At 34.7% G+C, this 72,089-nt stretch overlaps 3 protein-coding genes across 3 annotated transcripts in view; 1 reads left to right on the top strand and 2 right to left on the bottom strand.

The window, feature by feature from the left end:
• The first annotated feature begins 31,453 nt into the window (after window positions 1–31,453).
• LOC128217433 (uncharacterized) lies at window positions 31,454–51,081 on the top strand. Its single transcript, XM_052924587.1, has 8 exons — window positions 31,454–31,492; window positions 35,843–35,890; window positions 36,266–36,334; window positions 37,795–38,124; window positions 38,686–38,833; window positions 41,239–44,100; window positions 44,520–44,753; window positions 45,234–51,081. The coding sequence occupies exons 1-8, from the start codon at window positions 31,475–31,477 to the stop codon at window positions 45,341–45,343; spliced, it is 3,819 nt and encodes a 1,272-aa protein (XP_052780547.1). The 5' UTR covers window positions 31,454–31,474; the 3' UTR covers window positions 45,344–51,081.
• Window positions 51,082–65,508: 14,427 nt separating this feature from the next.
• LOC128222463 (dynactin subunit 1-like) lies at window positions 65,509–67,261 on the bottom strand. The gene is made up of 2 exons (XM_052931479.1): window positions 67,115–67,261; window positions 65,509–66,659 (listed from the first exon to the last, which is right to left on the bottom strand). Exons 1-2 carry the CDS (start codon window positions 67,130–67,132, stop codon window positions 65,721–65,723), a joined length of 957 nt encoding a protein of 318 aa, XP_052787439.1. The 5' UTR covers window positions 67,133–67,261; the 3' UTR covers window positions 65,509–65,720.
• A 4,486-nt stretch (window positions 67,262–71,747) lies between these two features.
• Window positions 71,748–72,089, bottom strand: part of LOC128225203 (centromere-associated protein E-like) — a 1,725-nt gene continuing 1,383 nt past the window's right edge. Inside the window, exon 2 of the mRNA XM_052935273.1 lies at window positions 71,748–72,089. This exon is cut by the window's right edge and continues 1,157 nt beyond it. The gene's annotated coding sequence lies outside the window, so the exon portion shown is untranslated.

Consider the following 72,089-nt stretch of genomic DNA (forward strand, 5'->3'; position numbering starts at 1 on the left):
ATCAAATATGGTACAAAAGCTCATGCAGAGAGAGACTTGTATGTTTCAATATGAATATGTTATTCAATAACACTTATAAGATACAAGAGATACAAGATACAAGAATCTTTATTTAGTCGGGTGTGTGTTAACAAGAAACGTTAGCTCAATGAGCTATTTTCTGACATGAATAACAGACATACATAACATATAAAAAAATAACAAAAAAATATTAACATTTACCAACAAACATTATAGTATTGTTGACAGAGCTCAGGATAACATTGCTAAAGCTAACATTCAGGTACAGTAATTTATCACAATTATACATATGCAGTATTTGATAAAAACTTAGTAAAAATTACCTTTATCAATTCAACAAGGAACTTAAGACTGCTTACCAGTAGCAGTTTTAAAATTTAACATGTAAATGACAAATTCTGACTATTAAAATAATGCTCAATATTATCTGAAGGCACCAAATATACAATAATGAGATTTCTTGGTACTTGGTGATTCTATAAGATGTTAGTATCATTTTGAATGGCTATTTGAGTAGAGAAAGAATATGCAAGTTTTTTCAATAAAACATTAATACAAATATGAATTTTGTTCATTTAAAGATTGCTCCAATTGTATTTGAAATATAGAACAAAAAAGTTAAACTTTGTCAGTGTGTAACATTGTCATAAAAAGCAGGTTAGCATATTGCAATTGTGATTGTTTTCCTTGGACCATAATATTGAATTGTAGATATATTGCCTTTGATGGTTTTCATGTATGAATATCAGGAAAGCAATATACTTGCATGTACAAATTATACCAAAATAATATGGTATCACAAGGCATCAAAATCAAATGGATGGAAAAATACAAGAATGCCATGTGTGCACCGTATACCTTTAAGATGTAAATTGATCTCACAAGAGTAACAATTCTTTTAACATATGTTCTAGATTCAAAAAAATATAATTATGTTAAAAAGTCTTATAAAAATAACAGTTGTAATAAAACTGAAATGTTGTTTACATGAGATGAACACAGGCAATGAATTTGTCTTTCAATTTGTACAGCATATGTTTTTCAGAAGTGGAAAGTATGCATCAGTGTAAAACTTCAACAACTTATTTTTAGAATTATTCCAAAATGCCTCATCAAAGTCAACAGTAAAGGAACAAATGCCTTTGTGTGTGTACCTAACCAACACACATCTGGTGAGGCCAGTTAACTCCCATTTGTCCTCGTACTTGGTCAAAATATGCATGTGAATGCCTCAATGTTAAATTATTGTTTTCATCTTCAACACAGACATTTGAAAGTTTCAAGCCAAGGGTGAAAACACTTATATTTATACTAGACATACACTTTATTTCAATAAAAAAATTACCATATATTATGCAATCAACTATTCAGTCTGGTGAACAAGCTAAAACTGGGTCTTCATTAAAAACAACTAGCCCAGGAACTTTAACAGAACAATGTCTATGTGTCTTTATAAAAATGTCACAGGCTTTATTTTCTAATCAGTCCAAATAATATGGAGTCTGGTATAGAGTGTTCTGCAAACACTGATTTTTTTTTTGTAATTGATGTAAATCAGTTGAATGTCTTATTTTATGAAAATTAGATGCAGTAAATAGTCCTTTTCTCATCCGATGCCAGTTATTATTAGTCAGCGCCCTTCTATATTTGTTATTACTTAAGAATTATTCCAACCAAGGGACCCGTTCATAAATTGCAGAACAATGCTTTCAATATTTTACACGTTGCATGATAAAATGTTAAGTTTAGTATAAAACTTTACACTTTAATTGATACTGAAACCTTAAATTATAATAGCACTGCTTATCATTTTGAAATTTTTTATTTTAAATACCAACTCAATCATAACAACTTGGCCACCTCCGGCAAGCTTTGAGATAGATACTAGCTGAGGTGTTCCGATTGATACCAACTTCCCCCCAAATAGATGAAGGTTACACGGTACTATTACAATATCCTTTGTTTTTAAACATCTTACGCAGTAATCTCCCTTGGCGACAGCAAAAAGGCGAGTTTTCAAAAATTAACATTGAGCTTAATTGTTTGTTTGAAAATGTCATTCGACAGAATGAACTCCAAATAATTCCCTTTTAATGTATAGTATTTTTTATCCCCGTTCTATTTACTCAAGAGTAATATGTGTTCACAAAATCAAAAATATAACATATATTTAGCCCAGAATTCATATAACTGGGTTTTCCCATGCCGGTACAAATAAAAGGTTAAGCTCATGCTATTGAATTTCATGTACTAGACCATTGCCTCTATTTCTTCCAAAAACGTGTGTATATTTTTGGTATAATTTAGCTTGTACCGGATGATTAGCTTAGAAACAAAACAGAATATCTATAATTCCGGACATAAACTATTGTAACAATATTATCAACCACAATGTCCTTTGAATATATGTATACCCAACATATTATCATTGAAATAATAACCTTTTTGGTTATCTACATGCACGTTTTTCTTCTAATTTTAATGCGCCGACTTAATGCTATATGCATCAATATTTTTCTTGTTTTTAGATTGATCCCTTTTTAATTTTTCAATATGTTCACATTCAGTCTCTGAATAAGTAAGATTATAATGAATAAATATATTAGCACAGTTAAAAGATATAGATTCACATTGATGTTCCTTCATAAATTGTTCCGCTCATCAGTGGTTTGACGCTCAGAGGTGATAAATTACAATTCTTATTATTTGAACAGTCATTCACGGCCCGTAATCCGCTGGCTGCTTGGTGAAGACTTTTCACTTTTTCAAGGAAATTGTTTGGATCAGGCACTGGATACTCGTCAGACAATATTGAATACAGTGGCATTGCTGTCTGTGTGCTGCAAACAGGAAACAAAAACTTTAAACTGTAGACATGTAAGAAAAGGCCAGAGAAAGAAATGTTAAGGTTATCATCTTAAGATGGGGCTGGTGGGCAGTTTATTTCCATCTTTAAACATACATCTATTTATACATAGATATATCAACTAATTGACTGGGTTTCAGACAGTGGCGAGGGATGATAAACTAATATTTTCTGACCTTTAATATTTCATTACATTTTTATTCAGTTTAAACTTAAACATGTTACAAAAATCAAAGAACATCAGTTTCTAGTAAATAGGGGAGCATTTTTGGTAGTATTATGCAGATAATTTATGTACACACATTCATCAATAAACATACAATGCAGAAGAAATTATTTTTTTCAATACTTATATTAACTCAAAATAGGTACTTAGCCTGAGCCAATCACTAATACAGACACAGCCTGGTTATTTTTAGAAAACATTTAGTTCACCTATTACCTCTGACTCAAATTCAGATGGTGGATGCTAAATATAGAACTTATCTTAAAGAAAATGAAACTGAAGACAAATGAAATATACCTGGGTTCCGCCATAATTGAAGTCTCAAGTTGTGAAGCAGGAATAGGTTTGCCAAGTTGATGGGCCTGAGAAGCACGCCGAATTTACATACATGGCCCTGAAGTGCAGCTGGTCTTGTACAAAGTCAAGGACTTCCAAAGAGGGTTGCCACAACATGTCGACAGCATCCATCAATGCTATTAAAAAGCAATGTTATTAAGTTGAGCAGCCACATTATGCAACCATGCCTTAACACAGTTATAGATAAATATAATAAATAATTATGGCATCAAGTAATATCTTATAATTTGGAGTGGGTTTATATAACAGTATCAATAATTAAGCTAAGATAAAAATATGACTAAATAACAAATTAAATATTATATTATATCTTTGGATGTTTTTTGTACAACTCAAACAATGTTCAGGGTAATGAACCGTTATACAGATCAGAGAATACAAGTTATCCAGGGCTGGTTATCTCAGTAGATAGAGCATTTTTTGTGCACAAAGGAGGTCCTGGGTTTGATCTCCAGACTGGCTGCAAACTCTTCGGAATATGTGAGAAATTGTGTCCAACAAGGGACCGTGGCCAGTACCCTGCATGTTAGTAAGACTAAGACACTGCAATTAAACAAATATAGCCAGTGGTTATATGGTCCAGTATAGAAATTTGGGGACAAATTCTAAGATAGAGGGGATCTATATCACGGTGCTAAGTATATCAGTTATCCAGGGTGATTAGCTCAGTTGGTCGAGCATACAACTTCCAAGAAGGGGGTCCCTGGTCCGATTCCCAGGACTGGCCACATACTTTTCTGAATCTGTGGCAAGTATTATACATGAAGTGAAGTGAAGGAAGAGTAAATTAGACCATTACCCTTCTTTGCAACTGCAATAAGCAGATTAAATGGATCCCTCCTCACTATTCTTCATCATGATCCAACAGCTGTAGTAGCCTCTCTTGGTTATTGGATCTTTATCAATCGTCCAGGGTTTCATATTGGCCTTCACAGCAACAAAGGCTGCAACAAAGAATAAAACATACATTTTATGCATCATTAATTCAATATGAATTGTTTTTACCCGCAATGATGGCATAACAATTAAGCGTCTGATAAAACCATTGAAAAACTAGAGATTGCTTTTTTGAAAAAGCGCATGTCTCCCCCATTGTGTGGTCGTAGGTGAGAAATAATCAATGATGGACATGAAATTTGTACTTCCTTCCTACCAAGTTTGGTGAACCTAGGTCAAACCATTCTCAAGATATTGAGCGGAAATGTTTTTTACATTGGGGGTCGCCGCGACCTTGACCTTTGACCTAGTGACCCCAAAAACAATAGGGATCTTCTACACCTCATGACCAACCTCCCTACCAAGTTTGGTGAACCTAGGTCAAACCGTTCTCAAGATTTTGAGCAGAAATGTTTTTTATATTGGGGGTCGCCGCGACCTTGACCTTTGACCTAGTGACCCCAAAAACAATAGGGATCCTCTACACCTCACGACCAACCTCCCTACCAAGTTTGGTGAACCTAGGTCAAACCGTTCTCAAGATTTTGAGCAGAAATGTTTTTTATATTGGGGGTCGCCGCGACCTTGACCTTTGACCTAGTGACCCCAAAAACAATAGGGATCCTCTACACCTCACGACCAACCTCCCTACCAAGTTTGGTGATCCTAGGTCATGCGGTTTTCAAGTTATCGATCGGAAACGAACAAAGCATTCTCCTGATATTGCACGGAAATATTTTTTTACATTAGAGGTCACAGCGACGTTGACCTTTGACCTTGTGACCCCCCAAAATATAGGAGTTTTCTAAACCTCATGATCAACCTCCCTACCAAGTTTGGTGAACCTAGGTCAAACCATTCTCAAGATATTGAGCGGAAATGTTTTTTACATTGGGGGTCGCCGCGACCTTGACCTTTGACCTAGTGACCCCAAAAACAATAGGGATCTTCTACACCTCATGACCAACCTCCCTACCAAGTTTGGTGAACCTAGGTCAAACCGTTCTCAAGATTTTGAGCAGAAATGTTTTTTATATTGGGGGTCGCCGCGACCTTGACCTTTGACCTAGTGACCTCAAAAACAATAGGGATCTTCTACACCTCATGACCAACCTCCCTACCAAGTTTGGTGAACCTAGGTCAAACCGTTCTCAAGATTTTGAGCAGAAATGTTTTTTATACTGGGGGTCGCCGCGACCTTGACCTTTGACCTAGTGACCCCAAAAACAATAGGGATCCTCTACACCTCACGACCAACCTCCCTACCAAGTTTGGTGATCCTAGGTCATGCGGTTTTCCAGTTATCGATCGGAAACGAAGTGTGACGTACGGACTGACGGACTGACGGACTACCGGACTGACGGACAGGGCAAAAACAATATGTCTCCCCCAGAGAGGGGGAGACATAATTCCCTTTGCTGTTAAACTCCATGATATTTGCACACATGGAATTTGTATATTATTTAAAAAAATATTTTGTTTACAAATGGTGGTAAATGTACATGCATAATGACAAGATTTTTGTAAAAATTTACAAAACTACCACCACCATCATCATCATCATCATCATCATCATCATATCATCATCATCATCATTATTATAATCAAAGTATAGTATATATAAACACCACATACTGACAGAGTCTTACCAGTATTTGGATATGGCACAGTCTAAATATCTCGTGTATCTTGGAACTTAGAATATCCCTCAAGCTGGTGATATGACCTTAGGGAGGCATGGTCATAGTTATTAAATGTAATTAAGTAATTACAAATGTAAACAAGACGCCAATGCGGCAACACCGCATTAAAGCCGGATTTTTTATTTGATGATGCAATTTTGTAAACCTAGAATTTGAGCTAGTGACCTAGTATTTTTAACCAAAAAGACCCATATTTATACTTATCGGAGATATCATTCAAACAAATAACCTGATCAACAGAATCTATTCCATTTGTGTGAGGAAAAATGAACATTCTATTAATACATCAGCTTTACCACTTTTCCAATAAGATCTGTCCCAGAGACCTAGGGATCTAAGATTTCTTTTTTTTTATGACATCAGGAAAATATTTCCTAAGATTTTACCTACTTTTTGGTCTGAGGTGACCCATATTCACAAATGTTTAAGACAACATGTAGACAAATATTCTGACCAAGTTTCATAAAGATTTGACAAAAAATAATGAATTTTTATGACCGTGGAATTCTTTTTCTTTAGATTTGACCTTGTGATCTTGATTTTGACCGGGGATGATCCATATTAAGGAACTTTCAAGACATTATGCAGACAATTATTCTGACCAAGTTTCATAAAGATTTGACAAAAATTGTTGAATTTATGACGTGGAAAGATTTTCCTAAGATTAGACCTAGTGACCTAGAATTTGATCCGGGATGACCCATATTAATGAACTTTCAAGATATTATGCAGACAATTATTCTGACCAAGTTTCACAAACATTTGAGAAAAATTGTTGAATTTATGACGTGGAAAGATTTTCCTAAGATTTGACCTTAAGTGACATAGAATTTGACCCGCGATGACCGATATAAAAAATAAGCAAGATATTATGCAGACAAATATTCTGACTAAGTTTCATCAAGATAAGAAAAAAAATGTTGAATTTATGAAGTGGAAACATTTTTCCTAAGATTTGACCTAGATTTTGACCTGGGTTGACCCATATTAATAAATATGCAAGATATAATTCAGACAAGCATTCTGACCATGTTTTATCAAGATTTGATAAAAAATTGTTGAATTTATTACCGTGAAATATTTCTTCTAAAGATTTGACCTAGTGACCTAGTCTTTGACCCGAGATGACCCATATTCATATATATTCAAGATAACATGCCGGCAAATAGTCTGACCAAGTTTGATAACCATTGGATAAAAACTTGATTTTATTACATAAAATGAAAAGTTTAAAGCAGAATTGTTTATGCGCGTACGCCCACCTAACCGCTCGTTTTTCGCCATTCTATAACCCGTAATTCTAAGATGAAATCCGGCTAAAAATTGACAGGACTGGCACGCTAGACAAATTGGTAGTCCCAGACAGCCGTTGTGAAGGCACAAGGCACATGTCACTTAAGTTGTCAACCTGTGACTGACAACTTCAGGCCGATCTTCCAATAATCCATCGGGATCTGAACCTCAATCCTCAGCTCTTGTGCCAAACTACATAGCTCTACTAATGCAGGCTTCCTAGAATCACACCCCTTTCTCTCAAATTACGCTGTAAGTTGGCAACAGAATGGCTACGAAACAGAATTTTTTTATCCAATGCAAATGGCCTTGTATTTGTACCTGCATCACATGACCAAATTATTGGAAAAAACCCAAGTAAGCTATTTCCGGGTCAGGACTTTTAAGTAATATTTTTGCCAAAACAGACTTCAAAACTCCTATAGTTCAATTTTATGCTATATGCAACACATACAATGATATATTAACACTTAAAGAGACAAGTATTGGCACCTGTGGTATTTTCATAAAAAGCAGAAATGGCCATTTCCTTCAAATGGTAAGCCGCAAACCTTTGTAAAGTCATTATAACCTTACTCAGGTTGAAGTTACATTTCCGAACAGGGCACAAATCCCGAACACCCGTTAAAACATGCGTTTGTTTACCCTGATCGATTATTCGATGATCTAGATCAATACAGAGGCTTGGCTTGGTCACACTTGCAAAGTTTGACCTTGTTAGACATGTTGAGTATTTTTTTCTAAAAATGCCATTCACTGTTAAAGATCAAAATGTAGCACATGGGGAATGACGTCAGAGGGGACAATTGCGCTTCTATGAGGCCTTACAGTTATGTTAACCTACATTAAAGATATTTATTAATAAAAATCACGCTTACATTTAAATTGCATGTTTTGAAAAACATCGAAAACAATAAATAACTTTGCAGATTAGTGTTTATTCAATATACCATACTTATTAAGGTATTAGCCATGTAATACAATTCGGGTAACATCGACATTATATCGTCACTCGCCATAACAGAGCGCGACGAACATCGGACGTATTTGGTCTGTACCGGATGTTGCTATTTTTAGAAACAGAAGGTATTTCCCTGCTATTCATTGGTCAATAATGGAATTTCTACATCAAAATATTTGGAACCTCGGTGATGTTTTTCTCATGAATATACGTTTAAAATAAATAAACACTAAAAGTGCACGCTGACAGTTGATTACGATACATCTAACAACTTGTGTCATTACAGTAAAACATGGATTATAAGTGAATTATACGCGTAAGAAGATTTTCTGTCGAAAATAACAAACTGTCAACAAACATCATGGAACTGGAATATTCAGATATTCGTGTCAAAGGGTTATGAATGTAAGTAGACCTTGAGCAGTTTGGTATGTGTATGAGTTCAAACGTTTGTGTTTTAATTTGTCTTTTGGAATATTTAAATCAGTTTTATTAGCTAAATGTTTTTCCATGTACTCATGTTTATTATATATGTAACATATTGTACATGTACTTATGTGCATTATTTATGTATATGAGTATGTACTCTTTAATTTGATTATTTTATCTTAGAAAAAATATTAGACTTAACATGTATACCCGTTATTAGTTTACAAATATATTTTCAAAGTTAACCTGTGAGCATAAGTTGTGCATGTTTTGGAGCTCGAACCCACAACTGCTTGGGCACTAGCGAAAACTCATTTGCTTGGTGTAGGTCTCATCAAAACCCCAGACTGTTGTGAATCATTATCAACCATATGCACAACAACGACATATTTTGGCCTACCACCCCTTACCCATGGCTAAAGCGGATATTAGTGCAGAATGTATAATACTTGTGCATTTCAATTTTACTGTGGTAGTTTCTGCTGGTTGATAATCAGAAGTCCTATTTCTTTCATGCAGGAAAAAGACTGAATATTACAAAGTCAACAACACTGGGTTATGAAGAGTTATAGGTTATTCCAGCCTGCATTAAACACTATGTTGGATCTTTTAGAGCGGATTTGACAGCCATGTCTATCCACAAGGCAGTCACTTCTGATTGAGATGATGTATTTTATATAAAACTTATTTGACTTGGTTTTTGTTTTTATAAACACACTGTATTCAATATTCAAGTGGTGGTATAATAATGGTGGTGGTGGTGGTGGTGGTGATGATGATAATGATGATGATTTTTTTTTGATAAATTACATACAGACATGCAGACTCAACAGAATATTTTAGTGCTACAATGATTCTAGGATTTCACTGTCTGCACAGAAATCAATCCCCTGCAAGTTTCAACTGCCCATGAAATGTAGCAATTACTAAAACATCAACATGTTTCATTTGTTTCAATAAAATCTTACCATGACCTCTCATCAATAGAACATCATTTTAGTTGGAAGGGCATCATTTGTAGTATTAAGTTGGGACACACTGATCCTGAAAAATTGAACCATATATTATCTACTTATCTTTCAGAATATGTTTTTTTTAGGGATGCAAACGAATGGCAAAATTGATATTCGAATATTCGGTAATTCTTTCGATCGAATATTCGAATATTTGATGACCAAAATGAATATTTAAAAAATGCAGTAAACTACTACAAGTCTTCGCTACAGATATAGCCGGGTCTTTTGTCATAGCAGGTACACGCGATGGACGCTGATTTTCCCCTAAATTAGCCTCTGCAATTCCCTATTTACAGAAAATAAATCCAACAAAAAGCCAGATATTCCTAACAAACAAAAACCCTAATTAATTTCAATTTAACAGCATTTGTATTTGAAAACAAGGCCATGATTGTAAATTTTCGGTTGAATATCGTGATGCACCAACGGATGGTCGCTCTGTACCTGGACGCCCAGCCTCGTTCTGGGATTGATTTCTACTAAGCATAACTATGGAAACACCGGACCTACTTGGGAATTAGTTCAATAATAAAACGAAAATAACCCTGAATATTAACTCATCTATTGTACAACAATGTCCTAAAACGCTATTCTATACAGTTACATTCTAAAGCAAGAACGTTATGTTGAAACATGGATAACAGTTTAGAGCACGAAACCAGCACATGTCATTCATATAATTACGGCGATTATTGCAGTTAAATTGGCAGCCATGACACCACTTTGATAGCTGATTCTGTATATCATTGTTTGACATGGTCATTAAAATTTACCGAAAATAATTGAAACTTGTTTGATGTCACTTGTCTAATAGCCAGATGTCGTAAAATTACGGGTACTGTTTTCTGTCCCCGATGATGTGTTCCTTATGTGACGCGTGTATAGTGTCATCACGTTCACGCCTCTGGCATTAGGGACCAATCGTTGTAAAAGCAATGCAAGCGAATATATACAACAACACAGCTGTATGGAAAAGGTTTTTTAATCAAACAATAAAACATCAAATATTCGAATACCAATTTTGACATTCGAATATTAAAGGTTCAATCGAATATTCGAATATTCATTAGCATCCCTAATTAATAAAAAAAAAAATGGGGGTTTAAACAGAGGCATATTCTATCCATTTTTTTGTTATTAAAATCTCAACGAGGAAAAATAAATTAAAAACATTGATACTGTTTGATATCATGCAAATATGTTTCGCTTAAAACAAATATGAAAGTACCTATGACTTTCTAACCATGTCACACCATTCATCACCATTCTATTGTTAGCTACAATAATAACATGATAATTTCATATTTCCCTTTAAACATCTTGATTACAATTTTCTTTGATAATTGGACTTACCTGTGTCGTTTAAAATGTATTCAGGAGAGTCTTATTTGGAATCTGACAGTCAACCAATGCCAGAAGTTAAGGTGGGCATGACGGTGGTCGTCTTCAACTGCTCAGCGCCGCATACACTTCATAATCACCTTGCTAAAAAAAATAAAAAAATGTCAGGCCACACCAAATTGATGATTTGTTCCACGAATTTCCCGCAGTTATGAAAACTGATAAATACGAGGTACAAAACATAAATTTGGTGTGGCCTTGTATTATTTACATTAAATAAAAACTAATTCACACTGCTTGATTTTATTATATAATTGCTTTTCATTACATACTTCAAATTAAGCTCTTGCATCTGTTATGTCCATTTTAAACCAAATTCTTCATAATTGGGTATAATTTGATAGATTCATACAATCCTTATTATGAATCGCAACAGGTGTTGGAAATTCAATTCTTAAATCTAGACTCAAATGTTTTGATATCTTTATACAACCCTTTGCCTGAATCTCAAAACATGCCCATGAATTTTAACCGTTCTTAAAAAAGTGTCCACGCCTAAAATCACTACTGTTCTGTCATTATGACAATGCCAAAAACTTTCTGCGACCTCTACTCAAAACCTTCCAGTTAAGAAAGCATTTCGTCTGATTATTATTTCAACATTCTTAACGTTAATAAATGTGCGTTCAGGATGCAGGGACTAGTGATGAAATGATTATTGAGTACAATCAATAAATTGCGTTACACTGTTGGATAGTCATTCAATGTGTTACACTGTGTGATAGTCATTCAATGTGTTACACTGTTTGAAAGTCATACAATGTGTTACACTGTTTGATAGTCATTCAATGCGTTATACTGTGTGATAGTCATACAATGCATTCCTCTATGTGATAGTCATACAATGCGTTCCTCTGTGTGGTAGTCGTTTAGTATGCTACACTGTGTGATAGTCATACAACGCGTTCCTCTGTGTAATAGTCATTTAATGCGTTACACTGTTTGATAGTCATTCAATGTGTTACACTGTTTGATAGTCATACAATGCATTACACTGTTTGGTAGTCATTCAATGCATTATACTGTGTGATAGTCATACAATGCGTTACGCTGTTTGGTAGTCATACAGTGCGTTCCTCTGTGTGAAAGTCATTTAATGCGTTACACTGTTTGATAGTCGTTCAATGCGCTACACTGTTTGATAGCCATACAATGCGTTACACTGTGTGATAGTCATACAATGCGTTACGCTGTTTAATAGTTATACAATGCGTTCCTCTGTTTGATAGTCATACAATGCGTTACACTGTGTGAAAGTCATACAACGCATTCCTCTGTGTGAAAGTCATTTAATGCGTTACACTGTTTGATAGTCATTCAATGTGTACACTGTTTGATAGTCATACAATGCGTTACACTGTGTGATAGTCATACAATGCTTTACACTGTTTAATAGTCATACAATGCGTTCCTCTGTTTGATAGTCATACAATGCGTCACACTGTTTGATAGTCGTACAATGCGTTCCTCTGTGTGATAGTCATTTAATGCGTTACACTGTTTCATAGTTATTCAATATGTTAAACTGTTTGATAGTCATACAATGCGTTACACTGTGTGATAGTCATACAATGCTTTACACTGTTTAATAGTCATACAATGCGTTCCTCTGTTTGATAGTCATACAATGCGTCACACTGTTTGATAGTCATACAATGCATTCCTCTGTTTGATAGTCATACAATGTGTTACACTGTTTGATAGTCATACAATGTGTTACACTGTGTGATAGTCATACAATGTGTTACACTGTTTGATAGTCATACAATGCTTTACACTGTTTAATAGTCATACAATGCGTTCCTCTGTTTGATAGTCATACAATGCGTCACACTGTTTGATAGTCATACAATGTGTTACACTGTGTGATAGTCATACAATGTGTTACACTGTTTCATAGTCATACAATGTGTTACACTGTTTGATAGTCATACAATGCGTTACACTGTTTGATAGTCATACAATGCGTTCCTCTGTGTGATAGTCATACAATGTGTTACACTGTTTCATAGTCATACAATGTGTTACACTGTGTGATAGTCATTTAATGTGTTACACTGTTTCATAGTCATACAATGTGTTACACTGTTTGATAGTCATACAATGCGTTACACTGTTTGATAGTCATTCAATGCGTTGCACTGTTTGATAGTCATACAATGCGTTACACTGTGTGATAGTCATACAATGCTTTACACTGTTTAATAGTCATACAATGTGTTACACTGTTTGATAGTCATACAATGTGTTACACTGTTTGATAGTCATACAACGCGTTCCTCTGTGTAATAGTCATTTAATGCGTTACACTGTTTGATAGTCATTCAATGTGTTACATTGTTTGATAGTCATACAATGTGTTACACTGTGTGATAGTCATACAATGCGTTACACTGTTTGGTAGTCATTCAATGCATTATACTGTGTGATAGTCATACAATGCGTTACACTATTTGGTAGTCATACAGTGCGTTCCTCTGTGTGAAAGTCATTTAATGCGTTACACTGTTTGATAGTCATTCAATGCGTTACACTGTTTGATAGTTATACAATGCGTTACACTATGTGATAGTTATACAATGCGTTACGCTGTTTAATAGTCATACAATGCGTTCCTTTGTTTGATAGTCATACAATGCGTTACACTGTGTGAAAGTCATACAACGCATTCCTCTGTGTGAAAGTCATTTAATGCGTTAGACTGTTTGATAGTCATTCAATGTGTACACTGTTTGATAATCATACAATGCGTTACACTGTGTGATAGTCATACAATGCTTTACACTGTTTAATAGTCATACAATGCGTTCCTCTGTTTGATAGTCATACAATGCTTTACACTGTTTGATAGTCGTACAATGCGTTCCTCTGTGTGATAGTCATTTAATGCGTTACACTGTTTCATAGTTATTCAATATGTTAAACTGTTTGATAGTCATACAAGGCGTTACACTGTTTGATAGTCATTCAATGCGTTCGTTCCTGTGTTTGATAGTCATACCATGCGTTACACGGTTTGATAGTCATACAATGCATTCCTCTGTTTGATAGTCATTCAATGCCTTACACTGTTTGATAGTCATACAATGCGTTACACTGTGTGATAGTCATTCAATGCGTTACACTGTTTGATAGTCATACAATGCGTTACACTGTGTGATAGTCATACAATGCGTTACGCTGTTTAATAGTCATACAATGCGTTCCTCTGTTTGATAAGTCATACAATGCGTTACACTGTGTGAATGTCATACAACGCATTCCTCTGTGTGAAAGTCATTTAATGTGTTACACTGTGTGATAGTCATTTAATGTGTTACACTGTTTCATAGTCATACAATGTGTTACACTGTTTGATAGTCATACAATGCGTTACACTGTTTGATAGTCATTCAATGCGTTGCACTGTTTGATAGTCATACAATGCGTTACACTGTTTGATAGTCATACAATGCGTTACACTGTGTGATAGTCATACAATGCTTTACACTGTTTAATAGTCATACAATGCGTTCCTCTGTTTGATAGTCATACAATGCGTCACACTGTTTAATAGTCATACAATGCGTTCCTCTGTGTGATAGTCATTTAATGTGTCACACTGTTTAATAGTCATACAATGCGTTCCTCTGTGTGATAGTCATTTAATGTGTTACACTGTTTCATAGTCATACAATGTGTTACACTGTTTGATAGTCATACAATGCGTTACACTGTTTGATAGTCATTCAATGCGTTGCACTGTTTGATAGTCATACAATGCGTTACACTGTGTGATAGTCATACAATGCTTTACACTGTTTAATAGTCATACAATGTGTTACACTGTTTGATAGTCATACAATGTGTTACACTGTTTGATAGTCATACAACGCGTTCCTCTGTGTAATAGTCATTTAATGCGTTACACTGTTTGATAGTCATTCAATGTGTTACATTGTTTGATAGTCATACAATGTGTTACACTGTGTGATAGTCATACAATGCGTTACACTGTTTGGTAGTCATTCAATGCATTATACTGTGTGATAGTCATACAATGCGTTACACTATTTGGTAGTCATACAGTGCGTTCCTCTGTGTGAAAGTCATTTAATGCGTTACACTGTTTGATAGTCATTCAATGCGTTACACTGTTTGATAGTTATACAATGCGTTACACTATGTGATAGTTATACAATGCGTTACGCTGTTTAATAGTCATACAATGCGTTCCTTTGTTTGATAGTCATACAATGCGTTACACTGTGTGAAAGTCATACAACGCATTCCTCTGTGTGAAAGTCATTTAATGCGTTAGACTGTTTGATAGTCATTCAATGTGTACACTGTTTGATAATCATACAATGCGTTACACTGTGTGATAGTCATACAATGCTTTACACTGTTTAATAGTCATACAATGCGTTCCTCTGTTTGATAGTCATACAATGCTTTACACTGTTTGATAGTCGTACAATGCGTTCCTCTGTGTGATAGTCATTTAATGCGTTACACTGTTTCATAGTTATTCAATATGTTAAACTGTTTGATAGTCATACAAGGCGTTACACTGTTTGATAGTCATTCAATGCGTTCGTTCCTGTGTTTGATAGTCATACCATGCGTTACACGGTTTGATAGTCATACAATGCATTCCTCTGTTTGATAGTCATTCAATGCCTTACACTGTTTGATAGTCATACAATGCGTTACACTGTGTGATAGTCATTCAATGCGTTACACTGTTTGATAGTCATACAATGCGTTACACTGTGTGATAGTCATACAATGCGTTACGCTGTTTAATAGTCATACAATGCGTTCCTCTGTTTGATAAGTCATACAATGCGTTACACTGTGTGAATGTCATACAACGCATTCCTCTGTGTGAAAGTCATTTAATGCGTTAGACTGTTTGATAGTCATTCAATGTGTACACTGTTTGATAGTCATACAATGCGTTACACTGTGTGATAGTCATACAATGTGTTACACTGTTTGATAGTCATACAATGTGTTCCTCTGTTTGATAGTCATACAATGCGTTACACTGTTTGATAGTAGTACAATGCGTTCCTCTGTGTGATAGTCATTTAATGCGTTACACTATATCATAGTTATTCAATGTGTTACACTGTTTGATAGTCATACAATGCGTTACACTGTTTGATAGTCATTCAATGCGTTCCTCTGTTTGATAGTCATACCATGCGTTACACTGTTTGATAGTCATACAACGCGTTCCTCTGTGTGATAGTCATTTAATGGGTTACACTGTTTGATAGTCATACAATGCGTTACACTGTGTGATAGTCATACAATGCGTTCCTCTGTGTGATAGTCATACAATGCGTTACACTGTTTTATAGTCATTCAATGCATTCTTCTGGTTGATAGTCATTTAATACGTTACACTGTGTGATAGTCATACAATGCGTTCCTCTGTGTGATAGTCATTTAATGTGTTACACTGTTTGATAGTCATTCAATGTGTTACACTGTTTGATAGTCATACAATGTGTTACACTGTGTGATAGTCATACAATGCGTTACACTGTTTGATAGTCATACAATGCATTCCTCTGTGTGATAGTCATTTAATGCGTTACACTGTTTGATAGTCATACAAGACATTCCTCAGTTTGATAGTCATTTAATGCGTTACACTGTTTGATAGTCATACAAGACATTCCTCAGTTTGAGTTTGATAGTCATACAATGCGTAAAACTGTTTGATAGTCATACAAGGCATTCCACAGTTTGATAGTCATTCAATGCGTTACACTATATCATAGCTATTCAATGTGTTACACTGTTTGATAGTCATACAATGCGTTACACTGTTTGATAGTCATACAATGCGTTCCTCTGTTTGATAGTCATACAATGCGTAAAACTGTTTGATAGTCATACAAGGCATTCCACAGTTTGATAGTCATTTAATGCGTTACACTATATCATAGTTATTCAATGTGTTACACTGTTTGATAGTCATACAATGCGTTACACTGTTTGATAGTCATACAATGCGTTCCTCTGTTTCATAGTCATACAATGCGTCACACTGTGTGATAGTCATTCAATGTGTTACACTGTTTGATAGTCATTCAATGCGTTACACTGTGTGATAGTCATACAATGCGTTCCTCTGTGTGATAGTCATTCAATGCGTTACACTGTTTGATAGTCATACAATGCGTTACACTGTGTGATAGTCATTTAATGCGTTACACTGTTTGATAGTCATTCAATGCGTTACACTGTTTGATAGTCATTCAATGCGTTACACTGTTTGATAGTCATTCAATGCGTTACACTGTGTGATAGTCATACAATGCGTTCCTCTGTGTGATTGTCATTTAATGCGTTACACTGTTTGATAGTCATTCAATGCGTTACACTGTTTGATAGTCATACAATGCGTTACACTGCGTGAAAGTCATACAATGCGTTCCTCTGTTTTATAGTAATACAATACGTTACACTGTTCGATAGTCATATAATGCGTTCCTCTGTGTGATAGTCATACCATGCGTTACACTGTTTGATAGTCATACAACGCATTCCTCTGTGTGATAAGTCATTTAATGTGTTACACTGTTTGATAGTCATTCAATGCGTTACTCTGTTTGATAGTCATACAATGCGTTACACTGTTTGATATTCATACAATGCTTTATACTGTTTGATAGTCATACAATGCGTTCCTCTGTTTGATAGTCATACAATGCATTACACTGTTTGATAGTCATACAAGACATTCCTCAGTTTGATAGTCATTCAATGCGTTACACTGTTTGATAGTCATTCAATGCGTTACACTGTGTGATAGTCATACAATGCGTTCCTCTGTGTGATAGTCATTTAATGCGTTACACTGTTTGATTGTCATTCAATGCGTTACACTGTTTGATAGTCATACAATGCGTTACACTGTGTGAAAGTCATACAATGCGTTCCTCTGTTTTATAGTAATACAATGCGTTACACTGTTCGATAGTCATATAATGCGTTCCTCTGTGATAGTCATACCATGCGTTACACTGTGTGAAAGTCATACAACGCATTCCTCTGTGTGAAAGTCATTTAATGCGTTAGACTGTTTGATAGTCATTCAATGTGTACACTGTTTGATAGTCATACAATGCGTTACACTGTTTAATAGTCATACAATGCGTTCCTCTGTTTGATAGTCATACAAGACATTCCTCAGTTTGATAGTCATACAATGCGTTACACTGTTTGATAGTCATACAAGACATTCCTCAGTTTGATAGTCATTCAATGCGTTACACTGTTTGATAGTCGTACAATGTGTTATACTGTGTGATAGTCATACAATGCGTTCCTCTGTGTGATAGTAATACAATATGTTTTGCTTCAAACAAATATGAAAGTACCTATGACTTTCTAACCATGTCACACCATTCATCACCATTCCATTGTTAGCTACAATAATAACATGATGAAAATATGAAAGTACCTATGACTTTCTAACCATGTCACACCATTAATCACCATTCCATTGTTAGCTACAATAATAACATGATGATTTCATATTACCCTTTAAACATATTTATTACAATTTACTTTGATAATTGGACTCACCTGTGTAGTTTAATGTATTCAGGAGAGTCTTATTTGGAATATGACAGTCAGCCAATGCCAGAAGTTAAGGTGGGCACAACGGGGGTCGTCTTAAACTGCTCAGCGCATCATGCACTCCATAAACAACTTGCTTAAAAAAATAAAAAAATGTTAGGCCACACAAAATTGATGATTTGTTCCACGAATTTCCCGCAGTTATGAAAACTGACAAATACAAGGTACAAAACATCAATTTGGTGTAGCCTAGTAGTATTTACATTAAATTAAACTATATTCACACTGCTTGATTTTATTATATAATTGCTTTTCATTACAAAAATTACTTCAAATTAAGCACTTGCATCTGTTATGTCTATTTTTAACCAAATTCTTCATACCTTGGTATAATTATTATACTTTTAGTTTGTGGCAATATTATAAAAGAAATAGTGTTGTATGTGTTAAAAACAACAACACCTAATGCAACTTAGAGTGCTATTCCAAATCTGTGACAAATTCATTGTATTATCGCTGCAAATTAACATTATTTTATCAGCAAATTATTTCTTCAATCCAGCCTCAAATGTTTTGATAGATTCATACAATCCTTATTATGAATAACAAAAGGTGTTTTGATATCCTTATAGTCAGCCCTTTGCCTGAATCTCAAAACATGCACAACAATTATAACCGTTCTTAAAAAGTGTCCACGCCTGAAATCTCTTACTTTTCTGTCATTATGACAATGCCAAAAACTTTCTGCGACCTTTACTCAATTAACCTTCCAGTTAGCATTTCGTCTGATTAACGAAATGATCAAAATTTGCTACACTGATGCTAGGAGTTCACTGTATGCACAGAAATCAATTTCCTACAAGTTTCCACTGCCATTATTGGAGCAACAGTCTAAACCATAGCAATTACTAGAAAAGTCTTTTTTACACTTTGATTACCTACGTCAACATGCCATAAACTGTTATAGCAAAACAAACAGAATTGAAATTTAAAAGCATTTTAATTCTAAATTCTAGACTCTATGTTTTGATATGTTTATACAACCCTTGACCTAAATGTTGAAGTGTCCACAACTGCGACCACTACTCAAATCTTCCACTCAAGGAAGCGTATCGTCTGATTAACAGAATGTTGAAAATTTGCTACACTGATGCTAGGAGTTTACTGTATGCACAGATGCATTTCATCTAATCCAACAAAGGTAACCAAAAGCAAGCTGACACAAGCATTCATAGATGGACCAAAACGCACTATTCAGTACCATAGCAATTACTAGTATTGACCTTTATACACTTAGGTTACAAATTCACAAGCTGACACAAGCTTTTATAGTGGAGTTGAAACACAACAACACAGAACAAACAGGATTTTCTGTCCATGAGAAGTTTTAAAACGTACTTGCCTTATAGCAAAGGAAAATCTTAATCCTGTGCTTCGGTTCTAAGCAAATTCAATTGTTCAATATAAGAGTTAATCCATACAATAACATTTTATACCAATTCTAATAACTTTTGAGATAATATTACTTTTAAAAAAATTAAAATCAATCAAAACACACAAATTGCTCAGATAATGTCATATATATTGATTAATAAATAATTATGTAATAATAAATAATATTTAAAAAGTTTTTTTAATTACCATATGAACTTTTGTCTGATTTACCATAAACTCATTCAAATGATGCAATCTACCATCTTCCTAGAATTTCTGCATCAATGTGCTAGATTTTGTATTTGACTTAAAGTCTCAAGTTAGACATAAGGTTTAAAAATTGTTAGAACTAAGCTAGACTACTTTTAGAAAATAAGATGGAATAACAAATATTTTACAAAAATTGAAAAAAAAGATAAAAAAAAACTTATCTTACATTGTTATTGTTGACAGCAGGTATTGCAAAATCTCAGAAGGCTTGGATGTACATCAGTCAACTGGGTGGAGAGATGTCAGGGGTATGCTGACTTCTTTCATGTCATAGCAGATGACTGCGGTGATGGACAAGGGACTACGACTGTCATGAAACAGTATGGAGGGCAATGAGAATTTCATTGCATACAGCAGAGCTGAAAATAATAAAATCAATTATAATGATGAAAAGTAGCTATTACATAAATGAATAAACAAATGAATAAATATATGAGCTAGATGATTTTTTTTTTTCAAAAAACTGATGTCTGCCCTTAAAAGGGCCCTAGGGAACTTTTTAAATCTGTTGAAGATGTAATAGACTGCACAAATTGCTATGTGCCCCTGTCGGGGTTCGAACCCATGACCACTTGCTCTGCAGGCGGACACTCTACCGCGTCGCTATAAAAGCTAGCTCTATAGCGAGACAGTATAAGTGCCGCTATATACACATCGTATACCCGGTTACAAAGACAAATGGCTGACTCTATCCACTACTGGATGTAAATGCATTGCCAGCATTTCAAAGGGTCATTTTAATATTTCAATTCTGCAAGTTTCTTTTTGTAAACAATATCCCGGATGTTTATAAAAGTAAAGCTATTAAAGCATTATGGGTATTGAATTTCAGTTGAAAGTATCGCCTTCAATAAAATTATGTGCTTATATGTACTGCCAATCCCAGGTGAAATATTCCACTGTGACGTAATAGCACAAGGTTGAGAATTCTTATCAGAAAATTGGTTGGGAGGAATAATCTGGCCACTTGTCTATTAACTCAAGGGTTTAACAGTACCTAAACTAGATATTTTCCATCAGAATTAACAAAAATAGGAAGGGCAGATAACTTTGCGATAAGTGACCCAGATTATAATTAATAATAGAATAATTATTAGTAATTGTAAGGTGCAAAGCTCAACATAACTTTCTAAATTTCAATCATTTCCTTCAAGTCATTTTTTACCTGACTGAGCTATTTTAGACCGAAATTAAAAAAAAAAACAGAACAATTTTGGGCTGCAGAGTCAAAATTGATCCAGACCAGCAAATTGTTGGTTTTTACCCTAAAATTTAGCACATAGGCAAGTGGTCAGATCACAGCTCCCAGACAATAGTCAACTTACTGATAAGCAGTCCTTATTTGTATAGGCCCTTTTTAGGGGTATTGGAAAATTTAAAAAGCAGTATGGCCCAAGATCAATATTACTCCCAGCTATTGTGGCCAAATCTGTTTTATGTGAATACGTTTTAACAGATAATTAAATTATCTAATAAATGGTGTCAATGATGAAATATTTAATTATTTTATTTCATCTGTGAATGCATTTCAAATATGGACTTGTACCATTACCTTGAAATCTTATAATTTCATTTAATCAAGAGGTAAAAAAATCATTAAATTTATACTTTCTTTTTGACTTCCAAGAAATCTATAGTTAGCTTCTTTTAACTTACTACATATTCAGGTATTTTCTAGTATTTCCGTAAAGTTCCGAGCATTCAAAAAATAAAATAAATGGTTCTTGTTAATATATCTTCATAAATGAGGATTCTTTTTAATGGGTAGGTGCAATTCTTTTTTAGACTAGGTACACTTTGGTATTGTTTTAAGTGCACTGAACCAATCATATTGATTTTACCTTTTTTTTAGACAAAGAAAAAAGCCTCTTGAAAAAAGTGCCTTACCTCATTTTTTTAAGAAATCATAAAAAATTCATTTGAAGTCGGATCTTTCTCAAATATTTTTTTTTTGTATTCTACAGCCTGGAATAATATGAAAATGCATCAAATTGGTTGATGAATTGATTTAAAAAAAATCATTGGTCTATGCTACAGACAAAATGCGCCATTTTTTAATTGGACCAATTGTTTATGGTTTCACAAACAAAAAATACCTCTACATTTAGAAAAAGTATTGAACAAGGACATACTTTATTCCATTTTACTATGCCCTGCCCCGCAGACACATTGCCAGTCAACATTTTGAGGGGAAAAAACGAAGAAAAAGGAAGATCACCAAACTGTTCACCATTTTCTTTTCGCGCGCATTTTCAATAGGCAAATCGTAAAATCACAAACGGTTGGGATACTGGACTTACCGAAATACAATTTTTACCGAAAGAAGAAGATAATTACCGGAAAACGCAATAATTTTACCAAAATACGCCTTCTAATGTACATATTTTTTAAATATCCTTTTAATATATTAAGTATACGCATTGTAGCCAAAAAATACTAATGAATATTTAGAAATAATGAATTTATTGACAAAAGAATTTCCCTAATTTAGCCAATAAGAGTTATTTCCCGGCGTCAAAAAACGAGCAAATTAAGCACTTTGAAATTGAGTATTTTTCGAGAATTATGTTCCTTATTCGGAATTTGGAGCGTTTTTAAAGCACTTTAAGCACGAAACCCCTAATTGAATTTCTGTAACCTTTTTATATTGACCACTTCTGCATAGTTATTTTGTCGAAAAGTGATAAAACGGGTAAGTTATTTTTTGACGTTTTCAATAATTATGTTCCTTATTCGGAGTTTGGTATGTTTTTAAAGCCCTTTAAGTACTAAACCCCTCTTGAATAGACAATGCATTTCTGAAAACATTTTATGTAGACCATTTCTGCATAGTTATTTAATAAAAACTATTACGCATTTCGGTAAATCCATTATCCCGGCAAACGATTGATATTCGAGCGTGAACAGGGCAATAATGCCCCAATGAACTATGGTAAGTTGATAATCGGGGATACTATTTACGGTTACAGGTGGTGGTGGTGTTAGTAGTTTATACTCCGGGTCCCGGCGTGAGCACATTGAAGGGTCCCAGAGTGACAGTTCAACCACCGCACACCTATCCTGGGCAGAACCAGTACTGGGTGCCTTCACCTCTGCAAGGAACTGACAACTTCTGTACATGCCAGGGGCAGTGGTACAGTGCGAATGGCCGTAGAAAGGATTTCATAACCAATCACAACAGAAGTGACCTGGTCCGCCCGGGAATCGAACCCGGGTTGTCCGATTCAGAGTCCAACGCTCTACCGATTGAGCTAACCGGGCGGACAATTTTCGGTTACAATGATTGGGATCAATTTATATATGAAATTAAACAAGCAGGCGGTAAACATGGTCTCAAATGGCGCCAAAGACGAGCACGTGACCGCGAGGAGCGGGATGATAATAGACGAGCTCAGCGGGACGCAATCTCATTGGACGGTGAAGACACTCCGACTGAAACCGAGGACCGACCAGGGAAGAGGCCGAGGCGTGAATACATGTGACCTTGTTTATAAACTTGATATTGCCACGTGAAATGTGGCTGGTGGCAAATACTAAAATCAAGATCTATGCAACAGTTTGATATATTCGGCATATTGGAAACTTGAAAATTGATTCATTCAGCCCTACTGGCCAAAGGCCAAAAAAGCTTATGTGGTGTCAATGTGTACGTCGTATGTGCGTCAGTGCGTCTGTAAACATTTGCTTGTGAACACGATACAGTATTCATTGTATCTCGTTGAAACTTATACAGTAGTTCGATATATATCAAAGCTCGGTTCCTTTCGAAAATCAGCCAGATCCGCCCATGCATGACTAGATTACGGCCCTTGAAAGTTTATATCAATGCTATTTCAATGCCAAGTCTATAGCCAAGTATAGGATATGAAAGGGAAAATTTGTTTTTTTTGGTTGTGTTGTTGGTTTTATGTTATACTCTCCTATGCCCTTGTTAAAAAGAGACTTAATTACAGTTTGAAAGGGTTGATTGGTTTTTAGCTCTATTGGCCAAAGATCATTTTTAGCTCTATAGGCCAAAGACCAAAAGTGTCTGTCGTCGTGCATCCATCTAAACACAATTGCTTGTGAATGTTTGTTTAAATTATGCCCCTGGGGTCGTTACTGGCCATGGCCTGGGGTTCACAGGTTTGGTATACTTAAACAAGGAAATGTTTAAAAATCGTTTTGTATAAAACCGCTTTTGAATAAGGCATCATATCATAATGTGCGCTGTAACTAGTATGTACATGATTTGGATATGAACTACTGTCACTGGCACATTAAATAATTCATGCAACTAATCTGCTTACAATATTTTCTGTCCTCAGATGTTGAACGTGCAACGTCTTCGGCCAACTCCAAGTGAACTATATGTGTGTTGCCTACTACCCATACATACATGCTCTGGATTGGAAATGATCACAAGAGTCATGCCAGTAGAGCATATGCCATTATGGGCCTCTTGTTATTATCATATAAACATTTCGGATATATTAGAAAGAAACCTGTAAATGCATTTAGAAATAGCGGCGCTGTAAGTGTTTTTGTTAAATGTGAATATCTTCTATCAGGATTTATAGGCCGCATATGTCATGATTATATAATTTGTGTTGTTCTAGGTGTGTGTGTGCGGTGTGTGGGTGTGTGTGCGTGCGTGCGTGCGTGCGTGCGTGCGTGCATGTCCCCACAAGGAAACACTAACGGCATTATTTTAGTAGAGAATAAAATTAAGAAATAATGATATCAGAAAAACAAAACTATCTTGAGTTTCTGATGTTAAATCAACAGACAATGTGTTCATATTATGTCAAAAATAGTGTTGAAGCTGATTTTTTCTACAAATTCATAATAAAGTGGTGAACTGTAGTAATTTTACATATCACAAAGAAGAGAATCTCGTTGTGGGCTGACTCCATACACAAGTCTGCAGTCGTCTGCACTATACCTGGTTGGACAGTCTGATTTGATTCACCTGCTCTACTAAAAAACAATTTAAGCTTTCTCAAGCTAGACGTGATATTCCTCTTATTTTCACACTATAGAAACACTGACATTTGACATATTTAAGGCGTATTTTCCAAAAGTTTAAAAATAAAACAACCATCAAGATTTTGATTTCATCGTTTCCATCATTGTTTTTGACTGAAAATTAAAGGAATTAGAAATTCTACCGCTTGAACTCAATATAGTGGATTGGAGACCCTATCTATCTCTGACATTGCCAGAGGTTCACATGTCTTTTCAAACTATTTTTAATAATTAGGGTAGTGGATGCAGTTAACTATTGCATGTATATTTGTTATGTACAAATGTTGTTGTTTTTCTGAATAGTAATGTTTATACTTCCAGTTTTAATGTAGCCAATGGTGTTTCACGCTTTTGTTAAGCATAAGCTTCTAGATTTTCCATTTTATTCCTAAACATGTGCACAATTTATTTCTTGATCTCTGCAACTTTTATTATGCATCATAAGTGATTAAATGCTGTTAAAATAACTGATTATATACATCTTTTTGAGTGACAGGTGTATCAAATGGCCTTATAATTAGTTGAAATCATAACGATAGATTAAAGTCGAGACCAGTTTGTTGTAGCCAGTCGTTCATGTTGTAGTGATTAATCTTTTATCAAGGTTTTCAGAGGTGGGAACAAATGCTTTAAAAATATATTTTACTATACTTTGATAATGTAAGGCTCCATAAATAAAGTCTGAGCTGTTATATATTATGTACTATACACAGTTTTGGTTGTTTTTTCTTAATTTAACGCAAAGACTTGTGCAATAAATTTCTTTCTCAGAGAAAAAAAAAACAAGTTTGTTTTTTGGTTACATCACTGGCATTGACGCTCAAACTTGTTTACTATTAATATACATGTACATCTAGTTATGTATGAATTGCATCCTCAAAGTGTATCCTTGACATTTGACTGACATAATGGGGATTTGCATGCGACTTGCAGTCTTTTCATGGTGAATATTTTTGCCAAGCTCTTTCAAATCTCTATGCATTGACATGTAAAGTCTGGACAAGCAAAAGCACTTGGAACTTTGACCAAAAAATGACCCTCAAGTTTGCATGCGTCTTGCAGTTATTTTCATGGTGAATATTTTTTGCCAAGTTCTTGAAAATCTCTATACATTGACATGTAAAGTCTGGACAAGCAAAAACACTTGGAACTTTGACCCAAAATGACCTTCATGTTTGACCTTTACCTCTCTGGTCTATTGAAATGTCTTGCATGTGTCGCACTGTCTGATATGGTAAACTATTGTGCCAAGTTATTTCAAATCCCTTTATGTATTGTCATTTCACATCTTGGACAAGCCAAAATACTAGGATTTCAGTTTTACCAAAAAAATACCTTCGAGTTTGACCTTGATCTGTCTGATCTACTGACATGGGTCTTGCATGTGCCACATTGTCTTCTCATGGTAACCTTGTTTTTAAAAGTGATTTTAAAACTATTTTAAATACCCTATGCATTGCGACATGTAAGCTGCAATCCAGATAAGGCAAACACCAAGGATCTCCGACCAGTGACACATGGGAGTGTGACCTTGGCCGTATGGGTTTGTAAATGACATGCCGTATTATCATGGTAAACTTTTGTGAACCAAAAGTGCATGGCAAACCTACAGAAATGAGTGATGCATGCAACATACTTTATCACATGATGAATATTGGCGCCTAGTTTGTTTGTTTTTTAAATCCCCTTTTGCATGCCCCTGAGCTACACCCCGGATAAACCAACATTGGAATAACTGAAAGATGCTTGCTCTTACACTGAGTTGCCATTATGAGAACAATAAGGTCAAGATTAATGCAGGCATGTTTGAAAGAAATACGTACAATATCAACACCATTCAATTTATTTATGTTGTCCGCAACTTTCTTGAACAGCTGTCTTATAAATAGAGGTGAATCTTGAGAATTCTTCATATCTCATTTGAAAAAAATAACACCAATGTTGTTTGGGTAGCCTAGTCTAGTACACGGCGTACTGTGCAAAACTAAAGACTATGAAATAGTAAGGGCAGGTAATCCAGGCAACAGTTTGCCACAAGAATGTTTCACTTTTGGTGGTAAGTAGCCTTCACTCCAGTAACCACTTAGATTGTTAAATGATTCCTCGAAATTTGCCGCACTCTCTGATCTTAGTAATGTGTCAAGATTTTTGGAATATACCTCGATGTCCTGAGTAGGGGTCTTTCGTTGGCGCAGCCATTCCCTAACGTCGCGTTTTACGTGATTCCAACAGTGAAAATTTTTGGCATTTGGCAATTTACTTTCAATGGCTTTAGTAAGACCTATCTCTCTGTCAACAACAAAACTAATGGTTGCGCTTAGACCTTTATGATGGTATTGTAAATTTCAAAATCAATGATTATCCAAATATAATTTGTTAATTAATGATCCATTATAAATGTAATGTATTGATTTTCAGCTATAAGCCTATATTTGTTTATTTATAAAAAAAAATATGTTGCAGGATATAGAAACACGTCACGAATTACATATTGGGCAAATATCAGGAAGATTTTTACAAATTTAGAATTTTATCATGTTTCGAAAAACCAGGGTGTCAATGATATTCCTCTATTTATGTCTCGTTTTGGACAACGTGACAGAGATATTTCAATTCAATACGTTGAAAGTAAGATTCATGACCCTTCAAGAGTAATATTTAACAGCACTTCGTTAATTTTAATTTTCAACTGCGTTAATATTCCACAAATTAAAACAGAACATAATTTATTAGATGTATATCATCACAATACATAGTCAAATAATATCAAATACATTTACAAATATGAATTCAACAAGTCACATAATACAGGACCGATGTAGGTTGAATACAAATAGAAATAAAAAAGTTGTCATGAGCAAATGCAAATAAATGCATACATACATACATAATGTGAGGATGAGCATATTATACTAATTATCATAAGTAAGGGAAATTCTATGTTTATTAGATTCTTTAATATATTTTGACAGTTTAAATATTGTTAATATTCCACAATTCAGAATTGCACTGAGTTAATTAAGAACAAGCGCACATAGATTTAACGTAGAAGTGGGTAGATTTACTAGAAATCCTTTGAAGGAAAGACTTTGTCCTATATATGCAATGAACTTGAAAACGAGTTCCATTTTATATAAGCTATAGAAAATTACATTTGCTACATAACGTATCCATTTTTGTGTACAAGGTCTTTGAATTGAGAAATAGAAATGCTCAACTGTTACACATAAAATTATTGTTGGTCCCTTACCTGACATATTGTAAATTGTGAGACATCTTATAGGAATATTGCTCAATATTTATTTAATATTTATGTTCAAATGCTTTATCTTTTCTTACTCGTTTTTCAGGGTTCCATTCATTTTATAACCGGTCACCATGTATCTATGCAAAATTATCAATTTATCTATGATCAGGGGTCATCTTTGACTTATATCATTGTGTTTATTGAAAGTGTCAACTGCCCTGGACCAATAAACAGATACACAGGAAATTGACCCCATGCTTAGGGACAAGTGCAATAAACAAAGGGATGCACAGCGGGGAATTATCATGCCGAAAATTCCTTAAACTAGGCCTGAAGTTCAAATATTATAAGATATCTATACATTCTTAACTCTCGTTATACTGTACTTTTACACACACACATTCACTTTTTATTTTCAGATTGGCATCTTTGTAGCTATTATATTTGAACATACCAGAATACGCATTTTGATCTAAGCTCATTGTCATAATAACAAATACATCAGCAAAAACATTGAATTTAGGTGTGACCAAGATAACAAAATTGAAATTTTCGTTTATACGAGTTTGCATACACATTAGACCTATACTACTTACCGAGAAAAATGGAGACACATCAAATTAGCATGCCTCCTTGTGAAATTGACGCACACGGTAGCCAGGATACGAAAATACACTGTACGTAAGACTCTTCGTCAAGGCACTGTGGTAAGTATTTTGTCTGACTATGTCCAATCTCTTATGCCATTTTTATATTATTAATGTCCAACGGAAAATTAATTGAATTCACAAACACGAATTATGAAATTCAAGAAAAAAGTCCAATTCAATCCAATTTACAAACACAAATAATCAAAGTCACAAACACAAAAAATCAAATTCAATCCAATCCACAAATAATTAATTTTAATCTAAATCACAAACACAAGTAATCCAGTTCACATTAAGCAAGTTCTATGTAAATATTTAGAGAACAAAAGGGGGGTGGGGTGAGCTTATTTACCCTCGCCATCGGGTTATACCCATTCGGCGAGCACGCTACGTTTTATAGTATTTCTACAGATTTAATAACATTTATAACATCTCGTCTTTAATCGTAGCGTGGGTGCTTTGGACTGTATATATATATATATATATATATATATATATATATATATATATATATATATATATATATATATATATATATATATATATATATATATATATATATATAATCCTAAACAGTATGTCTTAAAAATCTATCACATACGCATTAAAATCGAACACTTCAAATATATCATAGAAATTATACTATTTTCTATTTCTCAGCCCACATTTTAAAAAGATGTCTAAATTTTAAAATTCTTTACAGTAGTAAGTGTTTATATACAACGTATCCTTGGCATTATAACAACTAGCTAGTGATATTTTTTTTTAAATGACGGATTTCTCACTAGTTAGTTTCCTAAACCACCCCCATCAGGGATGGGGGCGGTATATGCTGGTTTGCACTGAGGACTATGCGTCAGTGCGTTTGCCTGGATTTTATTATATTTTTTCTTGTTTATAATACAACATCGATATTCAATAAAAAAATAAAAGTATGTTATACATGTATATATAAGTGTCCAACTGATGCTGTTTTGTTTTTTTTTGTTTTGATTTTTGTTTTTTTGGACTAGTATCGCTGTGTTACCAGGCAAACCAGGCTGGAGAATATAACCATTCCCAGCTTAAGACTCCATCCTATGGTGTTACAATATGTGAAAGCGTTGCCAAGGATTGATTAAATTATGAAGTAAAAAAGAGAGATTGGTTGATCCTCCAGGGTGTATTTAAAATATCGCTATTAATATTAAAACCGTTTCCGGATGGTAGTTTAATACTGGCATAAACAAAGACTTTACTAACTATAAGAAAGAAAACGATCCTTTTCAGGGTCACTGTTAAAATATTATATAGTAATTTAAAATGTTATATACATTATTTACATAAAAAGGATTCTCACCCCGGAGGAACGGTAAATTGATAATATACAACGGCTGGTGAATTATTAAAACAACATATAAACAAACTCCCCGAATCCCTTCTTCCCATAAATGTGTGGGGTCTAATACTTGGAAAATAAAAATAGAATTAATTGTGAATGCTTGTGCTATTTAACAGGGGTGTCTCCTTTCAAAAGAACAAAATACCAAGAAACAAACCTATATATACTTACCCTTTTGACTCTATTTTCCTTTGAAGTTTTTCGTGAATAGCGCCACGTTTTAAAGATCATCACACACTTAGTGTAATTAAAATGAATTATTTCCTTACAAATCAATTCATCAATTATCGCATTAAAAATCAAAAGTCAATTATTACCAATTTATAATTTACCGTATTGAAGATTTACAGTTTGTTAAAAGTGTGAAAATTAAGGGGAGTGTAATCATATTAATTATACTATTCTTCGTTTAATCAAAGTCACTATTCTGTTATTTTGTGTAACATTTATTCCAAACCATGTTGGATTGTTGGAGGCATTGATACCGGGCTTATCGATACCGGGATTTCTTAAGAGAATATTATATTACACGGTACCGTCTGTGTCGAAAAACCCGGTATCAACATAATCTGGTATCATAAACAGTGATATCGGCTTTTCCCAATATCGATACCGGGTACCGGCTTTTAGCACCAACGCTCCTTTCCGTTATATTTTCGTTGAGGCTTTCCATCAATTATCTTTTCCAAGAAATGGCAGCTTCAGACGATGTACGTTTATCCCTATTTATGTGCATTTAGAATGCCTATCTGATTAAAAACAATACATACCATTATAACTTCAACACTCTATCACAATAATATTCCAATGGATTTTTCATTATTTGAATACTACCTTAATTTGAACTCGTAATATGTTTTCGCGACGTGTTTACATTTTTAAACACTGGCGTTTAATTTATGATTCTCATGGGGGTTTTTGCTTATAAATTATCTGTTTCATAAGGTTTAATAACTTTCAGAAATAAACTCATTTAAGCAATGTCATTTCAGACTTTCCAGAACAGTTACTGTCCTGGCCGACTAAATTTGTTAAGGTCTGAAAGACTGTTCGATAGCCCAAAATATGACCGTGAAATTTTCCGATAAAATCAAAAGTTAAATAAACAATAGTGCAATTTTAAGAATGTCTTTATTAACAATTGGCGCAATTACCTGAAGAAATGTTCCGACTGTGTTGTGCAATCAAAATTCATCAGCCTTATCAGGCAAAATTATTGACATGCATGTAGGTCTGTCCATTTCTATGTCTTTGAAGTGCCTTTAAAGATATTATTGCGCCTTTCAATATATTACAGACATCGCGAAAGTTCAGAAAATGTCTTGGTCATTCAGACCATAGAATATGTTTAAGAAAGATGTCGTTGCAACTAAACAATCATTGGAATTTGCCAAGGATGCATTGGTTTACATAATGAACATGCATAAAATAAATAATACTTCATCAGAGTCAGAACATATCTTTCCAAGTTCTGATTCTGGGAATTTTTTAACCACTTAAGAAAAGGAAATAAGACGAGGTATTTTACTAAAAGTTATATTGATTATTTTTCGTTGTGCTTGAGATTTTGACAAAATGAACAGTGGATCTAATACAGCCGATCTTTATAAAACACTGGAAATTGTTATTATTTATTTAACCTTTAGCACATGTATATGAGTTTGGCTGACATAGCATTAGCAGATGTTGCCTCATCTGGCCGACCCTATCCACCACTGGATGTAAACGCATCGCCTGCATATCTCAATAGGGTCATTTCAATATTTCAATTTTGCATCTTTCTTTTTGTTAAGAATATCCCAAATGCTTATAAAACTAAAGCTTAACCTTTTGTGTATTGATTTTCCCTTGAAAATATCGTCTGCTAAAATTTGTAGGTAATTATTTATACTGCCAATCCCAGGTGTGAGATCACAGTAATAAGACCATGAGGCCAAGTACTGTATGGAAAATCCCCAAATGCATTGATGCGTAAATCATTAAATTTATTACGTTAGTTCAATTTACCATTAAAATCAATAAAGATTATAATTCTTTGTAGACAATATTTTGTGTTTCAAACAATAGAAACAATAAGTAGCTGAGAAAATGATGAGTAAATTTTCTGTTGATTCCGGCTGTAAAATAGGTCAGTTAAACACATTTGTGCAAGCCTTTGGATGATCTAGATCTTTTTATTCATACTGCAGTGCTCCAGCTAGCCCGTTTTTCAATGGCGCAGCGCCCGTGCCCCTTTTCTTACCGCCCTGCCCCTTTTTTTGAGTAGTGCCCTTTTCTCAAATGCTCTACTAGCGCTAATTATCCCGTTAGTGCCCTTTTTACTATTGAAATCATTATTAAAGATCGGCAGCCGCTGTCATAATTGAGACAAATTACGTAATATTTATGATAATAGTGTTCCCGCTAGGTGTCACCTTGCTGCCCCATTGCCGACTGCTTAAAATATGCCGTACTGCCCTTTCATCTTCCCATGTGCCTTGTCCAAGTCATATGACAGCTAATTGTGTATTTGTGTAGTGAGCAGACGACATGTATTTTCATAACCGGTCATCTTTTAATCCGATAATTAGGAAAAGCCAAATAGGGAACATCGGCAGGAGGCGGAGCTATTGAATACCAGCCAATCAGAATATACATTGAGAACTCGTTTATTCAATGATGAAAGTTTGTAAAATGCGATAGAAAATGTGAGGGGATGGTGAAAAATGTTGTCAAGCACAATTAAATATTTTTAAATAATTGCTTATTGTATTGTACAGACGAGACTCGCCATTTTAAACAGTGTTGATTAGAAGCAGACGGTCACTGCCGATTTATAAACACAGGAAAAGTGGCGCTAACACAATCAAATACATCACTTTTTCAGTAAATGTTTTGAAAGTTTATTTGTAAAATATTGATGATGAAAATTTCTTTGTAACCTACAAAAATATGTTGATGCTTTATCTAGTGTTTACCTATCATGTCCACGATCTTGTCAAAACTCGCCGAAACCGCCATTTTGTCAGACCGAATTTAGGAGTTATTTTATCAATGTTTTATGTTTTATAAGTGACTTTTTAAGAAAGGGCAGTGATTTTTATTGTCATTTTATTCTAAAACATGAGCATATTAAACATTATTTTACCAAAGACAATTAAATAACAGCCAGGCTGAATGTAACATTCGTACCCAATCCTGAACGTACCAAATTAAGATTCGTCCCTTACATATTTGTTTTTGTGTATTAATTTATTTGATTGCTTCAAATGTTTAACTGTCTTTGTTTTTTTTCTTCATTTTACATGATTTTTAGGAGAAATATGTGACATTGCACTAAAGAAGACTCCAGTCAAGCACAATCACACTATACTACAGACAATAAGACAAATTTTAATTTTGATATTAAAACACACCCTTCTAAATTTTGAGAAAAAGCCCCATTTTGTTCAAGTCTGAAAATCATGGAAAATGATTTAAAATGAGTATGAAAACAAAACAAATTCTAGGGTGAGATCTCTCCCCCCCCCGAAAAAAACCCTTGTGACAGGGGTGGACCCCTCCCACAACCACCCCCAATCGCCCCTACACGACTCATGTAGCTTGCCCTTTTCAAAACTCCACCCTGCCCTTTTCAAATCCTGGCTGGAGCACTGTACTGGGATAACATTTATCGGCTTTTGTTTTGTAAAAAAATTTATGAGAGGGTAATAAAGTTAAACAGACACCCTGGACTGGATCTCTCAGCTGGATGACACCGGATATTCCTGCCATATTTCTGTGTATTATACACACAAACATTAATTGTCGGCTTTTTAATCTAGATGGGTCTTTTTATAATAGGGGTAATAAAATTTAGATCGATCCAAGCATTTTTTTTACCTGTAATAAAGTTATGACATATTAAAAATGTTACAATTCCATCTTGGAATGCACAGATGAAATAAAATAATTTTATATTTCATCATTGACACCATTTATTAAATAACTTAATTATCTATAAAAAACGTATTGACATAGAAAAGATTTGGTTACAATTATTTGGAGTAATATTAAGTTTAAGGTCATACTGCTGTAATAATTTGCTCTTGTTCAATTCCCTTAAAAAGCCTATACTGATAAGGATTGCTTATCAGTAAGTTGGCTATTGACTGGGAGGTGTAATCTGGCCACTTGCCTATGTGCTAAAGGGTTAAGTTTTGGAAACTATTTAATGAAGTATAGATAATTATGTAGCTTGCAATGTCATCTTAGAACAGATGAGACATATTATTTACGAAGAAAGACAACGAAATTAAAAAAACTAACAGACAAAGACTCTTGAAAAACTTATTTTGACTCTTGGAAAATCAGACCACATGAGTCATTGACTCTTGGGTTTCAGACCCTGTTCAAAGCCCTGATATTAAAGTTCTATTGTTTTGGATCAATGGCAACTAATCATTTTTTTAGCAAATTCTGTTGCCTGACTGTCTTTCCGCTGTAAGGGAATGGGGCCAGGCCCTTCCAAAAGGGAATTTTGCCAACAAAAGAGAATCTTTAATACAGGCAGTATCGCTTATTTATGTGATCAAATTAATGTATTTGTGTGCCATTTATGATATTAGATTCAGCATGTTGCAAAATAACAATGCCTCTTTCATGTCTTTTGTACCTTTTTTTCTTCATAAAAAGGAGGGGAATTTGGCACAAAAATGAAAATATGTGTACTTTTAAGTTGGGAAACAGGGCTGAAATTATGCCCCAATATCACTAGAAAGACAACTCTGTATTGTTAATTTCTTTATGTTACATGCCCTTTAATTGTAAGGCCATAGCCCAAATATAATATCCTATTTTTGGGCAATGTTTAAATATTTTACAAGTGTATAGGACTACTTCAAGTTCTAAAAATATGGTACACTTGCTTAGTACTGTACAGCATCATAGTGGTACAACTGTGTTTCTCTTGTTAAGATTTTTATTGTTAATCAAAATTATTTGATTTTGGTTCATTATAATTAATATACTAGCTACATGTATAGTCATTATCTTCATCATCTCATTTTGACTGGAAATTATCTGTGCAATATTTATTTCAGGAGGACCTTGAGGCCTTGCGTCTTGCAGCTCTCGCAACAATTAAAAATGTAAGTAGATTTCATGATATCTCAGGTCCAAGGACTTTTCTGATAATTTTGTGGTTAGCAAGACTAGTTACTATGAAATTACTATCATATTGCAAGCCAATATACTTGCAATTATATGCATTGTGGAATAAAAGTCCTTTTAAGGTGTGTTGGGAACAGAGTAGAATGATTTGCATCGATATTGTTGTTCTCTCGGTATAGGGTTCCCATAACTTGCATTTACTGAATTAAGTATGTTTATAAGTAAACGCATTACTGACTTACGAAATATTTTTAATAGATATTTAAATTAATGCAATTCATGAAAAAGAAATGGCACACTTACATGATTTAACACTTTCTGAATGTAACTTTAATTATGAATTGGTTCGACAGAAACCGCTGGAAGAGCAAGAACCTCAGGGAATTCAGGTATTGAGGACCGTCGGACACACCAACACTCAGGTACAGTCACATTATATATAGAAGCAGGGAATTGTGGGAAGTGAGATTTCTTACCATTAATGTTGAAGAGAAATATTTACATTTTTGCAATTGAAGAACTTAAATCAGTATTTATGAAAAATTCCTAGTTATGAGAGAAAAAAATGTGAATGTTGTAAATCCATAGGGTATAGTTTTTTTTCCCTAAAATACAGGGAAAACCCTACCCAAGAACTGGTAAAAATTAGGGATTGAAAATCACAAATAATCAGACAAGCAATCTTGATTAATGATTCATTATGTTATAGCATGGACCTATAAACCATGGATTGGCAACTCTCATCTGTGTTAATGCGATAATCTCAAACTCACGCGAGCAACGGGATTCCATTCCGAGATCTTACCCTGTGGTCATTTTCGAGACGTCCAACATTGGCTGAATATATACATGTAGGAAAACATTAATTAAAATTGACTCAAATGCGCGGTACTTTCATTTGAGTTGATAATAGTCCAATTGAATCTGATTAAAATCACAGTTATTAATTATAATTAAATCTATAACAAACAAGGCATTATTAGCAGAGTTGGCGGAAATAACCGAAGATCGCCGTTAATCACCGATCGGAGATTCGGTGAAATTGTCCGATACTTGCCGAGCATGCGCTAAGGATTGTGGGTAAATTGTTATTTCTTATCGTTTCACCGATATGGGGCAGTTGCCAGTCTATGGTTTATAGGTCTGTGGTTATAGTATTGAAATGAAAATTGATCATTATAATGTTTCAAATAAAGTGGTAGGAGAGAAATAAATAAACTGCCAACTGCTGTAAATAAAGACGAAAAAAAAAAAATGAATAAAATAAAAACAATGTTTAATATCATTTTAAAATTATTTCAAATGCATTTTCAGTGATTAATACTTGGTTATTAAACTTATGATTTTGAGTCTTCAATTATGCATTTCTATTTCTAGGCAATATATATTTCTACATGTACTTTTTAATATCAATAAGCCATAATCACATGTTTGTAATTGATTATTGGCAATATTGATCCTAAGCAATTACTTTTCAACATTTTCATTTCATAACAGACTAAAATTGAAACTTGGGTCGTTCAAAACATCAGAGTAATTGAGGTTTTAGCTTGGTCCCTGGCGTCCTTGAGTGATCGCAGTGTTACTGTACTTGATCATCTTCATTTTTTTCAATGAACAATTACATTATTGAAAATTAATTGATTGCTCTGATATATGAAAAGTTACAGTCAATACTAATGAGCGTGACTCTGGTATAAAAAATATTGTGTACAGTCATTGAAAGAAATAAGACTTTGGTATGAATTAGCCAGAATTTTTGCTTTATTATTTGGCATAAAATATTGTAAAAAGCATGAATATATTTTCCTTTTCTGAGGTTGTGGGCTTGTGCTCATTTCGACTACTTCTAATAATCTTCACAAAATTGTATGTTTTTCAGGTCAACCAGCCTTTAAGACATGATGACAACCCTGACTTCAGTGGATTGCCACCTCAGTGGCATCAGCCTTCATTTTCTCCATTAACTGGCCAGACATTTGGAGGGTCTCATTTTGGCAAGCAGTACCAACCAGCTCCTCGGGGGAGAACATTCAACAGGGGGTATCCCCAATGGGGGTTTGGTGGGCGTGGGCGCGGGGGGAGAGGCAGAAGCTGGGGGTTCCAAGCACAACCCTCAAGGTTCCAAGCACAACCCTCAAGGTTCCAAGCCCAACCCTCAAGGTTCCAAGCCCCACCACTGCAGCCAAATAATGCTCTTATTGTTATAAAGGTGAATAGTATAAAATCTTGCTTTCTTAAATTTTAACTGAAGAACGGGGTCAATAACAGCCAATTATTGTTAATGATCTTGTCTTTTTTTCGTTGACAAAATGCATAGACAATGTTATTGTCATGGGATGGTTGTCAGAATTGTGCTGTTGATGAACCTTGAAACACATTATTACAGATTGAAAATATACTCGCAATAAGGGACATCAGTTATGCTAAAATATTGTAGGAGTTAAGCTTTCAACATGGATAATGGATATGATATATATTGTTTCATATCAAGAGGTGCTCTAATGTAGAAATAAATCTTATCAAGGCTTTGTTAAAAGTTCTAGTTTCAAAATTGTGTACTTCATATAAATGTTATTGTATTAAATATCAATTAACAGACTGGGAAAATACTTGCAGCTTTTACAAGTCTAAAAAATACTTTCCTATTCCATCAGTTTGTTAAATTGCCAATTTACTTAAAATTTTACCAAACTCGGCTGGTGGATCAGATGGATTTCTTGAGCTCTGAATATAAGGATTAAGCCTGTGACCTATTTTATTCCTCCTGTAGGTTGCAGGCCAGGAAGAGCCAACCCAACCACCCCCTGTGCAGCCCCGCCCCTCAGAGTCAAGATCCCTCCTGCTTCGCCCCCAGGACAAGTGGGCAGGAGCCAAAGGCAGTCAGGCAATGGCCACGGAGACAGCCAGTAAACCTAAAGGTATGTCATGATTACAAACAACCAGGTAGCATAATGATATTCAATATCTTTCTGAATTATTTTGAGCTAAGATGCTAAGATGATGGAAGGCACATGATTTTGTAAACAATCAACAGGTGAGAACATATTCATAACTTACTGGACGCCTTGAAACAATACTATCCTTATCAAAATGGCTTTGAAGCATGCATGTTTAAAAAGTCTGGGAGAACAAGTTAATTTACCTTACCTCTGTTCAAAGCAAGTGTTGTCAAACCCTCTTCCAATGTCTTTATGTAATTACCAATTTCTTGTTAACAAAGTTTTTCTTCTACATGTATTTCAACATTAAATACAACAATGTTTTTGGGTGGAATGCAAAAGTTTGTAGTTAAAAAATGAAAATGATAACCATTACATATTTATTAGTGTAAATGGTCTCTTAGCTAAATGATAATAAAACACGTAATTGTATTTTGAATTTTATCAACTAAACCTGCTTAGAGATAGTCAGTTTTTATTCCAATATTATTCAACACCTTATTTTGCTGGGAAAACATTTTCTATTTACAGAATCACACAGCATGAACAATTAAGGCCTGCAATTACAACTTTTGAGAATAAATGTTAAATGTGTTGCATGTTGATTTAACACGTGATTGCTTACATTTTTATTCCTAAACATAGGATTTAATTTTAATATCATTCATGTCTGACTGTCTCTGGGTTTGTTTTGAAATTTCATAAGTTTGAAGAAGCCAATTTCCTCATAACGTGTTAGATACAGCAAAAACTACTTGCTAAAATGCTTTTTCTATCTCTGACATAGCATTATAGGAGTCACGTTGTCTGGCAATGTTTGTTGTTGTGTTGTTTTTGCATGTTCTTAAATGTTAAACTTATTTAGTGAAAGGCCTTTAATGGGTAATAGTTAAGCAAAAAGATTTTCTTCATAATCTTACAAAAGTTTACTTGGAATAAGACTTAATTTAACAATATAATGCAGATAAAGAATATTCAATATTTCAGAATAATAACGCAGATGTTTCTCATTTAAAGTGCAAGCTATGCGTCATCCCAGACTTTGATATAAGTCAATGTACGAGTAGTGACGAATGGTGTTGTTTTGCCATGTCTTGTGTAAATACTTATAGTACTGAATTTGACTTTGACATGATAAAATATAGTTTATACAGAGAAAAATGGAATAATCTACTATCTTATAAAGAATAGATGGCAATGATTAGTAGATTTAGTTCTCGATGACATTGAAAGTCTTCCGATCAAGTACAAAAAGTACAGGTCGTTGGTATGAATATGTTTTACAGGGATCTTGAAGTTTTGTTTGGTTGTTACTGAATTTTGACTTCGTTACCGATTGAAAAAAGTAGAAATCTGTCTTGGAATTCTAATGCTACATCATTCTAAAAATAGCAAAGTCTACACATTCCAATATACAAGGATGCCATGCACATTTCTGCTATAAGCGCAACTTGATGCATGCCGATTGTTGCATATAGGTCATCAGGTGGAATAGTGGAATAAGACTATGGGTACTTATTCAAAATGTGCCATACAAAAAAAGTTTTCCAATCATATTTAGAATCTTTGATTTTCAAAAAAGTTCTTTGTGAACTTTTTTATTTTGCTTTGTTGTAAATAACTCAAATGCCTAAAATCAAAAACAAATAATGCAACTGCTCCAATTGAGAAATGAGAATATTCATAGTTATAACTATTATTGAAAACACCAGGTTAATGAAATCTACTTTTCAACGCATGTTATTTGTCGGAAATAAAATATTAAAAATGGAATATTGTTTAGGGAATCCAGATAAACAGCCGGTCAGTGCGAAAGATGAACCCTATCAATGAAAAAGCTCTGATTGAAGCCTTTAGTTTACTGTTTGTCACAATAAGCATTTAATTCAATGGCGTCAATTAGGTCTCCTATTTGGTTAAGAGATACAGTACATAAAACAAATAAATCTTGTGTATTTTGAGCGATGTGCAATTAGTTTGACATTGTATGAAAATGTACATTTAAACTAGGTCAATAGCTGAAAAACAAATGTGAAAAATTGGGAAATAAACGAGAATTCAATAGTCAGACTATCGATCAAGTACTTAAATGCTTGAGGTCTCTTACAAAATTACATAAACAAACAAACACATGTACATTATTTTTTATGCGAACTGGTTATTGTTAACTACAGCGCTGCTTGTTCACTTGCTTTATGAAATATTATTACGCCTTTTGTATTATTTTAAAAAGTTGCATAGTGGATGTCCCTTTCAGACTTAAGTCCTGCTTTTCTGAAGTATGAAAATTAGTTTAATATCCTTTAAAGAAAATTTCCAACCTGAAATTAATTAAATGGATATATGATGGATTCTTATGCCACCATTTACTTTGTTATTTTCAGACACATCAAAGTTTGGTCGCTATGCGGATGACTCTGAAAGTGAAGATGAAGAAGAGAGAGGCAGGAGACGTCGACAGGACAGTGAGTCAGAACACGTCAGTTACAACAGACAAGATGCTGAAAGTGATGATGTAGTTGTGGAGGTACATAAGACAGATGCTGAGGTTCATAATGAACTAGATGACAAAACGTCGAAGGTTGATAATGCAGAGAAACTCGCCAATGAAGCTGGGACTACCAATGGCAATGAACCTGAGAAAATGAATGAAAGTCTTGCATATATTTCTGATATTGTGCTTGATGCTGGGACTGAAAGTAATGCTCCTGGTCAAGAGACAGCTAGGGAAGACTCTGCAAATACCTCTCAAGATTCTAATGTCCCTAGTAGTTCTGTTATAGACACAACAGCTGGTTCAGATCTTGATAATGTGGCTGTGGTCTCTTCAACAAATGATCTAGATATTTCAGCGAGCAATTCTGTGCTTGACGTTTTGAAGCAAGATGATAGTGTTTCAAACTCTTATTCTTCTTTCAGTAGATTCAATAGACGCAGAAATCGTTCGGACTCAGAAAATTCAGATGATTCTGAAGTTGCAAGTCTTCCAATTAGCAGGAAAAGTTCATTTAGTGGTTCAGGTAGTCAGTCAAATTCCCGTTCAAATTCTCGAGCTTCTACAAGCTCGAATGTTAGTAAAATCAATATGGACATTGATAGTGACAATGATAAGTCAGCTGGTTCTGACAATGAGAGTGAGATGTTGGACAACTTAGAAAATAAATCTGCAGCAAGTGAGGTGCCTGAGACTAATATTGATCATTCAAAAAAGAAGACAATCAATAATGCAAAGAATTCTGACAAAGGGAATACAGATACAGCCAAACCCTGCCAGAGGGCACGGCAGTATTCAAACTCACCAAAACATTCAGTTACGTCTTCATCATCATCAGAATCATCATCTGAGTCATCCTCAGACTCATCATCAGATTCAGAGTTGTCTTCGTCTTCAAATTTATCTGACTTACAGAATATAAGATCTCAATTACAAACCATGAAATCGAAATCATTATCACACAAAGAAAAGCCCATTGCACAAAGGGCTTCACATAAATCTCTCCATCAAGACTCAGGCAATAAGAATACAATCACAAAAACAAGGTTTAAAGATGATAATAAGCAAACTAGTCATAGTAGGGCTGAACAGACAAGAAGAGGAGCAAGTGATAGGAAAATATCTAGCAATAAGCATACTGTCCCTGATAAATACAGTGACACTGGTAGGCATATGGTCGATGAAAAACTTAAAATCCATCAACGTCAACCGGATAAGGATTTAGATAACAGAAAGGATGCAGAGAGGAGTAGTAATTACAAGGCAGAAATACTGAAGAAAAGAAAAGACTTTCACAACCACAAGGGAAAGAGGGATTCTTCCAGTGAAAGACCAAGGAGTGATAAATCTCACTCATTTGAAGGCAGAAAGACTTTGAATAGAAAGGAGTATGATGTTAAAGCAGATCCAGAGTTTGATGCTGCAAACTACAGAGATGATAAAGTAAAACCATCTGTACATAAACAAAGAAAGGATGACAGGAATTATGCCAGCAGAATAGGGACTGAGTGTGAGGAAGTCAACAAGAATGTGAGACATTTTAAAGATATTGAACAGTTGAAAAACAAACATTCTGACAGAAATGAAAAGGCTGATATCAGAAAATCTCATTTTGACAGGAGCTCAAAGACTGATGAAGTTTATGATCTAAAACATGAAATGAAACAAGAACTTGACCGAAAGGAAAAGAAAGAAAGAGCTTTCGTTGAAAAAGATACAAGAAAAAGTAAAAACTACCCTAGAAGCTATAAGGATGATGCAAGACAGTTTAGAAGTAGTAGTAGTAGTGCTAAAGTAAGAAGTGATGAAAGGTTGGCTAAACAAGAATCCTATGACTCAAAAACCAGAAAGGTGTCTAATAAAGATGAGAGGAAAGCAAGGAAGAAAAGTGTTGATGCAAAGCTTAAGAAGTTGGATGATAGTGACATGCATTCTGATTCAAGTGATGTGAGTGATAAGAGTGTGTCTAGTCTCAGTGATATAAGCAGTGACTCAGAGTCTGAATCATGGAGAAACAAGAAGAGAGGTGTAACAAGGAATGAAACAGACATTGAACTGGAAAAACGGAGAAGAAAAATGCAAGAAAGAGACGAGAGAATGAAAGAGGACAGTAGGAGTAAAAGTGCTCATATTGGAAAGAAAAACATTGAGGTTGGAAAAAGTAGGAGTGGTATAGATGAAGGTCGATATAGGCAAAGGGAAAGGGATTTTCTTTATGAAAGGGCTGGAAAAAGGGACAGAGGAGATAAGTACAGAGGTAGGACGGTAGATACAGGTAGACAGGCCACGAAGAGTGAGAGCTATCTGGATAAACAAACTCACTTTGGCGAGAGAAATAAAGTATTTTATGATAAAGAACTGATACCTAGAAAAGGATTTGAAGAGCTTGACTCTGATCAAGACAGTGATGAGGGTAAACCAAAGAGAGGTATAGTGAGTGTTATAAGGAACAAAAAATCTAAACCTGATATTCCTAGTCTTCTTGACCTTAAAGTTTCTAGGCCACGACCGCAAGAAGAAATGATAGCTCATGAGAAGAAAGGGCGGCTAATCATAGAAGTAGCCAAATCTGATGACAATGAAAGCTGTGATGAAAAGAGTAAGTCAAAGAAAAGAAAAAAAGGGAAACACAAAGTGAAACTTGAGAAGAGGAAGAGATTGGAAGCAGGAAGTTCAAGTGAAGACATGAGTGTTGCAAGTGACGGTGGGAGAAAGGCTCACCAAGTTGTCAACGCTATCTTCCAAGATGTGGGTGAGTAGTTGGATTTTATTTTTGCCTTATTGATAGGTATCTTGAACCTTCTGTGTACTGGTATCACATTATTATTTATATTATACAAATGTTTTTTAAGCTTTTCTTCAAGAAAAAGATGTTTTGTCTAAGCCTTGGTGTCAGCATCAGCAGCATCGTCATAGGCACAGGCTGTGCCTTATGTGCAATTTTTTGAACGTTGGCCATAACTAAGAAACATTCAAGATAATCAAATGAAACTTGGCATATATGTTACCAGATACAATACGCAAATGAATATCAAGGCCCATCTCTTGACTTTACTAAGTAATGGTTCTCTCCTTTTTTATTGGTTTCTCTAATATTTTTTTCAAAAACATGTAGTACTTACTTTCCAACGAGGGGACGTGTAATGTTTCTGTTATTTTTTCCATCATCAGGCTCTGGTTCAGAGAAAGCAAAACTCTCCATAAAAGACAGACTTGGTAACAAAAAGAAGACAACAGGAGATGTCAGGTCTAGAGTACAAGATGCCAGACCAGAGTCACATGGCAAATGGTCAAGGTCACCTGAGGTCAAGATCAAAAGGTCAACATCAGCTGGGAAAAAGGAGCAAGACAGTGGAAAAGAGAAGCATAATAAAGGAGCGAAAAAACGCAAGGTGGCTGAATCAGGTACTATATTTAACTTTCTGCTGTATTTTGTGAGGAGTGTGTATTAGGAACATGTTTCTTCCGTTTGGATTTTGTAATAAGTGTCCTTGTTTGTATAAATGCCACTAAGAAGGTATGCACATGAACAAACAAAAAATCAGTAAAATTACATGTAGTTTCCTACAGGCTTATGGTTTGTCTATGTTTATGTTTTACTTTATTTTAACCTCCATTATACGCTTACGAAGAAGGTCACTGGGTCAAATTAGCAGATTGCATGTTTTTATTTTTACCAATTGAATATTGATGAAGCTATGTCAGAATGTAATTTTATGTACTTCCTTCCAAATTTGATAATATGCTAAGTATGATCACAAAGTTGGTTGTGGGGGCAAGTATACAAAAATACAATAAAAACTCTAACCCTCAAAAGAGCTGAATAAAGCTTTCATGGCCCTCTTATTCACCAAAACCTTAATAAGCCTCAATTAATGTTTTCAGGCGATGCAGATGATGCGCTGAACCGCCACATTGCGAAGATTAAGGAGCGTAATGCCCAGATTCTGGCGCGGCGACAGGAAGTGGAGGAAGACAGACAGCGATACGGTTGATATCCACATGGTCTTGGAGAGGGGGAGGGGTTTTGTGACACGAGGCCTATAATTTAATGAACAATAACAGACAGGCGGGTCGGGGAGTTCTTGGCAGATAAGGTTTCAATTGTTTATCATTAAGCCTCACTTTGAGTGTATACCTTTGCTGAAGTAATGATGAGTCTGTAGAATCAATCATAAAAATCTTAAAGTAAATGATAATTAACTACATTATAATCAGCCAATATTTTGTTGAAGGTCGGGTAAGTAAGATACACTAGCTATATTGCGTTTAAGTGCTTGTGAAATATTCCTGGTGACAGAAATCATCTGACTCGGTGAAAAAACTCCCAAAATGGACATCACCAGCCTACAGAGTATATAACAGTGACAGCCAGTGTGTGACATGACATCTTCATTTGTATAGCTTATAATGTGTGAAGTTTGTATTGCATAATTATTATATACCACATTCTTTTTCAAATGATTTCACTTTTCTAATCATCATATTTTTGAGCTGAGAGCTTTGTGTAAATACTTCATTTATATCAACCCAGCCAAAAAGAAAGTTACAACTTGCCAATTTTCCCCATAGAATATACATTATTCATATGTTTCTTATTTAATTAATTTTTCGATGCATCACCTGTTTAATTGCTTTTTACTACATTGCATTGAAACAAGTAGGTGTGAGGTTGACAAGTCATTAAAATTTCTGATTAAACCCATTTAAATGGCTATTTCTTCTTTTACCATGCTTGCACAAACCTTTTAAAATGCAGCTAATGAGGATGTCCTTATTCCTTGTAGAAGCAAGCAATTTGTTTTTTATGTACATGTATAACTTGTATGTCACTAGATTAATTATCATAATTAGGAAGAGCAATGTTTTGATATTAATGATTATTAATGATTTGCTGACGTTCTGAACTTCTCAGTTTAAATTAAGTTTTTCATTGTTCTTATTTCAAGAAATATGCCCCATTTTATTCATGCGATATTCTGTATACATGTATTTTGAATGGAGTAATTTCATGAAATTATTTCATTGGTATACTTTCTGTCTGTTTAACAATCATCACCATGTATTGATGAATATGGTAAGATATTGACTGCAATTTCAATAGTCTTTGCTATATTGTTTATTTATCATGTAAAGCAAAACGTTATTACATTTTTACATAGTGTATAGCTGTTTGATACACATCTGATACACACATGTCTTTGTGGCCATCTTATTAACAATCATATTGTATGATTGCTTTTTTTAATCAATAATTGTTTGTAGTAAGAATACCAATTTCTCAGTTCAAACATAGTTTATTTGCTTTTGCAAGTGAATTTTATAATTCAATTTGTAACACTGACATAGAATCAATGTTAAATTCCTGATCTAAGGATATGTGGTCATACGCTCATTTTGTTTTTAGGACATCAGGTTTTATTATTGTTTATTATTCTTCCGTGACATTGTTTGATATTCCTCAGTGTATGCTTATTGAACATATTTGCATATGCTATGTTAACCCTTTAAAATCATGTTTTCCCATTATTTCAAGTTGACAGCCTCTCGATATTATTGTTTGTTTGTCAGCAGTGTATGTGAAAAATTGGTATATTTCAGGGAAAAAATGAACGTTTTAATCTATCTTAATCAAGGAGAAGCATTTAAGGGAACAAATTAGTCCGGGTTTCTAGCATGCATGCTTTATGTAAGCACATTAATCTTCACATATAATACGCCAAACCACCCTGATGTAAATTTTCATATAAACTGTTCAACCAATGGAGATATTTTCTAGTCACAAGATAACTGTTGACAAACAAATGCTCAATGGACTTTGGGATTCAATGTTTTCTTTTATTGAGCAAAGTACATGTAAGAAAGATCAAAAGTGGTCGTTATCAGATTTAGCATATTACCAGTTGATTATTTTTTTCTAGATCTTCAACCTTGCCAGACTTTGAAAAAAAAATATTAGAGAAAATATTTCTTGTATCTCATGAGCAAAAATACAGAAATGCCCAGACATGATATAAGCACATTCTAGATGAGTGGATTGATTATTGAGTCAAGTAGAATGCTGTCTGTCATGTTTGTTCACCATTGTTATTGTAATAATACAATTTATCTGACTCTCCTCTTCTAATTAGCTTCTTTATTAGCATGTCAGCAGTGAATGATTTCTGTTTATCAAAGAAATAAAGCCTATGTTTATGTTTAACCTTGGTGGTGTTGACAATCCTGTACAATGAAGGACAACAACTTGGACATTAGTGATATACTGTTTAACTTTGCATGCATGTTTTCCAATGCCAAGTGTATACTTATATGTTACAAGGCCCTGCACTCTGTCTGGCTAAAATTGTTAAGTTGTTCCCCTTGGCTGACAGAAACTGTCAACCAATGGCACGTAAATGTTGTACTCTAGTGTCTACGTGCAAATCTAGAAATTACATCCCACAATATATCTGTAAACTTGGTGTTTTATTGACGGGGCTTAGATTTGTGAAATACATTGAATCAAACCTGAAACTTGGTGTCAAAATTGTTAATGTGTAACTGTTGTTTGTGACATTAGTTTTAGTTGTACACAATAATGCACCAGTCAATTGTAACCATGGTCCACCCAGGTCCGGGGGTATACCAGGGATAGCCTGGGAAATGGGCAGTGTTTTTACCTTCCAGGTGGCCCCGCAGTGCCGGATGAATGCAGTGGTTTTGTCTTCAGGCCAAAAGTAGAGGGGAATGGGCCTTAACCAGGGTCCCTGAGGTGCGGGGGCATTTGGCGGGGATTTTTCCAGCAGTGTGTTTTTACCAAGGCTTGGCTGGACCAAAAGTCGAATCCCCGCTATTCCCCGGACCTGGGGGTGGCCGTGGTTACAATTGACTGGTGCATAAACATACTAATTGTTGTATTGTTTAGCTTGTTGAAATTCTTATATCATATTTCATTATTCATTATAGTTATAGCATGTACATGTGTACATGTATTATTATCAAATTGTTGAAAGTTGTATTTAAAATATGTTGCCATGAGCTCTATTTGTTCCTGTATCTTTGACACATGTCCATTGACCTTTGACTTATGTACCTGTATCTTTGACACATGTACCTGTATCTTTGACATATGTACCTGTATCTTTGACATAATTATGTACCTATATCTTTGACACATGTACCTGTATCTTTGACACATGTACCTGTATCTTTGACATATGTACCTGTATCTTTGACACATGTACCTGTATCTTTGACATATGTACCTGTATCTTTGACACATGTATCTGTATCTTTGACATAATTATGTACCTATATCTTTGACACATGTACCTGTATCTTTGACACATATATCTGTAGCATTGACACCTGTATCTTTGACACATGTAGCAATATCTTTGGCACATGTACCTGTATCTTTGACACAGATACATGTAGCATCGACACATGTACCTGTATCTTTGACGCATGAGCCTGTATCTTGACTCATGTACCTGTATCTTTGACACATGAGCCTGTATCTTTGACACATGTACCTGTATCTTTGACAAATGTACCTGAAGCATTGACACATGTACCTGTATCTTTGACACATGAGCCTGTATCTTTGACACATGTACCTGTATCTTTGACAAATGTACCTGAAGCATTGACACATGTACCTGTATCTTCGACACATGTACCTGTATCTTTTACACATGAGCCTGTATCTTTGACACATGTTATTTCTGATGGATGACGACACTACCAAATAAGTACACTTTAGTGTAAATGAAGTAAAACTGTTGTTATCTGTATAATAAATGAAGTTGCATCTATGAAGTTTCCAAGTGGATATTAAGCTCTCTAAACCATCAAATTACTATTTGTAATATACATTTTAGATGGGATGTCAATACAAATTTTATTATACTCTTGCTGTAATTGATAAAAAAGATGAAAGCTTGGAAGACACTTTGGGACTTCTTAGTGCGGCAGCTGCAGTACTCTGTTTCTGATCAATAACTTTTAAACAACTTGGTATAAAGTCTTCAAACTTGATATTCACATAAGTCAGTGTCAGTAGATGGCTTCTATTGATTTAGGGGTGAATAGATATAAGAATAAGGTCATGGTGGTAATCTTTACTAGTAAGATAACTAGGTGTTCATTCCTGTTCAACAACGTTTTAATGACTTTGTGAATCGTCTTCAAATTTAGTATGCATATTAGATATAGACAGCAGATGACCCCTTTTTGGGGGGCAAGGGGTCAAAAGTTATAACCATTTCTGGAATCGAACTGGGCACTCCTTATAGGCACACATCCAATTCAAGGAACTCTGGTTTAATTGAATAACTAATCATGTCAGAATGCCATTTTGATCTGAATAAAACTTGTATACAGTCGAATCCCATTGGCTTGAAGTCGCTTGGCTTGAATTCCTTGTAGGCTTGAACTTGTTTTAGAGGACCGATTTCTTTAAACTGAAGGTCAACAATCCCGCTTGGCTCGATTCTCAAAGTATTTTCAAGTCAACGGGGTTCGACTGTAGTTTCAATAGGTTTTCATTCAATGATCATAGTATTATGGTAATTACTGTTTGAATTAAAATTGTTGTTTTTTTAAATTGTTTGATTTTATATATATATATAGAAGGACTTTTCAAAAATGAGTTTGCAAATTTTACAGCTATTTTTTTTATGATAAAGTGTTGTTTTTGTGTATGCGTTTTGCCATTTCCCCAGTATTTTGAGCTTATTCAGCAATGGCCATTCGTCAAATCAACTAAGTCTTTAAAATATTTCTCTAGGTATATACTCCTTAGGGTATATAAACCTTCAGGGTATGTACTCATCAAGGTAAATCCTTCCCCACCCACTTTTGCACTGTAGAAGGCTAAAGAGTCAAAATTGAACTATAGTCTTAATTTTTGTATTATTATTATAAATATTTGTATAATAAATGATCTTGGAAAGTTTATGTATCAATAGGATAGAAAGTGTACAGCGAACTTATGCCTCTACTTCATATCTTTTTTCTGAACCATTCGACTGATAATATATGTGAAGGAATCAAAGTTTCCGTTTTGTCCTTGTCCCCCCCCCCCCCCCCCCCCTTGTAGTTCTTATCAAGCAGATGGACAACAATAACAGTTTTTAGGAAGCATTATACCACCTGATTAACTAGAACATCGCCTGGGCCTATGATTATAACTGATTTTAACTTCATTTGCTCAGAATCTTGGCAAATGATTCTTAGCTCAAAATACTGTGAAAATTTGATTTGCCCAAATATGTATACATGTAGGCTCAAAATACTATGAAAATGATGTTTGTCCATGTGTATAAAGGCTCAAAATACTGTAAAAATGGCGTATGACCAATTTCGTATTGGCTTAAATACTGTGGAAATGCAATTGACCAATTTTGTATTGGCTAAAAATACTGTGAAAAGTGCGTTTGCCTGTGTATGTTTGAAATCAGGATGGCATACATATAATTGTTGTTTTAAGTGTAAATAAAGAACCAGTATTCAACCATGCATGTAAATGATTGTGTATAAGTTACTTTCTGTGACACATGTGAACGTTATATCTGTAAATAAATCGTTTAGGACTTGACGGTTGTTGTATATAAATGTGATTTTTACTGATGAAACTACGGTCTTTCACATTTGCAATATATATTTGTTACATGTTTTTATCTTTTCGCAGGGTTGTACATCAGATGTCTGAAGAGATTGAAGAAAAGGAAGAAATAAAACGTGAACTATTTTCATGTTTGTTTTACTTTTGAACCATTGTAAATATCTATTTGTGTCATAATTTCTAACTAAACAGTATGAACCCCGTATTCCGGTATGAACAATAGCTCTTACCATACTAGCGCCCACACGCTAACATGTCTAAACAATACTTCGTCAAATGATCTAAATATTATGGTCACGTCTTGTATCCAATCTTCATGAAACAGATTGATTATTGTGTATTTCTATGTAATGCTAAGATCGAGTAAGGGTCATCCACTGTCAAAACTACCATGTAAGGTCATCATTTTCACCCGATTCTATTGAAACTTGTCAGGACGTGTGCATGACATAGAATCTATGTCAAGTTTGATACTGGGCAATGACGGGTGCAAAAGTAGGTCAAATGCTCGAACATCTGTGTTTACAAAGAAAGGACTCTTGGGGGATCTCCTTTTTTCGGGAAACCAACAATTTGTAGCCTAAATGGATATGCGTATAGTATGACCACTGACCGACAATGGAAACTCCATCGTAGAAACACAACAATGAAATCTGATATGAGAGCTCCAGCTGATCTCTGAGCTTGTAACTATAACAACTGTCATGTAACAGTTTCTGTAAGTGTTTTTATTGGAATTGCACTTAGTACATACAATACGAGATATAAAATATACTCAGACGGCTTGTAAACCTGGCATTGACAGGAAATTGAGACATGGCATTCCAAGAATTAAGAAAGTGATACATGTAATTCTAAGAAATTGATACATGTCATTCTCAGACACTGATATGTATTTCTTGGAAACTGATGCATGTATGTTAAAGAGAGTGATACATGTAATTCCAGGAAACTTATAGTGCTAGATGTCGGATTCGTTAGCCACGACATTATTGTATTGAGTAATATGCCCTTTGATAAAGAATTTTACACGGATTAGGGTGTTCGTGGGAAAAAACAACACTTACACAGTTTAAAAAGGTTTGTTCTGATACATGATATGCACTATCACAATGAAGACATGTGTACTTGGGCCTGCCATAATATGTGCACTTTAAAGCCGCACTCTGACAGATTTACCGTTTTCTTTTTTTTGTCTTAGAATCAGTCAATTTTTGCGTTCATGTCTGGAAACCAGTGATATAAGACTCCTTACAAAAGATCAGATCGCAGGTGTTTCTATTGACTGTTGTTTAGTAACGCATTTAGCCATAAAATATTATTTTTTGACGTAAGTATGAAAATTGCGATCTGAACTTTTAACAGCAGTCTTTCACTGGTTTTCAGAGTTTTATGCAATAAAAAAGGCTCATTCCAAGACACAAAAATAAGTTGTCAAAACGGTATATCTGCGAGAGTGCAGCTTTTAATTGCAAACAAGTATATGGCTATATGGTATTTATGGAGTTTGAGTTTGCGAACTACTCAACAGGTTAAGGGGAGCATCAGCTACGTGGTAAATTCTATTTTCATTATATGCGCTTTCGCTAGATATACTTTTCTTCAATCACAGTTTGTTCATATTAATATATTAAGAGAATATTTAAGGAATTATATCATTGTTTCCATTTTACTTTCATACCATTTTGAAATATCAGTTTTGTTCTAGATGCACTCTTAAACAATATTAACTAGTAAAATAGATCCTGAGAAATTCATGGAGGAGCTGCTCGGGTTGATCATGATTCTTAAAAAAAACAAGTTCTATGACACTGACGCCGACATCGGCACCAGCATTATGACGGACCTGGGTGACAATGGCGTCGGCCATAGAGGTTACGACGACATCGACATCGGCACCAGCATTATAACGGACCTGGGTGACAATGGTGTCGGCCATATTGGTGACGACGACATCGACATCGGCACCAGCATTATGACGGACCTGGGTGACAATGGCGTCGGCCATATAGGTGACGACGACATCGACATCGGCACCAGCATTATGACGGACCTGGGAGACAATGGCGTCGGCCATATAGGTGACGACGACATCGACATCGGCACCAGCATTATGACGGACCTGGGTGACAATGGCGTCGGCCATAGAGGTGACATCGACATCGGCACCCGCATTATGACGGACCTGGGAGACAATGGCGTCGGCCATATAGGTGACGACGACATCGGCACCAGCATTATGACGGACCTGGGAGAAAATGGCGTCGGCCATATAGGTGACGACGACATCGACATCGGCACCAGCACTATGACGGACCTGGGAGAAAATGGCGTCGGCCATATAGGTGATGACGAAATCAATGATACCAATGACGGAGCCAACCACGACCAGAATAACCTCAGCCGCCACGACACTAGGATCGACAGTGCGGACCACTCCAATACCGACTTAGGATAGTTTTGTGCTGCTTTCTAAATTAAATCGTAAGTTTAAAAAAAGATTTAGGTACACAATTCTAAGTATAAGTAAAAACGGTTTGTAGGCGAATTCATAATTTGAAATCAAGCGTCTTTATGAATGTGATACTAGTTGTTTTTTTCTGCCAGTTGCTCTCAAACAACGTTTTTGTGACCTTGATATAGAACACATTTTTTTTTTCTTTCGTAAAACAAAACAAGAATACCAAACGGATTTCAAAAGTTTAAGGTAGCTGTACGTGTTATTCTCGTAGGTGAAGATTAACTGTGTATTGCAATTCATTATACAACCTTGATGTCACCGGTTCAGAAAAATGTGCAGCCATATCTGGGCTCGACCCGCGGCCCGGCAAGGCATGGGCTCCTGTAAAGAAAGTGTTCCTGTATTTCAACAGATTCAATTAGGGTTACATCAATCTGAATAAATTTAAACAAAAAAACACACTGCGACATATTTCCCTCTACTCCCAAAACATCAAGACCATACCAACAAATTGCGCAATTACCAGTGAATTGCCCTACTTAGATAAAGAACCTAGCCCACAAACACACTGAATTTCAGTATCTCATGTAATCATATCACTGTATACATTCCTCTTGCCATCGTCCACATATCCTAAATCCTCATTGCTTTTACCCAGAAACTCATGGTTTGCTTGTACAGGTGGTTGTCCTTCATAGCACTTCTTGAGTTCTTGGAAGTTTCAGGTCACCAAGGCAAATACTGCAACACGTTTGCTTCCTGAAGGGCAAATATAACTGGTTTAAGGGCCGTCAACAGTGCAAACGTTGACTTGAAGGTTGTTGTTTTTAGTTTGGAGGTTGAAAAATAAGCATGTAGAGTACATACATCCTTTGAAACATGTTTAATTGTGAAAAAGAGTAGCGAACATTTTGTGAAATAATTGCCTCAAAAGTATTTGTATTTTTCGGCAAAGTCTTTCTACGAATAAGTATGTTTTTGTACCAAAATATTATATGGACTACCACATCAATCTATCAATGTGGAATGGATTTGTTGTGATTTGTTCTATTTGTGATTTTGAAACAAGGAAGTGAATTTGATTCACTATTTTTCACTACCTTACTAAATATCCGAATATAATTATAAATCAATATAATACGAAAAAAACAAACATGCTTTTTACGCCGAAATTTATCGTTTTGCTCAACACCTTATTGCATGTTTCAAAGGATTGGTGCTTTACCCTAAAAAAAGAGTGGTCCTCAAAACTAAACAAAACATGAACTTTCGAAACACTTAAGTTTGTGCCCAACCTTATTTCCATCACATCAGCTGAAATGTTATATTCGCTGACATGCAGACTGCTTGGAAAAGTACATTCGGAGCTCGTCGGCCATTTTTATCGAAAACAACCTCGGATGTATATGGTCGGTTTACTATGTCAGAAATCAGTACACTTTAATTGCGCTGCAAGTAGAACGCGTAGTAATTTCAATTTAGCAGTTAAACTTAATGACTTAACTCTTGGGAATAATCAAGGGCAGTAATGTCAGGTGAGTCCAGGTTTACTGGTTCATTGTTTGGGGTGAAAAACGTCATCGATTCGGTGAGTGTAATCATTGTTTTCTTTATGTTAAAACGATTTTTTTAGAAACGGCATTGTGCACCGAATGGAGAGCAACTGCTTATTTACGATGACGCTTGTTTAAGATGAATAGCATGTCCATATTAAAATATCTCGTGAAAACAATGCACGTTCTTAATAGGCTTACCGTCTCACTCAATACACGTTATTCCGCGATTGACCTACTATAACGAGGAAGCCGTGATTCACCTACGATAACCCAGAAGCCGTGATTCACATTAGATAACGTGGAAGCCATGATTCACATTAGATAACGAGGAAGCCGTGGTTCACCTACGATAACCCAGAAGCCGTGATTCACATTAGATAACGCGGAAGCCGTGATTCACATTAGATAACGAGGAAGCCGCGATTCACCTACCATAACGAGAAAGCACTGATTCACCTACGATAACCCAGAAGCCGTGCTTCACATTAGATAACGCGGAAGCCGTGATTCACATTAGATAACGAGGAAGCCGCGATTCACCTACCATAACGAGGAAGCCGTGATTCACCTACGATAACCCAGAAACCATGATTCACCTACTATAACGAGGAAGCCGTGATTCACCTGCTATAACGAGGAAGCCGTGATTCAGCTACTATAACGAGGAAGCCGTGATTCACCTACGATAACCCAGAAGCCGTGATTCACATTAGATAACGAGGAAGCCGCGTTTCACCTATGATAACGCGGAAGTCGTGATTCACCTACGATAACCCAGAAGCCGTGATTCACATTAGATAACGAGGTAGCCGTGATTCACCTACAATAACGAGGAATCCTAGATATACCTACGATATCGATGAGGCCATGATTCACCTACTATAACGAGGTAGCCGTGATTCACCTACGATAACGAGGTAGCCGTGATTCACCTACGATAACGCGGAAGCCGTGATTCACCTACGATATCGCGGAAGTCGTGATTCACATTATATTACGAGGAAGCCGTGATATACCTACGATATCAATGAAGCCGTGATTCACCTACTATAACGAGGTAACCATGATTCACCTATTATAATGAGGTAGCCGTTATTTACCTAAGATAACACAGAGGACGTGATTCACCTACGATTCACATTCCTCAGATACCAAAAAAAATCACTAATATTCAGAAAAGAGCGATTAAGCTAATTATGAAGTCGGGAACTAGCCACTGTGGAAACATATTCAAACAGTCAGGGTTGCTATCTTTTGAAAACAGGTGCTATTATCATCTTTCATTACTTGTTTTCAAAAGCGTGAAATGTTTGACTCCTTCGTACTTCACAGAATTGTTAACATTTGCCAAAAATGAGCACTATAGCTTGCTTTCTTCAGAAAACAATGATCTTTTTGTTGTAAAACATAGAACAAACTATATCAAATATACATTTGCCTATAAAGCAATGAACATTTGGAATTCTCTAAAAGGCTACTTATTGGCAGAATAATATTATCACTTAAGAAAAAAAATCTTGACACTTTATTTAATTCACATTATAATAGATAGTTCACTGTTTACATGAATTGTGTTAATGTACGTATATGACATTCTTGCAACAACTTGGATACTGCCAAATGTGTAAATTTTGAAAATATATTGATTAAATTTGGTTTTACTGAATATATCTACATTATTTACAGGATGAAATTATTGTAATCTATAATCATCATATTAAACTGAGTTGTATTTGTCGAAGAAATGTTGAAAACATGTATAATTATGTTGAATTACATGAGAGTGATAGTGTGATTGTATGTTTTGTATGTTGCTTAATATATAAGTTAGTATATGTGTTTTTGTAATACTTTTTTGTGAAGGCCATGTTGGAAATAAGTAGTATGTCTGTAATGATTGTACACTTAGTATGTAACCTTCGTTAAATAAAGCCGTAAATCACCTAAGATAGTGCAGAAGACGTGATTCAACTACGATTCCGAGGAAGCCGTGAATCACCTCTGATAACGAGGAAGCCGTGATTCACCTACGATAACGAGGAAGTCATGATTCACCTGCGATAACGAGGAAACCGTGCTTCTCAAGGATTGCCAGCGAAGTCTTGGACGGCTAGATTATAACGAATTGCTTCCGATTTAGGCTTAGCGAGCCTGGTAACCTTTTGCATGGTAGGATTGTATACAGGAATGGCCGGCGTTTACCGATTAGTTTATGTTATTAAGCCTGCTAGATATGAAGTGAAATAAAATTCACAATTTTGGCTTCCATTTTCGAATCATAATGGACTTTTCTTCACAAATATCATCTCCCTTTTCCTTTAAAGCTGCACTCTCACAGATTTACCGTTTTACAATTTTTTTAGATTTTGTCTTGGAAAGATGAAATTTTTGCGCAAATATCTGCAAACCAATGATAAAAGATTGCTGACAAAAGATCAGAGCGCTGATTTGCATATTTCCGTTCGAAAATTAATGTTTTATGGTTTAAACCGTAAATCCGTTCGAAAATTAATGTTTTATGGTTTAAACCGTAAATATGAAATTCTGCGGTCTAATGTTTTGTCAGCAGTCTTATATAACTGCTGTCCATGGATTTCCGCAAAAATTGGCTCGTTCCAAGACAAAAAAATAAAAAGTTGTCAAAACATTCAATCTGTGAGAGAGCAGCTTTAAACCGCCAAATGACATGTACATATTTGCGTGATTACTGATGACATCAAACTGTTTTATGATAATGCTCTTATTATTGGTTTGGTTGATTTCAATGGATTGAAATATATAAATTTGTTGTGTTTAAGTGAAACTTTTGAAAATCGGTTGAACGTGGAAACTTGATGTGTAATATTCGGCGTTTTCAAGAATGTAGTGAATCAGATAAAAATTAATTTCCCTTGGTTATTTATTCGCCCATAGGTGGCGTATAAATTGCACGAGGTTTCCGGACTTTTTTACTAAAGAAAACTACTAACTCAAGTGCTAAAGCGTAAGGTTGATATATAGAATTTTATATGAAAAGTAATCTTGCGGCATTGCTGTTGTATATAGTTATATGATTTCATGTCCATGTATTGGCATTTTAACGAGAGTTGAATTGAATGTGTATTATGTTTTGAAGTATGAAATGGATGCTATATATGTTTGATATATGTTTAATATACCGTTAGTAGGTCGTTGCTCCCATCGGCATAAACCAAAAACACTCATTTGGCAGATTGTTCCGAACTTTGTTAAAGTTAACAGTGTGATTTACGACATCGTTGTTAACTTTTAAATCTGAAATATTTGATGATGTGCTCACATAATTGAACATAAACAGTACAGCTGAACCAGCGGCCCATTGTGTTGTTTTGTTTATTTTAAGGTCAGTGTCAGTCCTATGGAGTATGAGTATGTATGGAAATTGTATTTTTTTTGTATTTAAGCCGCCTCTCACAAATTGTCTGTTTTGCCTATTTCTTGTCACAGCATCGGCTGATTTTGGCATCACAGTAGAACAGCTCTCAATTGTTATACACAAACCCTAAAATCACATTATTTTAAGGCGTTAGTAACACATCAATTTTCGAACATATTTATGATAAACTGCAATCTTATCTTCTGTCAGACGTCTTTTATTTCACTGATATAGACATTTACGCAAACGTTGGCTCTTTCAAAGAAAAAAGACAGTTGTCGAAACTTTCAATCTGTGTGAGTGAAGCTTAATGCAGAGTTTTAAAATCGTTTGCACAATGTTAACGATCATCTGAATTTGCTCACATTTCATTTAAATACATGGCTGATATATTACAGTGTTACCTGAGGAAAAGAGCAACGCTAAATTACACGTGTGATACAGAAAAGTACGTGATGACTAGACTCTATATTAAAATGGAAACAAGGTATAGCATGTGATAAAACAACTCGATTATTGCATTACACTCTGAACAAGCAACGTCATGTAATATTAAAAGAAGTATATATTTTCTTCATGTTTGATTTTGTTTTTAAGCTACGCGATTTTTTAGTCAATGTTATATCAGTTATACGCTGTAAAATTATACTTAAGTTGTACACAAACACAAATACCGAGACTCTTGTACGGATTTTGTTAAATCTATAATGAAAATGCAGACTTAGCTTCCTTAACAAGAAGGAAGGACATTTCATTCGGAATGCACGGTGTCCTTTATGCTATTTTAGACAAAATATTCATCGATTTTGAAAGGAATACATTCAGGACTTAAATTTATTTATTAACCATAAAACTTCTTTGATAAGAGAAGCCATTTAGACATTTTATCATATACGAATAAGGAGATATACAAATAAACGGCTATTTAAAGTGGTTATGTTTAATAATCACAAGTTCTCAAGTTAAGTCATCTGTATATTTGGAAACATCGGGTGTCAAATTCCATAGCAGAGTTTGGTTGTTTGATACCTATTTTCTCAATGAAATACATGCCTACCTTGCTTACGCAAAAACGATCAATAATACAATAATAACTACCCAGTAGTCGGAAATTCAAAACTAAACCTTTGTTAGAGACATAGGCCTTTGGTGATTTTGCAATAACCGCATTGGTTTTTGGTTGTGGCTGCTGCTTTTGTGGAAGAGCCTGGGCTGTTTGTGACAGCTGCTTTTGTGGAAGAGCCTGGGCTGGTTGTGACTGTTGGTTTTGAGAAAGAGCCTGAGCTGTTTGTGACTGTTGGTTTTGAGAAAGAGCCTGGGCCAGCATATCCTTTATTTCTTTCATTTCTCCTTTCACCTCGGCTCTCATCTCAGACATTTCGGCATGAACTTTCTTGATCTCATCAGTGTGTTCAATTAAAGCATCTTTCTCGTTCAATTTCAGCTGTAGTTCCCCCAGTGTTGATTTAAGTTCATCGATTTGATTCTTTGATATTTCCAATTCTCTTTGCTGTTTTTGAAATTCTCGATTTGAACTTGGGATACGTTTTTTAGATTTTACTTTAGCAAGCTCGTCTTTAATTTTTTCAAGATCTCCTTCCAGTTTTTCAATGTGTTTTGCTTTTTCGTCTAGTTCTATTTGTTTGTGTATATTGACACTTTCCTTTTCATTTTGTTCATGTTGTAGCTTTTTTTTTTCCTTCTTGTGATTTGCTATTTCTTTACGCAATTTGCCAGCCTCTCTATCTTTTTCTTGTAAAAGTGCGTTTCTTTCAAGCCTGTGTCCATAATTTATTATTCTGTCTTTCCAATTCAGACTTTACTTTCCCTAACTCACGCTGAAGACGGTCGTTTTCAGAGTTAAGTCGTCTAAGGTCCGCATCGTGTGGCACGTATCTTCCGGAAACAGTGAGGTAGGACGAGTTCGTCTAAATAAAAAAAGATGCGCTTTAATAGGAGTAATTGTTGTTTGTTATAGAACAAAAGTAAGCTTGGTGAGATGCGGATCATAAAGTTAAATAACTTTTTATAATTATGTTTACACATTTTTCAATAATATACTAGTAATTCATCATCATCATCATCATCATCATCGTCGTCGTCGTCGTCGTCGTCGTCGTCGTCGTCATCATCATCATCATCATCACTATTATTATTATTATTATTATTATTATTATTATTATTATTACTTACGTCGGAATGATAATCCATTGTGCAATCCACAAATATCCTCGTTGTGATCAAGTGCGAGACTTTAAAAAAAATCGAATCATCTAAGCTTGCACTTTGGTTGAGATTGATATTGTCATTGATTTGTTATGCCGACCAAAATAGCAAACATTATGGCAAGGATATATCGCTATCTGCATGGCTGTCTTACGTATTCATCAAATGTTAATAGTTAATGTGACACTCTTATTCAAAATCAATTCATGAACATGTATAACAAATATAAATTATTTCGGGAACAATTAAAACACATCATATGAAAATATATTTTATTTTATCCGAAGAAAGGCTGCATAATTATGACATACATATGATTCTGAACAATAGCAGCCAAATCACCCTTAAATCGAAGAAATATGAATAAAACACAATACATGTAATTACAAATAAATGTTATAAATTACAATATTAATACAGTAAATGAAGGTACAAGAGTAAACTCCCTTATAATTATAATTATAATTGCAAATTTGAGTGCTAAACCTTTAACTTCTTCCAGAATAATGCATTTATGGAAACAATTAATCACTGATAACAAGATTGTGACCGTGTATTTAATTGCTGAAAACGCAAAAATATTAAATGATTGTTGAGTGCTCAACTCAACTCAACTCAACATCTGTATTTCCCCCATGGCTGGAGATATTCATGGTATATACAAACATTTATAGACATAGAACGTATAAAATATATGTATAATAATAGTACAGTTCAAAATTATTGCATATTGGTGTCAAAATATTTATACAAACATTGCAGGATATAGCTTCATATCTAAGTATAAATAAAAAGCTTATATTCTACATGCAAATAAGATTAGTCTATTTGACTATCCTTTTTGATATATTTTAACAATTGTTTTACTATTTGTGAATCTTATTTAGGAGTAAGAGTGCACCTTGAACTTGGAAAAAATATCTTTAGTATTCGAATTCAAATTTACCTATCAAACAATAAGGTGTACTTATAGATGATACACATTTCAAAATGTCACATTACTAGATGCATTCAGCCATTTATGAGAAGGTTAGGTAACCCAGTAAAGATTCAATTTCATTTGGTTTAGTTAGGTGTTCAGATCGTCCCAACTCAAGAAGATATAAGATACCATCATCTTTAATAAAAGTCTGGTATATGATAACCAACAAAAAAACCAAACACATAAGCTCAATGACCTATTTTCCGGGCATATTTATATCACCGTCCATCTATCCGATTTTCCCTGTCCGTGCTGTATCTTTGTATACCATAGATATTTTAAAGATGCACTCTTACTCACAAATCAGATTTACCAAAACTAATACAATTGTTTAAATGTACCGAAAACGAGGAATAAATATGTGAAAACAATGGTTCTTACGAAAAATACCGAGTTTAATTTTCTTGACATTTGTTCTAATACATAAAGACACTATATTGTGTGCAAGATCCACATACCTACCTCAAAGATCAAGGTCAGCCTTATGGGTTACTCATTATGGAATGTATATGCATATATTCAAACATACATGTAGTGAAATCGGCCATGTCCTGTAATTTTGTCAAGCAATGAGAGATTTATGGACAGCTACAGTATCATTGGTTGTGTCCTGGCTATACTTTGTTGTGTACAGAGGGATTTTAAAATTAATTGGCACATGTTCTCGGTACATAAATAAGAGTTGTCACGTGCAAGACCAACGAACATACCTCTTACTGCATAAACCCTTGGGGGGACTGACATATGCTTGAAGTTTATGATAGCTCGTCCTGAATGTAAGCATTTAAGAAAGTCTTTAAAGCGCATTATTTCTTGAACTGGGTGCATGGCTTTTCGGGGGCTTTCGTCATTTACGGTGACTGAATATAAACTCACTTAATTCTATGTCTAGGCAGTTAATTTATTAGGAGATTGGCACCTAAAAGCTGCATTGCAATTTGATTTAACCAAGAAGTAGTAATTAAGGGAAGAATGGTTCAATTCTGAATGCATGGTGATACAGTAAACTCCACTCACAACGTCCCTGATTGAAATGAAACTCCAATGAAAAAATGGCCCAATCTTTATGACGTATTTTATAAATGTGCAGCTATAATGAAATCTGACGTTATCAATCTAGTATGCCATTTGTATAGAATTTATTTTTGCTGCCACGCTAAGACATTTATTGTTATGGCATTATGTTGTTTTAACTTTCTGGTAGGCGGAAACCTTTATATTCAATAAGAATACATTTCAATCGCTTTTCAGTTTCTGAAGACAAGAGATGTCGGCCATCAGAGTCTCCTGGAATAGCATCCATCACGACGTCAACCGCATCCACTTCAACTCCATCAAACATTATGGCTCAGTTGAGATTTTTAACTCGTTGTTTCATGAGATTGAATTACAAAAGTAACAACTTCAAAAACCCAAGAACAATATGTTTATTAACTGGATATATTTAATTACCCACATGTCATTTTAATGTAAATATTTTATGCACGTATGTCTTCATAACATCTTCGACAGAGCATTATTAAATTATTCTTTATTCTGTGAAACTTATTTGTATGTGTAGCTTTTTATAAATTCACTTTATCAGATACAAACAGGTGGAACAGATATGGATGCCAATTATGAGAACATTTCATGTAAAGTTGATAAGGCAGAAGAACGGTCAGTATTTTAAAATTGTGTCAATTGTGAACGGGATAAGAGTAGTATTGATGTGTTTCAAATAAATAAAAATGGCGATTATAGAAGTCAAAATCACCTTTATAATATTTGTTTCATTATTGAATAGCCATTATAATTAAATACGAAAATGGAAATAATTTCTATGAAGGTCTTCTTTCTATTTCCAAAATAATAAAGATGTCCTGAATTAAAGATGAATGTTTTTGGAGGAACAAAGAAAAACAGTTTCAATTCATTCCCCTGTCTTATTTTAATCTCAATGAACATGTGAACTTAGAGGAGACAGCTTCAGTTATTTTCAGAGAAACTTGAAAACAAAGAATATACCACTACCTGGGTTTAATTGTGGTGAAAATATTGTGATCAGTGTTGAAATGTTAGCTGTATTTTAAATTGATAATAAGTTCTTCACAATATGTTCTAAAATCTTACATAACTTGTCAGGGTTTTTCCAAAAATGAAAATATCAATACCACGGACAATGCCATGGCGTGTATATAACCTGACGCGAAAATGGAACTGTCTCTTTTTTACCTTCCGCTATTAAGAACTTCATATCAGGGTATTAGAAGAAACTTAATAATGAATTGTAGTAGAACATACCAGTTGGAAAAACTCGATTCAAGTACTTCCTTAATGATATCAATATTGAACCGTACACCGTCAACTTAACTAGACATATGTTCCCAAAGTTTTTAATTTGTATGTTATTTAATGACAGTCACTTCCTTAAAATGTGTATTATATTATCTTTTTTTTAAATTCATATCCCCTGAGAACTTCTGAAAAAGCAAAAAATAAAAATTATTTTCATCCACATCAAGGTGAATATCAAATGGCAGGCAACAGTCCGGGTCACGCTTTGTAGTCGGGAGGCGGACGCGCTTGCGTCAAACGAGTTTCCAATGACTGTTGCACGACATATCTTTTTTCTGTCGTGTCCCATCGCCAAACCATCTGAAAGGTGTTGTAGCCCTTGTGGCCACTAGGGATAAATTTCGCGCATGTTGCAAAATCTGGCTACGAAACATATTGTATTGGTCTTCAACGACAAAAATCCGTCACACGATCTGTTGTGACGGGAGCTTAAGAGCTTTCCTGTTCTCGCACGAGTTTTGCAGGGTAGTCGCTCGTGGGACGTACGATGGCCGACCGATAATACGGACACCTGGCGGCGAACTTGCGATGTCCGCACGGAGCCCGCAGGGCGTTACGTTCGCAGTGCGAGCTCCGTACGATATTCTTGACACAATCTGCAGCACCCTCTGTAGCCTGATCCGTGTCGTCCAATTCTATGCCTTTTTCTGAATCAGGCTTTTCAGATCAGGTGTTTTCCTTTTATATTAGTAGCGCTATGTCCTTTTTGGGGCATCTTGATTAAGTTTGTCTTTATTTGTTATTACTAGGTGTATTCACTAAAGCTGAAAGCAAAAAATGAGAGTTTTTCACTAAACTGGTTTATTATTTATAACTTGTCGGATATGTGCGGACAAAGTACAACCACCGTATGAGCGGCGTACGAACACACGTACACCAAAACTACTTGTCTACGATGTCCGTTAGGATATCTTACGATTGTTTCCTCAAAAAGAATAAACGGGGTCCGTAGGCGTGTGACCAGAAGCTACAGTTGCACAGAAACCGTACGGATTGTAAAAATAGGCGGAATTATACGATATCGTAAATCGTACTGAAATGTTTCATATATACATAGGCGTATGCGTCCATAACAAGCAGGAAGAACATTTTAATTGGAACGCACAGTGTCTTCTATGCTAGTTTAGAAATATGATATGCTCTGCTTGATTTATTATTTTAAAAGTAATGGTTTTCACCTTTATTATTTCATAATAGAAGCCATTCAATGGATGACATTTTATACGCTAAACGCAGATATCTATATCTATAAACGATTATTCAAAGTGGTTATGTTTCATAATCACTCATACTTGTAGTATCACATTTTCTCTGAGAGAATACATTTGAGTGAAGTTTTCGTTAATCAGGCAAAGTCAACTGTTCATTTGAAACATAAAATCGGGTGACAAAGTCCATAGCAAAGTTTGGTTGATTGATACTAATCTGATCAATAAAATACATGACTGACCTGATCATGCAATTTGATGAATATTACAATGAACACTACAAGGCCAGGCCCAGTAGTAGAAACCCGTTAAGAGGCACAATATAAAGACCAAAAACGACAATGAACTAGAGACACTAACGTATAAACACCACACACACAAACACTAAACCACAAAATAGAATAGCTTTATCAATAAATGATTGGATAACCGTACACCTACTCGTATCAAAAATAGTTTATACTGTATTATCTGAAGAACGATAATAGAAGAACGACAAAGAGCTTAACAGAACTTTGTAAATGTAATGTTAGAATTGTCCATGTTGTTTATGTTGCATTATACGGGCGTGCTATGAAAGTCACTTGACTGTATCGGTGTATTATTTCGCAGTGTTTCGTGCATCTTTCCATAACGGCCTTCTCTTGGCCTTTGTCGGTTTTGCCTTTACCGCTTTGGGATCTTGTTGTGACTGCCGGTTTTGAGAAAGAGCCTGAGCTGTTTCTGGCTGCTGGTTTTGAGAAAGAGCCTGAGCTGCTTGTGACTCCTGGCTTTGTGGAAGAGCTTGAGCTGTTTGTGACTGCTGGTCTTGCGGAAGAGTCTGAGCTGCTTGTGCCTGATGGTTCTGTAGAAGAACCTGGACTGCTTGTGCCTGCTGGTTTTGAGAAAGAGACTGAGCCAGCATATCCTTCATTTCTTTCATTTCTCCTTTCATCTCAGACATTTCGTCGTGAACTTTCCTGATTACATCGCTGTTTTCATTGATAACGTGTTCAATAAAAGCATCTTTCTCCTTCAGTTTCAGCTGTAATTCCTCCAGTGTTGATTTCAGCTCATCGATTTGATTCTTTGATATTTCCAATTCTCTTTGCTGTTTTTGATATTCGCGATTTGAACTTGGGATACGGTTTTTAGATTTTACTTTAGCGAGCTCGTCTTTTATCTTTTCAAGATCTCTTTCCAGTTCTTCAATGCGATTTGCACTTGTTTCTAGTTCTATTTGTTTTTGTATAATGTCAATTTCTGTTTCATCTCGGTCATTTTGTAGCATTTCGTTTACCTTTTGCTGATTTTCTATTTCTTGAAGTAATTTGCCAGTCTCTTTGTCTTTTTCTCGTAACCATTCTTTTTTGGCAGATCTGTGTTTATCTTCTCTCTTCACTAATGTCCTCTTCTGTCTGTCCAATTCAGACTTTACTCTCGCTAATTCATGCTGAAGACGGTCGTTTTCAGAGTAAAGTTGTTTTAGGTCCGCATCGTGCGGCACGTGACAATGTCTTCCGGTGACTTCGAGGAAGGGGGGCGACACGGCTTGGGTCGTCTAAATAAAGAACAAAAATGCACTATAATAGTTGTAATTGTTGTTGTTATAGCAAAAAAGTAATACAAAGTTATTTAACGTTATGACCGGCATCTTTTTTTATGATTTTACCATGCTAGAGTTATGTTTAATAATATTTACGTTAATTTAGTTCATCACTATCTATCTATAATAATAATAATAATAATAATAATAATAATAATAATAATAATAATAATAATTATTATTATTATTATTATTATATTTTTATATTTTATTTTTATTATTTGTTGTTGTTTGTCGTTGTTGTTGTTGTTGTTGTTGTTGTTATTATTATTATTATTATTATTATTATTATTATTATTATTATTATTATTATTATTATTATTATTATTATTATTTTTATTATTATTTTTATAATTATTATTATTATTATTATTATTATTATTATTATTATTATTATTATTATTATTTACCTGGTAATTATTAGCCATTAGGAATCTACAAATATCCTCGTTATTATCAATGCGAAGCTCTAAATCAATATAATCGAATCGTATGATATCATTGAAAAACCTCACTCATTGTCTTTGCTGACCAAAATAGCGAACATAATGACAAGGATATTTTATCTACTTTTGGTTACGAAATACATAAACATTAGGTATAAATTAGGCACGGACAATGTAACGCATGACAAAATCTTACGTACTCGGCAACAAAAGTTATCGTTAGTATTGGTTTCACCGATATTGGTAAAGTAACCTCTGTCTGTCATTAAATTGTTTTTAAAAATGATGCATCTTCCAAAATGTCCTAATGCAAGATATATTCAGCCATTCGTAAGGAGATTAGGTAACACGTAAAATATTTGATTGCATGTAATGTAGTTAGGCTTTCAGATAGTCCTAACTCATCTAATGTTGTGTTAATCATAATGAAAAATAGAGTCTGCGTTTCTGTGTTGACTTTCGTATGTTAAACAGAAGAACATGCAAAAATGCATACATGATGTCCATGCTAAGCTAGACAGAAGATATGCTGTCACGGGCAATAATCCTTACAAGGTAAAACATAAGATTAGCTCACTGGCATGTCGAGATGGCAAAAAGTGATAATGGCCACTTGGAATTTTCACCATGACCTACGGTCTGTGTTATGCGAGGACTATTTTTCAGATATAAGCTGAACTCTGTATGTTTGACCTTGATTTAAATGATTGTATCGTGTTCTTGGATGGTCTATTGTTTTTTTCCAGATGTCGAGAGGTTAGATTCGTTGTTAACACGCGTAGAGAAGAATGGTCTTAAGCTTAAACGATCTAAATGCGAGTTATTTAAAACAGGGGTAGAGTACAAAGGGCTGCTACACATATGTTATTTCTACCGATGTCATATCGACATATTCTGCTAAGACACGTGCTGTCTTAGTGTCTTAGGCTGGCCTGTTTTTTCAAATGTGAATGAGTTTAAGTCCTTTTTGGCTTTGTACGTATAGTAGCTCGCTGGCCAGTTTGCACAGAAGCTAGCGGCCATCAACGATAACAACTATGACACCACGGTCCAAGAGAACCGTCTGGAGGATTGACATGTAATACTGGTCAAGATGGCAGGTTTCAAGGGTAGACACAAATTGGCAGGCAGGTGGAGGAATGTGAGCCTTATGACATTGTATTAATTCCTGATTCAGTCGTCCCCGTCTACCAAGTTCGTATGGATCCACAAAAGAGACCGGAGCGACCAGTGCACAGGAACTTACTTCTGTTCCCTGTGTCTGTTCCCTGTAAAGACAATATCTCTGAAAAGGACGAATCCGAAAAAAACCCAAGACGTGCAGACCGGTGACGAGGGCAACGATAGAGGCTCTAAATAGGTTAAAGAGATTTTTCAAAGTTATGTTGGTACCAATTTATCGCCCCATTGTAAAGTCCTGTATACCAATCACTCTAAATCTGAGTTACCCCTATAGGTAAGTGTTGATCTAGTGGCAATAAACAAAAACAGACATATATCACGAGTTAAGGAAACATATTCTTTTTAAAGAACATTGTGATTTCCAGTGATCATTTGGTGCTTTTGGTACATCTCGAAGTGTATTCTTCATTTGCCTTGATGAAACTCGCTTTTCTCGAGACGCTTTAATAGCGAGTTCCGGCGGTGAAACGTCGTGATGCGTAACCCCACTCCAGTTGCCATTATATTCATCATATGTTTGGTGTTACTACAAACGTCTTCAAGTCGAGAACCCATTGTCTTGTTGTGTTTCCGTTCATTTTAACGTTGTTGTTCGGCGACATCTGCTCTTTTTGTCAATGATTTTATCAAAGATTTTACTGTGACAATGCGATTAATGCATTTTTTTAAAAAACTGGGGGTTAAAAAATGTGAAAAAGTCATTTAGATATGTTTATACATAGGTTTCGATAAGTTTACATTGATACTGTGACTTAAAAAAAAAAAAATTTGTTGAATTTAGATTAATAAATGCATATTATTATTATTATTTATATTCTAAAGCAGTTAAACATCTTGAAGTGTTTTGTTCTAAAACACAAGACCACACTCTCGCGTAAAATCGTGCCAACGAGAGTGATTAATATAATGTTGTAATAACTTGTTTCACAATCGTTGTAAAATAAATATGTTGAAACTAAGTTCTATTATGTTTTCTATTTCATTTCATTTTATGCCAAAAATATTTTTTATCTTAACCTTAAGTTAAATAAGCAAATAAACACAGTGTATGCGTGTCAGAAAGCAGGTTCTTTTATTTTATATGTTATTTCAATTCAAAACACATATACACTGTCACTGATTCCTCTGAATGGATAGCAAAAACTGACGAATGGCTCAATGTTCTTATACACAGTGGATTAATGCTTATGCATTTTGGCAATGTCCGGTGTCAATGCCCTTCAAAGCCCTCGGCAAGGACAAACTTTGCATTCGTACATTGGTAACAGAAACAGTAACAAATTACATCCTATTTTGCTTTAATAATTTTGATAAAAAACAACAACATTGTTTTATAAAATATATATTACACCGTGCTTGCTAGTCGAAAGATTTACAACCATTTCAGCATATCACAGAATACCAGTTTTTCCGCGAGGAAAATGTAAAATTTATATAGCCAATAGTACCGCATCAAATATTAACACACTACCGTATTTAACCTTACCAATTCCGATAATAAATACGTTTATGTTTTGGGAAATATATCATTTTTATATTTTTATAATGAATTGAAAATATTTAAAATTCGTTTAAGATTTTTCTAGTATACGATCCCTGTTGTACTTCTAACATTCCTCTCAATACAGTACAGTTTGTTTTAATCAGACAATTGTATTCTTGCTAATTGTATCCAAGCATGTTTTTTTTTATTATAAACATCGTAAATGCTCACTTTTGATAATAGATAAACTTGTTATAATGACTTTGAATTTCATTTCCCATATATGCTCTTGTTTTTCTTATCATAGCCCATATAACCTGGAAGAGTATATAATTTCCCTTATTCGTCCAAAGCATGTGTCATACTTAACTCATAACTAAAACCATTAAACCTTAAGTTTATAATTGTTATAAAGCACAGTGTGTGACACCACGTGATAAATTACGTCATATATGCTACGTCAGAAGGTAACATTTTGCTTAAAATGAAGACTTAAATCAAAGATAACTTTTCTTTTTCTACACCATTTTAAATGAAACAAAAGGCAGTCTATGCCGCTTAAAGAGCCACGCCTTTGTTTTATTACCGGAGTTTAATAAGGTGATTAGTTTCATCAAACACTTCGACAAACCTGTTTCCAAAATAATGTTTTGACAGTGCTTCGTCAGACGGCCGTATTGTGAAAAGGTTTGTCGAATTGTTTTAAGAAACTACACTCTCAGTCAAACTCTGGTAAATGACCGAAGGTGGGGGTCCGTAAGCGGCATAGACTGCCCTTTGTTTCATTTACACATTGACGGCCTCCCATAATGTCAATGCGTTACATTTAAAATACAATGAAAGTTGTAAAGACAGCGCCAATAGCCGAAACATTAATTCACAAAGTTAAGATCTGTCAGGCACTAAACGAGAAAGACACGTGAAACAAAACAAAAATGAAACATATTTTAAGAAAATGTATGAGTTGAACGTAAACACTGTGTATTCGGTATAATGACCATATCCGGTGTACGAGTACAAACAACGCGGTGAAAATGTAGTAAAAAGGTAGATCAAGTAGATCTAGCATGTTCAGTCTGTTTTTCAAATCACAAAACATTCAGCTTCAATACCTTTACATATGAAAAGTAGCAAATGGTCTAAGATGGTATAACCATGCGTTGAATCACTGTCATGTATTAGTTGAAAGAAATAAGGCATGTTACAATGAGTAGGCACTTTCGAATTGGTGTTCCGATTGCTATGATATGTTTTGCTTCACTGATCATGTTCTAGACCAATGAGAAACTGTCTAGTAAAGGTCATATAAACTGAAACTCATTCGTGTGTAGTAGATCACGCATAGATATTTGATACATGCATCCAATGTGGACATTCAATTCAAATATAAATGGTACATCACTCACTAAAACTGTCGATTAAAGGTCATATAATCAGATACATGGAAGTGGATTTTGTACGAGCCCACTCACAGACGTGTGTTGTAGATCACGCATGATATTTGATAGATGCTTCAAATGTGGACATTCAATTTAAATATAAATGGTATATCACTCAGACGTTGTCCATATGTACAAGAAGAGGTTCGTACCCTCTTTGTAACGATGTTTTGTAGGTCCAACGCCAATATCGTTTTGATTGCCATTAATTAGTGCCAAAGGTGGATGTGTACAAAATTCATCAATGTTTTTAACAATGCGGACCTACATTACGCCCACATTAAGAAACGGTTTTAGAATAAATTAACCCTTTATAGATAATTATAACACTCCAAATGTACGACATTCATGCAAGAATGTCAATATGACGAATTCGAATTTGGTTCCTTTATTTCAAATAAAAGAGAATTAATATAAAAAAGGTTAAATATCGTCAAGGGTTTGTTTAACGTAACAAAATACCCTCGATATTCCATAAAGCTATTTTTAGGATTCCATGTTCTCAAGTTTAATTATGACACAAATTTAAAAATAGCTTATAACTGCGTCAACAATTCTTTTATTCCAAAAGACTATACTCAATGACATAAGACTTTATTTTGGTAAGGCATACCGTTTACAAATTTCATGGTAGCCAGTCTAGATCTGTACCTCATTCCAATATCATCTTATCTTAATCTTATTATTCGTTTCCTTATTTATTTATTGAATTACCTTTTGAATTTTATTTTTGCTAAAACCATCTTGTCAGGCTCGTCCCTGTAGTTGCAATTGCTTTCAATAGATGAATAGAAAATAAATTTAGGTAAGACGCAGAATTTTTATACTATTAATA

Source organism: Mya arenaria, chromosome 2 (genome assembly GCF_026914265.1).
Source record: "Mya arenaria isolate MELC-2E11 chromosome 2, ASM2691426v1".
NCBI classification, from domain to species: domain Eukaryota; kingdom Metazoa; phylum Mollusca; class Bivalvia; order Myida; family Myidae; genus Mya; species Mya arenaria.

Bases quoted from the DNA above. Each gene is read 5' to 3' on its own strand.
- LOC128217433 (XM_052924587.1), top strand. The intron at 38,125-38,685 runs GTGAATAGTATA...TTCCTCCTGTAG, and splicing joins ATGCTCTTATTGTTATAAAG to GTTGCAGGCCAGGAAGAGCC. The intron at 44,754-45,233 runs GTACTATATTTA...TAATGTTTTCAG, and splicing joins ACGCAAGGTGGCTGAATCAG to GCGATGCAGATGATGCGCTG.